This window comes from Corylus avellana, chromosome 7 (assembly GCF_965113065.1).
Source record: "Corylus avellana chromosome 7, dhCorAvel1.hap1.2, whole genome shotgun sequence".
Classification (NCBI taxonomy): domain Eukaryota; kingdom Viridiplantae; phylum Streptophyta; class Magnoliopsida; order Fagales; family Betulaceae; genus Corylus; species Corylus avellana.
This window is the reverse complement of record NC_142496.1, coordinates 1,038,107-1,110,195: the sequence shown is the minus strand read 5'-3', so window position 1 is coordinate 1,110,195 and position 72,089 is coordinate 1,038,107. Positions and strand designations below refer to the sequence as shown.

At 36.4% G+C, this 72,089-nt stretch overlaps 3 protein-coding genes, 1 long non-coding RNA gene and 1 pseudogene across 4 annotated transcripts; 4 read left to right on the top strand and 1 right to left on the bottom strand.

The window, feature by feature from the left end:
- Positions 1–20,189: 20,189 nt before the first annotated feature.
- On the top strand, positions 20,190–23,870 carry LOC132185694 (uncharacterized). Its single transcript, XM_059599469.2, has 2 exons — positions 20,190–20,332; positions 23,189–23,870. The coding sequence occupies exons 1-2, from the start codon at positions 20,311–20,313 to the stop codon at positions 23,581–23,583; spliced, it is 417 nt and encodes a 138-aa protein (XP_059455452.1). The 5' UTR covers positions 20,190–20,310; the 3' UTR covers positions 23,584–23,870.
- A 6,478-nt stretch (positions 23,871–30,348) lies between these two features.
- Positions 30,349–31,161, bottom strand: LOC132183585 (uncharacterized). The gene is made up of 2 exons (XM_059596916.2): positions 31,082–31,161; positions 30,349–30,769 (listed from the first exon to the last, which is right to left on the bottom strand). Exons 1-2 carry the CDS (start codon positions 31,101–31,103, stop codon positions 30,471–30,473), a joined length of 321 nt encoding a protein of 106 aa, XP_059452899.2. The 5' UTR covers positions 31,104–31,161; the 3' UTR covers positions 30,349–30,470.
- Positions 31,162–43,152: 11,991 nt separating this feature from the next.
- On the top strand, positions 43,153–45,214 carry LOC148584312 (uncharacterized). Its single transcript, XR_015912778.1, has 3 exons — positions 43,153–43,231; positions 43,700–43,972; positions 44,898–45,214. It is a non-coding gene; the product is annotated as an uncharacterized LOC148584312 (long non-coding RNA).
- A 1,897-nt stretch (positions 45,215–47,111) lies between these two features.
- LOC132183593 (uncharacterized) lies at positions 47,112–48,232 on the top strand. Its single transcript, XM_059596942.2, has 2 exons — positions 47,112–47,189; positions 47,634–48,232. Exons 1-2 carry the CDS (start codon positions 47,165–47,167, stop codon positions 47,957–47,959), a joined length of 351 nt encoding a protein of 116 aa, XP_059452925.2. The 5' UTR covers positions 47,112–47,164; the 3' UTR covers positions 47,960–48,232.
- A 17,771-nt stretch (positions 48,233–66,003) lies between these two features.
- On the top strand, positions 66,004–67,169 carry LOC148584311 (class V chitinase pseudogene; annotated as a pseudogene).
- The last annotated feature ends 4,920 nt before the right edge of the window (positions 67,170–72,089 follow it).

Genomic DNA, 72,089 nt, shown 5'->3' with positions numbered 1-72,089 from the left:
TATTGCTATAAAATAATGACAATTCAAGTGGTTCGTTTAGTGCATTATATTCGAACCAATATATTAATCTGAAATCTCTACTTCATAAGATTAAGATAAATCATCATAATAAATGTGTTATAGTATTATCAAATGGAATGCCTAATTCCATTGTCAATGACAAACAATTTTAGTGATGGAGATAAAGATTGAAAAAAATAATAATAATAATCATAATAATAATGCAAAAGTTAGCCGCACAGGCACCCCTCTATTATGTTAGAAGGGGGCTGTACGAACGCCCCTCTAAACAAATGTTGCTGACTGTGGTGTCACCCCCTGTTTTGTTAACAACAAACTATTTTAGTAATTTTTTGTTTGTTTTTATCACCATTACTAACGTACACGGTTTAATACATAAAAAATAGAGGCATGTTAGTCATGGAAAAATGACTCGATCGAGTGCTAGTTACGTGTAATCTTTTCCATCCAAATTTAACTTGGAATATTTTAATAGTCCGTAAGTCTGAGTTGTAATTTGGATGTTTAATTAAGCGCAATTGAAATGGCAGTTTAGAGAGGAAAAATGAATTTTATATTATATAGTACAATTGCAAAGTACGAATATCATCCATATATGGCAGCATAGTGGTTTTGCACTAGCAAACAACAATAGAATCATAACTCTTATCAAACTAAGATTTTATCAAGCTTTTTAACATGACCTATATTTGATTACAGGCCTTATTGTTGATAATGGAAGCTTAACCAATTATAGATGGTTCGCGTCGCTGTCGGTGACGTTGCCAACGGTGGCATTGTCGAAGCTCGAGTTGTTGTCAAATTTGGCCTTGCTGTAGTTCCCGCCGGTAGCGTTGCCACCAGTGATTTTTCTGGTTCCGGTGCTGGTACCGGAGCATTACGACGACATCCTTTAGAAACTACAATAACAATAAGAATTACAAGTTAGACTGATGAAGACTTACAAATTCAAATTGGAAGAGTCTAATTTCAATAAGAATGGGGTAAAACTCTTATTTTACAGCCTCCAATTACATGCCGATACATCAACATTTCAAAGATAGCAAAAAGACTCTGGCACACTCAATAATTACCTTAAAACATCAATAATCACCCCAAGCTAGTTATAAGATGCGACTGAACAACTATAAGGCCATGAGGCCTCATAATGAGATGGGGTTCAACCAATCTAGTGACCAAATATATATATATATAGTTTTCTTCTTCTTTTCCATTCATGCCTTACAAGTAAATTAGATTTAAACATAAATAACAAGTTAGAATGATCGAAAATGCATGCACTTACGAGATGCTTGAAGGGAAGCCATTGAAGGGGAAGGCGAGGTAGTAGGCTAGCTCTTGCTTGCGATAGGCTTATAGGCTTATAGCTATGAGAGGTATTGCTTGGAGGTTTGAGAGGAGAGTGCAAGCATATATATATAGGCTTTCCTTTTTACCCTACCCCCGCCCTCTTGGTTTTAACTTGCTTTTTACTTGCTACAAAAATTAGCTGATATGATTGATTAATAATAATTGTTGTTCCATTTATCGTGACCGCCATTGTAGCTAGGATCGTGACGAATCTGTGGCTGGCGTCAGGCTTCCATATGTGCATGAGACGAAATGATAGGGACTACCGTACGTGTGAACAATACAGCAAAATTATATATATATTCTCAATTCTAATCAAATAAGGAAAATGGTATAATAGGGGAGTCTTTTCCATTCACTTTAATTCAAAAGGAATAGAGAATTAATAGGAGACCAGTTAGAAATGTTTCCAAACACACAATTGGAAGTGGCTCATCTAATTAACCACATAATTAATGTGCACAATAAAATGTACTACAAATAAAGCAAATAACAAGGAAATCTGAACAAAAACAAAAAAACAAAAAAAGAAAACAACATTTCAATATTCAGAGCAAAATTCCATATCATATACAATGCTTCATTATTAAAGATGTTCAAACGCAAAATCAGGGCTAGAGAGGAAACCTAGAGAGAAAACCTTGACAGCTGCGGTGGGGAGGAGGTCATTTCCCCTCCCCCTTACTCCGCTTTCTTTTTTTTTTTTTTTTTTTCTCCCCATCCCCTTCTTATTTTTTCCTTTATCTTTTCAATTTTCTATTTAAATTTTTTTTTGGTTTTTTCAATCAGTCTAGTTGCTCCGGCTATCTCTTTGTTTATGCTGCACTGCCTTCGTCCACCTTCTACCGCGTTGCCCCTCTCTTCTCCTCCCTGGATTCGATTAGACTTTATATCAAGTTTTTCAAATCTAAATCTAGTTTCCTTAACTGGTTTCGCTCAACCATGCACCAGCCGACTGCGCTTATGAGTCCCTCAGGTGCCAATCTCGTCCATCTCGTCCACCACGTTCACCAAATATACATGATAAGAGGAGACGCATTGAGCACTCTGCTTGTAGCTCTTGGATGACGAGAAATCAAAGAAACGTTACTTTGCTCCCACATACTCAGAAGTCTCTACGCCCATGTATAACGGATTAACGGATTTGCATAGTGCGTTCAAAAGCAAACAAGGTGCAAGAAGCGGAAAGAGCACCGCTTGTCCAATGGAAAAGAAGCTCATCTTTCCTTATCATCTCATTAATTGAGAATGCACTTAGGCCAAGGAAAAAAGACGAGTGCTTTTACTTGCCTTATTAGAGATCAATATGCCCATGAGACACGACTCTCCGAGCTTGAATGCTACGAGAAAGGAAGCTCTGCAAACTTCTATTAGATATTTTTTTCTAAATATTTGATTGGCTATATTCGGTGACTAAAACGCTTATGTAATTTCCCCATGTATTTCTCAAGTTTTATAACTCAAGTCAGGCAAGGTTAGTACAGCCTGTTAGCCAGGGTGTTAGCAAGCCGTTTGATGAGTGCCAAATGTTGCATATTTGAGCCATTTAATTTGCATATGTTAATTCTTTAGCATTGTTATTTGTTTGATACTGTTTTATTTTTGTGTTTTTAAGTTCTAAAGGGAAAATGCAACTCATTCCATTAATTCTAGAGCTTAAGACACTTCGGGGAGCATTGGCAGCAAATTTGGATCTAGCAGTGATTCGCACCTGACGAGTCCTACTAAAAAGGACATATCTAGATTTGTAGAACTCAGATTGGAGCAAGCTTTGCAGCATTGGAAAGCTAAGTCAAAGATCTACAAAGTCATAGTTCACAAGAGTTTGCTAATTCCAACTTTTACAAGGTAAAAAGAGCCTCCATTCGCAGGCCGTTTGAAAGTTGTCCGAACAATGATTTCCCAGTCCGAACAGTAGGAAGACCCGTCCGGATGGCAGTGCGCTCGGGCGCACGTATTGTGCAATCGAGCACACTCGTGAGGGAGGTCTGGACGCGGAAAAAGTCCATTCGGATAGACCACTTATCAAACACTTAGGTTAAAGTCCCCAGAAAACTCTAGAAAAAGCCCTATAAATAGGAAAGACATCAGATAATAAGGAGGAGGCTATAGAGTATGAAATTTCAAAGTAGAGAGAAAAGAGTTTAGGGTCTTCCTAGCTTTTTGTGTTCTCAACTTTGGAGTTTTTAGTTTGTAAGCTTCTCAACTCTTCATGGATTCAATTAATCTTGTTTTGTCTTTCAATTCCATGAGAGGCTAAACCTCAACTAAGGTTGAGGATGAAGCCTCACTTATAATTAGCAACATTGTTCTCATGTGATGTAATATTTTCAAATTTAATGATTGATTTTCCAATTGTTTTACTTCAAATCAATTTTGTGGAATGATTCTTGGATATCTTTTATGATTCAAGAATGCATTTGATGATTTAAGATAATTTTATAAAATTGATTATGCCTGGTTTTCTTTGCTTAAAAATTGGATATTTCTTGTGATTTATTCTACGAATACAATTGATGTTTTAATTTAAATTGGATATCTTGTTGTGATTTATGGATACACTTGATGATTTGATTTAAATTGGATTCCTTTTGTGATTTGTGTAAAGAGTGGATACATTGGATGATTTTGATTAATTACTTGAAGCAAAAGTAAAACATACTTAAGATTTAATTGTGAGAACTTTGGAAAATATTATTGATCATGGGCATATGTTGCTATGAATTTGTGATTCTAAAACCTTAGTCTTTCTTTACTTGATTAATTTCACTTAATTCAGTTTATGCTTTTGATATTTCATTCACAACAATAATCTCTCAAGTTTGGAATTAGGTTAGGATTTGATTAATTTAGTCATAATTACATTTCAAAAACACAATTCCCTGTGGGATCGACCTTGCACTTGCAATCCAATAACTGCAAAGGATTCGTGCACTTGTGAGTAATTAAAATTTTCACAACACCGTTCGAACCCTGGAGGTCAGTGCTGCCCGTTAGCAAGCCGTTCAGACGGGAGCCTGAAGAAGATTTTCCAATGCTAATTCCAGGGAGCTCCGTTAGCAAGCCGTTCGCAGGCCGTCCGGATAGTGGTGGGTAAAGTTCATAAAATAATTTTTTAAATTATTAAAAGAGGTTCCTTAGGGTTTCACATGCCAGCTGGATTGCTTAACCTAGTTGCGTTTGTAGTACCATTTGGACGGTGGTCAGCAGACAAGTCAACCAAGAATCCTGAAATGGTCCACTGAAGCAAGAATTGAGGAAAGCATGTCTCCTTGTCTTTAGTATGAAAATCAGGCCATTGGAACAAGTCCTGCTATGCGGCTGCCAAGCATCAGACATATATTAAAAAAAATAATAAAAAAATTTTTGTTATTTTTTTTTTTTTTGTTAGTTAAATTTCTATGAGTTAGTATTTAATTTTTAATGCCTTAAAATTTGTTTTTGGATTCAAAACTAAAATCTAGGGGCGAAAGATTAACCCTTTAGGGATTGTATCATCCAAAAGGGATTAGATTATCCTAAATTTGGCGCTAATGCCTCAAATTTGGTGCTAATACCTCAAATTTAGTACTAATACCTCAAATTTAGATTTCTCTTTAGTATCTCTCTTCTTCAATTATTTTATTTTTTTTAAAAAAAATTCTTGGCTACGTCAGACTTTAGTAGACGTTAGGATGACCCCATGTTGCCAAAAATCTCTACTCCATTGGAACACTAAGGGAAGCCATCGGACGTTGGTGGAGAAGTGCTGCAGGAATCAGGGAACTTGCCTGCCAGTGGCATGCTGCCACGTGTCAAAGGATAGTATGGAGTTCCAGAAATGCACAAGCGTTCGGACGCCCCACCCACAATGTCAAGATGGTTAGCCTGTAGTGGTCAACAAAGAATCCACTTTGCAAAAAACATGGTATAAAGGATACAACATCTCGTCCACTTCCAGGACGTGGAAGTTAGCCATTCAGACACCCACCTCAGCCGTCTGAACGTGAGTCAGCAAAAGTCACCTAACTCTTGCTGACCAGCCTTGTTCCCATGCATCTATAAAAACTAAATAATAATCAAAAGCTATATTATAGAGGCTATAAGCACGTATTTATAGTCCCAAACTCCTAACCTAACTAGTAAAAAGTGATTAAGTCGGTTTCTAGCTACCTCTACGCTGGCCGTTCGGATGATCCCTAAATAACTAGAATTTAAGTGTGAAACTGAAACAATAACATAGGCGCTCAAATGGCCTTCGGATGGGGCTTCCGAACGGATGCCTCGGGAATCACTATGGGGAGTTTCCGCAAGTTGCAAGTCCGAACAGACTTCTGAACGGCAGTCCCTGCAACTGCTTCTTCTAGCTCTTCCGCACGCATTTATGCTCTTGTCTTGACCCCCTTTCATGGTCCTCCGATCTACATCATTTGTGCTATAACTACTAGCAACCATGAACATATATTGTAACTTGTTTATTATCTGTTGTTCAGATAAACTGTCAATATTCCATTGATAGAGTTTATCTGAAGACACAGAAAATTGACTTTGGAAATTTCTTTCTTCAAATTGCATATCCAGAGGTGTTGGCCTTGGGTACCACTTCTTCGTTAAACTAGTTGGGATTACTTTAGAATTTTTTATTCTTTTCAACTCAAGGTTTTGGAAGGCTTTTTCAATTTTATTTACTTCATCATCAGGACTAGATTCCATTGTGGTTTCTGAGTTTTCTGTATCCGAGTGTTGGGTGTTCATCATCTTTACTGTGTGAGAAGTACTTGCTTCTGGGATTCCGGTTTTAGTTAAATCAGTACATTTGCTCAATTTTTTCAATAGTTTTGGTTTGTTTTGTTTTGTTTTAAGAAAAATTTTACTAATATCTGTGAGTTTTATTAAAGGTTTATTTTTCTCTTGACTTTTGTTTTCCATTTTTTCTTGAATGTTATCTAATTGTTTACCTATGGTGTTTAAACATTGATTTGCATAATTGTTTTGTTCAATGATTTTTTAAAATTCTGTGGGCTTATTATCAGGTGCTTTGTCAGGTGATTTGAATGGTGAAGCAATTACCTTTTGACTCATGTAATAATTATTATAGTTTCTAGGGGACGATGACCAGAGGTTACAATAGTTTCATCATGTTTTTTTTAATGTGTTCATTGTTTTTAAATGCTTTACTTCTGGATAGTAATTTTCAATAAAATCAAAAAAGAATATTTCAGTTTTTAGTTCTTTCATGAAAGATTGCCATTTACTAAGTATATCTTTCTTTTGCTCTAAAGTATGACTTTCTCTGTACACTTTTCTTTTTGGAGAACATGCATTTTACCCCCCTGAAATTTTAGAAGTTTTTCAATTTGAACCCCAAAGTTTAAAAATTGGCAATGTACTCTCCTGAAGTTTCAAAAATTTTCAATTTAAGCCCTCCGTTAAATTTTTTCGTCTAAATTGATGGAACTTGTTCCATGTACTTCTCACGCGACATATTAACCAATTTTCTTTCAATTTTACCCTCAATTACAGACTCCAAAGCCCATTTTGCCCTTTTCTTCCTTTAAGCCCATTTTGCCCTTTTCTAATTAATGGTTTGTCTGCCATTTGCCAAATCGGACGAATCAAATTCTCTCTCTCTCTCAAAGCTCCCTTTCTCCCTCTCTAGTCTCTCCCTATGCGGCAAAACCCACATATCGTTTGCTGTCGTCAATTGATGGGAATTAATCAAAGAAATTACTTGAAATTAATTTCATAATGTTCTTATATATGCTGACTTTTTGTACATTTCTATTCTTTTTTCCTTTTTCTTTTTAGTTATATATATAACTTGATGAGGAGAGTGCAGAATTAATTAGATGGACTCAGATCCGGAAAGATCCTTAATATGTTTAGGTTTAAGTGTCTGTCTTATGCGAAGATATTTGTCAATTTTTTTAATTTATTTATTTATTTTATTTTTATTTTTATATATATATTATATTTTTGGTTCAAAAGCTCTATACTCGATCAGAGTATTTCTTTTTTAGTTTATATTTTACGTTATTTTTTGAAATTTAAAATCTTCCACTTTTCTAGCAAGTGAGGACCATCCTCATATAGATGGGTACTCACCTAAAAACAGGGTAGTTGATGTAGTGTGACTTAGTAGGCTGTAACGAAAAACAACAATAAAGCAGCGGATAACTAATTCTAGACCTAAATTCTATCAATGATCTAAGAATTCTTCTAAAAACAATAGATACTCTCTAAAGTTTAAAGGAAAAGAGGAATAAACTCAACTTTGAGTATTCTCATTAATCAAAATCAATAATAATCAACAACCGAATTGCTAAAGGCTATAAGCATATATTTATAGCCCAAGATTCCTAATTCTAAAATAACAATGAAATAAAGTTGGTTTAGAAGTCTATGAAAGAAGACTAAACCAAATAGAAGACTAATAAAGAACCTAATCTGATCTGATTAATTGAAAGATAAGATAAAATAACAACTAACAAAGAAACCTAGTTTAAAACAAAAGATTAAAACTAAGATAAGTGTCTCTGATGTCCCTTTTGCGGAACAGATATGCTTGAGTGCGCTCGATCGCAACTACAGGTGCGATCGATCTCACAACCAGGGGTCTTGTGCGCAAGTGTCTGGAAGTGCGTTCGATCGCAGGTACACGTGCGCTCAATCGCACTTCTAGGAGACCTGCGATCTGCATCAGTAGTTGAGAGAAAAATTCCACGAGTTTGTTTATCTTTTACTTGTTGGAATGGGTAGTTTCATATTAGAGTTTGTTTAGGTTTCCTTTGTTCAAATGGGTGATTGGGCAATCTAAACAGGTAGAGTAATGAGAGAGAGGGCTCAGCCATGAGAGAGAGACTCAGTGATGGAGAGACAGAGCCTTCTGAGAGGGAGAGACTAGAGAAGGAGAAAGGGAGCTTTGAGAGAGAGAGAGCTTTGCGAGAGAGAGAGAGAGAGAGAGATAACTTTCAAATTTTTTCTTTTTGAGAGAGAGAAAGCTTTGTTATGCCGACAGTGGAGAGAAGATAGGTTTTTTTAATAATAAAAGGGCAAAATGGGCTTAAAGGAAGAAAATGGCAAAATGGGTTTTGGAGTCCGTAATTGAGGGTAAAATTGGAAGAAAATAGGCTAATATGTCATGTGAGAAGCACGTGGGACGAGTTCCATCCATTTAGACAGAAAATATTAACGGAGGGTTTAAATTAAAAATTTTTGAAACTTCAGAGGGGTATATTGCCAATTTTTAAACTTTGGGGTTCAAATTGGAAAACTCTTGAAACTTCAGGGGAGTAAAATGTATTTTCTCCTTTCTTTTTTCACTATTTTCTTCTGACTGAAGATCTTCATGTAGTCGTTTGTAGTTTATTTTAATTTTTTTACTCATTGTTTGTAAGTGAAAGTTTACTAGAGGAGTTACTCCAAAATCAGTTTGGGTGGGAGAAGTTGGCTCATTTTCTTGAGTTTGCTCATTTTGTTTTCCAGTTTCAAAGAGGATGTCTCCAAAAGGTAAAACCTTGTTAATCCAAAGCAGTCATAATAATGCTAATATAAGAGTTCCTCAAACTATTAAATGGTCAGATATTAATTTACCAAAAGAATGGTATTTGATGAATGAGAGTCATCCAATAAATGTGCAAAACAACCTAATAAATCTTGATTATGCCCAACAATATTTAGATGGAACTGTTAAAATAGATTTTGAAGAGGCACTACCCAAATCTTTAAGAATTGAAGATATCATATAACCCAACCAATTGTGGGAGATTGTTGACAATTGTGGCTCACTTTTGATTAACTAGGTACAAGTCCTTGATCATGGCCTTCTCAAACTACCACTCAACCGACGATGTCCACTCAAACTACCAAATTTTTTTTTAATATCCTCCGAATGAAAAAAAAAATCCTAAAATAAAAAATTTAAAAAAATCTAAATATAATAATTAAAACAAAAGGAAAAAGTTAGAAATGTTATGACTAAGGAGACTGGGTTTTAAGTGTGATTGGTGTGACCCCTCCAGCCTTTCTTCGGAGCTTCCTTTGTTGTATCTTTGGGTCAATCATTTCCTTAAAAAAACCCAAAAGGAAGAGACCTCGTACCACTTTCTGGCTCTATGTGGTTGGAGTATAATTATCTTCAGTAACTTGACGAAATCAAAATAAGGTGTCAATCGTTTACTTGTGGGTAATGCGGTCTTCTCAAACAAATTTTCTAGATTATTTGTTGTTTTCTATTTTAAATTTCGAATTTTGTTCTGTTACTTCACTGGTAATGTGGGTTCAGGGATCGGATTCACAGAAAGAGACCCAATTGTTTTGACAAGGTGCCCTTTCTCTTCATTACCGTCCATTGCTTTTCCTGTGCGCCAAGAATAAATTCGTTTCTGGAAATAATGCAATTTCAGACAAACAAACAAACAAACCAAAACAGAGGATTTCATTTTCTTTTATGGAATCTTTGGGGCCAACCCTGCAAAAACATATACTAAAAGTTGGTTAATTTAGAAGATAGAAAGAATCCTCCTTTCTCCAAGCCTATCTATAAGAAGATAGAAGGATACCCTTGTTCGTATCTTTTGGCCAAGCATGCATATGAAAGAAAATATATCTTCAGTTTTTTTTGCTTTAGACTAAGATTTAATGAGGATAGGCGTGTAATTACTGCTTAATTAGGCCAAGATGCCCATATTCAGCATAAATTTATGTAAATTTATTTTATATTTTACATAAATTTCTACAGATTGCATAGTCAATATCCCCATCCCAACATGTTGGTGTGAAACCCAAAATTAGAGCATTCACTTCTCGCTCATAAATTTCAACAGATTGCATAGTCATATCGATCCCAACCCTCTTTGATATGATATGCCGGCAATAGTTCAGTACTAACAATTTGAAGTTAAAAACATTTAGATATATACAACAAAACAAAAAAATTGATCTTGAATTGGCATAGTTCATCTTCATTTTAAATGAAATGAATTTTGACATCTCTTTTCTAGATTTATTTGGGAAAACAGAGATGTTAAACACAATATTTTCAACCAAACATTTCATGTTTTGTTTTCTTGTCACTACTTGAATTGAAGAATTTATTTTGGAAAGCATCGAGGTTAGGAACAAAATATTTTCAACTAAATTTGCCCAACGCACGTATGGTGGAGCCCAACCAAATTCTGGCAAGTATTTTTATATCCTGGGATTATGCCTTAGCTGAAACCCCAATGTGAACTTTTATGGGTGATTAATATTGTTCTTATTCTTGATAGCACAATATTTACAAATTACAAATTGTACAAATCATCTGATTATTGGCTTTATAATTGCCAAAAGTTTCTATGTTACAAATAGCACAACTTATTGCCCTTAATTATTATCGGTAGTACAAGCTTCAATATATGTTCCAAATAATACAACACATTTGATTCTCGGCCTTACAACACACCATATTTGATAATGGGTCTTATTGTAGATAATACAAACTTCTTAACATGACCTATATCTGATTACAGGCCTTATTGTTGATAATGGACGCTTAACCAATTATGGGCGGTTCGCATCGCTGCCGGTGACGTTGCCGGCGGTGGCATTGCCAAAGCTCGCGTTGCTGTCGAATTTGGCATTGCCGAAGTTGGCACTACTGAAGTTGCCGGCGGTGGCATTGCCGCCAGTGACTGTTGTTTTGCCAGCGTTAGCCGGTGCCGGTGCAGGTGTAGGTGCCCTTGCATTACGACGAGATCCTATAGAAACTACAACAACAATAAGAATTACAAGTTAGAGTGATGAAGACTTACAAATTCAAATAGGAAGAGTCTTATTGAAATTACTCTTATTGTACACCATCCAATTACATGCCGACACATCAACATTTCAAACATAGCAAAAAGATTCTAGCACACCTAATAATTACCTTAAAACATCAACAATCACCTCAAGCTGGTTATAAGAGGCAGCTGAACCATCATAAGGCCATGAGGCATCATAATACATGGGCCAAAGACCTTTAGAGGTGGTTCAACCAATCAAGTGACCAAATATATATATATTGTTTTCTTCTTGTTTTCCATTCATGCGTGACAGACTCATGCCGTACAAGTGAATTAGATTTAAACATAAATAACAAGTTAGAATGATCGAAGATGCATGCACTTACAAGATGCTTGAAGGGAAGCCATTGAAGGGAAGGTGAGGTTGTAGGCTAGCTATTGCTTGCGATAGCTATGAGAGGTATTGCTTGGAGGTTTGAGAAGAGAGTGCAAGCGTATATATAGGCTTTCCTTTTTACCCTTCAATTCCCCCTCTTGGAGTAATTTACTTGCTTTTTACTTGCTACAAAAATTAGCTCATATGATTGATTAATATTAATTGTTGTTCAATTAATCATGACGAGACGAAATGACGGGGCCTACCGTACGTGCGATGCATTAATTGTTAAATGATATGGACTCCCCGTACGTGTGAACATTACAGCAAAATTCTATATCTTTGCCATTTATAAAAAGTGGCCAAGGCCTTTTAACAGTAAAAGTCTATATCTTTGCCTAAAGCTATGTAAAAAGTGGCCAAGCCTTTTTAACAGTAATTTTTATTGGACAGAATTTTTCTCCAAACTGGATTAGAAGAACTTCCTTCAATTCAGTCTATAAAAAGAACATGTGTCTCTTTTTTTTAATAACATGTGAGATGCACATAAATTTTTAATATTATTTATTCAAACTTTCTCCCTGCTATTAAAAAAATATGTGCATCTCACATGTTTAAATGACACATGTTATTTTTACAGACTGAGTTGGAAGAAGTTACTCCAACCCAGTTTGGAGGAAAACTTCGTCCATTTTTATTTGATAAGTGTTCAATTACAATTCTTCATTATTTAACGGATTCATTCAATTGGTGAGGATTAAATGATTTTATTTCTGTTTGTTTTTGTCTTTTCATCCAAAATCTGCACCAACTTCTTCACGCGTAGACCCATGCTAATCGTTATCCCCTTCGGCCTCCAAAGAAAAAAATTTCTCTCCCCAAAACCATTCACAGCTCTGCTCTCTCTCCCCCATCCCCACACCTTCTGATTTCGGCGACGCCACACTCACCCAGATTGGAGACGCCACCCTAGGACGACAACCAACAATGCCGCCGCCCACCATGCGGTGCTTCTCTCCTCAAACGCTCCTATCTCTCCTCCCTCTCTATTCCCCTTCGTCCTCTAGAACCACTACAAAAAATCAATTTTTTGTTGACACAAGTTTCCTGACGTGTTAGATGGTCTAACACATCAGAAAATCCTACTAAGGGGCATTTTTGACGTGCTTCATGCGTGAAAAATATGGGTGTCAGGAATTGAAAATTCCTGACGTGCCAATTTTAACACGTCAGAATTTTCTGACGTGTTAAAATTGGCACGTCAGAAATTTTCTTGACGTGTCACTTTCTGACACGTCAATAATTACTGACGTATCAAAATTTGACATATCAGTAATTATTTTTAATTCTGGAACAGTACGTCTTCTCCCCCAACTCTCTCCCTGATCTCTTCCTTCCTCCATTTTCACTCTCTCTCTCTCTCTTCTTTCCTCCATTTTCACTCTCTTTTCTCTCTTCTTTCCTTCATTTTCAAAAACCCAAACCCAAAAAATCAATAAAAAATCAAAAATCCAAATCAAAAAATAAACCTTATCCTTCTTTGATCTTCTTCTCTTCAAATCAAAAATCAAAAATCTCTCAAATCAAATCAAAATAAACCAAATCAGAGCTTCTTCAAATCAAAAATCTCTCTTCTTCGATCCTCTTCTCTTCTCCATTTTTTTTTTTTTTCTGCTGCTTCGATATCTTCTCCTTTTTTTTTTTTTAATCTTTTTTTTTTTCTGCTGCTTCTCTGGATCTTCTGATCTTCTCCCATTTTTTTCTTTTTCTTCTTCTTCCTCGATCTTCTTTTTCTCCTTTTCTTCTTCCCTCTAGAGGAGCTGGTGGCCGGCTAGATGTGCAGAGAGAAGAGGCTAGGGAGATTGAGAGAGGAGAGAGGGAGAGAGAGCTGAGTTTGGAAATAAAAGAAAAGGGATTAAAGAAGATGAATATATAATAGAATTATAAAGGGAAAAGAAGAGGGAAAGAAGATAGGGAAAAAGAGGGAAAAAGTTGAAAATCCCGCATGTTTTTTGATATCAGGTTTCTGACGTGCTAAAATTAGCACGTCAGAAATTTCTAACATGCTAGAATTAGCATGTCAGAAACCTGATAGAAAAAAAAAATACATGAAATATATATAATATATATAAACCTGATATATATATATATATATATATTTCTGACGTGTTAAAAATAGCACGTCAGAAATTTCTAACGTGCTATTTTTAGCATGTCAGGAATCTGACATAAAAAAAAAAAAAAAATGGTGAATATATATAATATAAATAAACCTAATATAAAAAAAATATATATATTTATTTATTTCTGAAACATATAATATATATATATATATTTAAAAGAAATCCTGACGTGCCAAATATGGCACGTCAGGATTTCTTTTATTTTATTTTTTTATTTTTGTCCTCATTATTCTTCTTCTCTCCCTTTCTTAATTAATTCAATCTTCTTCCCTCCCCTTTTTTTTCTCTCTCTGCACGTACGCTTTTATTCTTCTAATTTTTTTTTTTCCTTTTCTTTTTCCTCCCCTAAGTTCCAACACACTGTAGTGTGCACGTACAGTACTTGGCCTGCAATTTTTTTTTTCCTTCTCTCTCTGCACGCTAGCTTCTAGCTATCTTCTTCATTTTAATTTTTTTTTTTTTAATTCCTGACGTGCTGAAACTAGCACGTCAAATATTTCTGACGTGCTAATTTCAGTACGTCAGGAAGCTGTAAAAAAAAAAATTGAAATATATATAATATAAACATATTTTTTATAGATTGCTGACGTGCTAAAAATGGCACGTCAGAAATTTCTGACGTGCCATTTTTAGCACGTCAGAAACCTGATACATTAAAAAAAAATTAAATTGAATTTAAATTTCTTGACGTGCCAAATTTTGACACGTCAGGAAATACTAATGTGTTGAATGTAACACGTCAATAAATATTGACGTGTCGAATTCAACACGTCAAAAAAAAATTTGTTGACGTGCCAGTTTTGGCACGTCAACATTTACTGACGTGGCAAAAAAATGGTACTGTTTGCTACGTCAAAAAATGGCGTTTTTTTTGTAGAGAACCCACACCTTCCGCCTCCACCACCTCCGGAACTAAAATCACCGGCTATGCCCACCAACCACAACACTAGCTCGGACAGCCACTGGCGACGTCCATGGGTAAAAAATTTAGGGCTTTGAAGTTACAAGTTTAAAACGGAATTTCTGAGTATGTGATAGATTACAGATTGTGGGCAACTGGACATGCAATTTTTGGGTGTCTTTTTATCAATTTGCGTTGGTTGAGTTTTTGTAGATTTTAGACATTCGGTTGATACCCAATTTTATGAAGGTTTTGGGAATTTGGGGCATTTGGAATTTTGGGCATTTCGTTTCTTGAACGTTATAGACCTTTCCTCTCCTTTTTTTTTTTTCTTCTTATTTTTCTCTATTTTTCTTCTGATGCTCTGACAGCTCTGTATGGCAAAAAAAAAAAAAAAGAAGAGACTACTTTACATCTTATTTTGCTTTTAACATAAAGTGGTGTGTCTATGTTACAATGTTTGTAATTTGTGTATTTTTAGTTGGTCAAAGACTCAAAATAGTGAGATAGTTGGGTTTGTCGCTTGCTGCAATTCACCAAATGAATTAGGGCTCGTATTGTTATGTTAAAAGCTGAGATTGCTCATGGCAATAAAAATCGTCAACAACTTTTGGATCGTCTTTGAATTATTGGATTGCATATAGTTTTCAATGTTTTATTATCATGGAATATGTTCAACAAAAATTAATAGAACATAGCGATCAATTTACCTTTTCAAAGAGATGCCAAGAGAATATTTGTATGCAAATTGTCATCACACAAGTCCATCTTCCTCTATATTAAAAAACAAATTCAGTGCATTACAGTATAAACAATGGGGACAAGCAGTCTGAAAGCGGAAAGCAATCCATTAACAAATTGGCAAACCAATAAAAGCTCTGCATTTATCAATTTGCAGAAAGAAAAATAAGATATGACCACAATTTTTTATTTACGGTAATGCAGCTAGGTGGCTGAAAAAAAAAAAAAAAAAAAAAAAAAAAAAGAACATCCAAACCATAGTTTAGATTCCACATAACTGTTGCAAATACACTTGGTATTTTTCATATTGAAAAATTAACCCACTCTTATAAGACCTAAAAATCAAACAAAACAACTGAGAAAATTGTAAAAAAACAGATTATCTCAAGAAATATATTATTTCTTTCTATACAAACAAATTAAAAAGCACTCAAGAATCGGAAGAGAGGGAAAATGCGAACCATGTAGCGGGTGAGAGGAAAACCAGTATGGAGAAAGAAAGCTCGAGACAAGGTGAGGATTTTTCCCTTTAATTGTTATGATTTGAGAAGTAAATTTAGGGTTTATATGAGGATTTACACTGTAGTTTAAATTGAGTTGAGTTATATAAGTTTGAAGGTTATGCTTGCTGTTGGACGATTATTATTGGTATCGACTGGGTGTTTAAAAAAAGATTACATTTTTTATCCGTAGTTCACGTTTTTTCTTGCTTAATATTTTAATTTTTTGCCTTTGTTTACAAGTAATTTATTATCTTGTTGATTTTGGTCTTTGGGTTTTTAATTTCCTTGATTAGTTTTTTAGAGTTTATGGTGGAATTTTTTGCAATTCCATACTTTGTGGAGTTGTTAATGGACATATTGCATTGCAGGTTTAAAATGAGACTCTCTCTCACCAAGGACTTTCTCTATGCTCGACCAACTTGTTCGTTCGACAGGAGAGCCTTTCTACCACCAAGGACTTTCTCAATGCTCGTCATTCTTTTTATGCTTATTTATACTGATAGTTGAGACTTTCTCTCACCAGGGACTTTCTCCCACATCATTTGTTCACTCCCATGAAGAAATTGCAATAAAATGAGCCTCAGGGAGTTGAGTGATAGTGCTCCCATTCCTTATCACCATCTTCTCCTTATTGCTACCTTACCTTTTCCCTTCCGCTACACTACACTCTAACCTAATTCCCTCTTTCAAAAGGCTCGCCGACTTCTACTTTGTTGCATTGGTTTGAGATATTGTATTCCAATCTAAAATTTAGTAGTGGTAGCTTGAAAGGAATACACAAAATTTCCCAATTAACTATTTTAGATAACAACATAAAAAATTTATTGTGAATGCTCCTATGGCACTAGCATCAACTTTCTTTAGATTTTTCCTACATGTCAAAAATTAAACTACTTTTTGCTTCCTTATCCAAATAAACTCTACAATAACTTTCTTATTCTTTCCCTACATTAATTAAATATTTTTTAAATTAAATTTTATGGGAAATAGAGAAGAAAAAAAAATCATTTAAATATCGTTTCAAATACATACTAGATGGAAGAGAGAGGAAAGATAAATAATTTTTATATTAAAATAATATTAAGGGAACCAAAAGTGCAAGGTAGCAATTTTGCTTCTCTTAGTGTTCCCTTGGTTTTTGCAACACCAAGAGAGTTTGTTTCAAATAATTTTTTAAGAGTTTTTCCTACACTTAAAAAAAAAAAAAAAAAATAGGGAATAGGGAGCTAAAAAGACTGCAGAGTAGAACCCAAAAGAAGAAAAACACAGAGTTCTTCTCTCCTCCCCCTTTGACTCTCTCTTCCCCCTTCCTTCCCCTAGTAACAATGCTTAGTGTCTTCTCCATAGTCTCTTCTGATTTTCCTTTCTTTTTTTTTTTTGTGGTTTTGTTTTGGATCTAGATCTAGATCTAGTTCTAGTTCTTCATATTCAGACCTACTCGTCTCGGCCAGCTTCTCCGCTTTCCACCGCACTGCGCCGATCAACCAACGAAGTCTTGCATGCCGGAGTATGGTTTTCACGTGCCTAGGCATGTCTTCCTGTGGATGTTTACTATGTTGTGCTCCTCTGTTGCTGCTTATGGTGGGGCTTTTGTTGTTTTTAATTTATAGTTTTTTTTTTTTTTTGCTTTGCTTTTCTTTGATTTTTATTTTTGTTTTTGTTGTCCTGCCCTTTAGGTCGAGCACATGTGTTTTCTCTTGACTTTTGAGCCGAGGAAGAGTAGATTGGTGTGAGGAATTATCTCTCACGTCCGGACAATAAGATTTGGAAAAATTGCTGCCTATGTCTTAGATCTAGTCTGCCTAGAGTAGATTTATTTTTTAACTGAAGTGGTACATGGGTTAGCGGAAGCTGATGTCATAGATAACATTTTTTTTGAAAGAAATACATTTCAATTTCATTGATAATAATCACGAGCATAAAGCTCTTACATCGCAGGAGCACAAAGCCCTGAAAATGCAAATTATAGCCAAAGCTATAAGGATACAACATTACATAAAACCTCCGCAAACCTATGATTAGTTTTCAATTGAAATAACAGATCTGCATAAGACAGACGTAATCCAATGCATAGGTAGCGCAAATTCCTCCTCAACCCAAAAGCCAGGATGAAGTTCACGTCCACAACTCGAAGGTTTGGACTAAAATTCATGTCCGCGACCTAAAAGATCTAGACCAAAGTTCAGTTCACATCTAAGCAGGCAGATTGAGTGGTCAAGCCTTATTACAAAACAAAAGCAAGAAAACCGAAATAAAACGTGGGCGAATCAAAGAGGTAAAGCCTTATTACAAGGAAATAACATGAACGAAAAGCATACAGGGAAAAAACATGAACAAAGACAATACAAGAAAAATAAAACAAACGGGAACAGACACACGCGACATGGATGCCGATTGTGCACTCGCCGGAAACAGACACCGGAAGGGAACGATGAAAGCTCGACGTGGAAAAAGCCTAAAACAGTGGACGGAGGGTGGTTAAACCAATCACTAGCTGGCCGAAAAACCATCGCATCAGAGGACGTTGAAGCTCATCGCTGGAGGGGCACGAGGAAAGACCTAGCATTGGACGGTGGGTGGCAGAGCGGGCGGAGGAGATCGGCGGCGAACACAAAACAAAACAGAGAACCCAGCCAAGGACAAAAGCGGAACAAAGAGGAAAGGGCGGAAGAGAAAGGGTAAGGAGGAGGCAACCTGGGCCAGGGACATCAAGTAAACTACTGGCACCCGGTGTAAGGGCAGGCGAGGGGGAGGAGGGAGGCAACAAACGGCCCTCCCTCGTCCCCTCACCATGGGGGAGGGAGCTTACCTGAGGCTGCGGCGCTAGAGAGAAAGTGAGAAAACCCTAAGGCTAGATAATATTTGATTGTAAGAATTTTCTAATTGTATTTATAACTTTGTAATTTCATAACTTTTGGCTATGTTATATCAGAGCTATATGCTATGTAATGTTAGAGCTGTGATGCTCTTGATCATTTCTCAACGAAATCTAAAAGATTTCCATTAAAAAAGAAAGAAAAAAAGAAATGAGATTTAAGAGAAGATAATATTAGTATTCGTACATAATTAATTCTACATATGGGTCCTAAGTCCTGCCGTCTGTATTGGCCTAAGCGCATACGCTACTTTCATTCATGTACTCACCCAACAAATAATTATGTTTTGCTCTTAATTCTTGCTTGGCCAGTCGATCTAATTTACTCATTCAATTGGGTCGAATTCACAGAGAGAGAGCCAATTGTTTTGACAAGGTGCCCATTCTCTTCATTTCCGTCCATTGCTTTTTTAGTGCACCAAGAACAAATTCGTTTCCGGAAATAATGCAATTTCAGATTCAAAAAAAAAAAAAAAAAAAAAAAACCGAAAACTTCACTTATATACCCTCTTACAAACTTTCGTGCTTTTTGGAAACACTCCTATATTGTTCAAAATCTCTTACTTTTGTATATCCAATTTTTATTTTCTTTCACTTTCTCCATTTTGTGGGATGTAAAATTTCTAAAATACCCTCAATTTTTATTAAATAATAATTTATTATTAAAAAAAAAAAAAACCCCATCGTTTGTGACCCGAGGTGGGTCTTTGTGACCCAACGGAGGGTCTGTGACCCACGATGGGTCACAAGTGACCCTCCAGATCAGGGTTGCCTTGTGACCCAAAGTGGGTCACAAGGTTACCCTCGAAGTGGATCACAAAGTGACCCACTTTGGAACACAAGGTGACCCTCCGGAGGGTCACTTGTGACCCAAGGCGGCACAGATCCTCCGTTGGGTCGTGACCTGCCGAGGTCACTTCTTTTTTTTTTTAATAATAATTTTTTATTTATAATTAAATAAGGGTAATTTAAAATTTTTAAAAATTGTAGGGGTATAAAGGTATTTTAATCATTTTATTGTTTGATTTAACTATAATATCTAACGGTATGGGGCATTTGGAACGAAATGAAAGTTAGATACACTACAGTGAGAAATTTTGAACAGTAGATGAGTATCTCCAAAAGCCGCATAAGTTTGTGAGAGATAAGTGGAGTTTTTTTTTTTAAAAAAAAGAGGATTTTATTTTCTTTTATGGAATCGTTGGGGCCAACTCTGCAAAAGCAGATACTAAAAGTTTGTTAATTTAGAAGATAGAAGGAATCTTGCTTTCTCAAAGCCTATCTATAAGAAGATAGAAGGATAGTCTTGTTCTTATCTTGTGGCCACGCCTATCATGTCGTACGTCATGCACACATGGAAGCCTGACGCAGCCACAGATTCGTCACGATCTTAGCTACAATGGCGGTCATGATTAATGGAACAACAATTATTATTAAGCAATCATATCAGGTAATTTTAGTAGCAAGTAAATTACTACAACAGGGCTGGCGAAGGGTAAAAAGGAAATCCTATATATACGCTTGCACTCTCTTCTCGAACCTCCAGTCTAGCAATACCTCTCATAGCCTATAAGGCTATCGCAAGCAAGAGCCTACTGCCTCGCCTTCCCTTCAATGGCTTTATTTAATCAATTTCGTAAGTGCATGCATCTTCGATCATTCTAACTTATTATTTATGTTTAAATCTAATTTGCTTGTAAGGCATGAGCCTGTACGTCATGCATGAATGGAAACGAAGAAAGAAGAAAGAAGAAAATATATATATCACTACAAAAAAATAGGTATTTTTTGACGTGGCAAACAGTGCATATTTTTTGCCACGTCAGCATTTTCTGACGTGGCAAAAAATGCCACGTCAGAAAATATTTTCTGACGCGCTAAAAAATAGCACGTCAGAAAATTCTGACGCGCCAATTTGGCGCGTCAGAATTTTCTGACGCGCCTAACTCACGCGTCAGAATTTTCTGACGCGCCAGTTTGACGCGTCAGAAATTTCTGACGCGCCAAAACTGGCGCGTCGGCGCGTCAGAAATTTTCTGACGTGCTAAATACTTGCACATCAGAAAAAAAAAAAAAAAAAAAGACCGAAATTTTGAAATTTTTTCCTCTTCTTATTTTCCCTCCGCTTTTTTCATCTTTTTATTCTTCCCCCTCATTTATTTTTCCAACACTGTCTCTCTCCTATCCCTTCGCTTAGTATAGAAATTAAAATCTAATTATCTCTATGTCTTTTTTTTTTTCACTGAAAAACACTATTTAATTGGAGATAAAACAAACAAACATGAAATGAACTTGCCGTTGCATCCAAATAGCTAGGTTTTCTTCTTAATTATATTCATGAATTCTTTCATCTTTTTATTCTTCTCCTTCATACAGAGAGAGAAGGAAAAAAAAATTGCAGGGTACTGTACTTGCACTCTACGGTGTGTTGGAACTTGGGGGAGGAAAAAGAAAAGGAAAAAAAAAAAATTAGAAGAATTGAAGCCTACGTGCAGAGAGAGAGAGAAAAAAAAAAAATGAGGGAGTGAAGAAGAATGAATTAATTAAGAAAGGGAGAGAAGAAAAATAATGAAGACAAAAAAAAAAAAAAAAAAATTTCTGACGCACCATATTTGGCACGTCAGAAATTCCTGACGTGCCAAATATAGCACGTCAGGAATTACTGACGTGCCATATATGGCACGTCAGGAATTATTTTATATATATATATATATATATATATATATATTATATGTTTCAGAAATAAATAAATAAATAAATAATTTTTATATTATGTTTATTTATATTATATATTCACCTTTTCTGACGTGCTAGAATTAACACGTCAGAAATTTCTGACGTGTTAATTTTAGCACGTCAGAAACCTGATATCAAAAAACAAGCGGGATTTTCAACTTTTTCCCTATCTTCTTTCCCTCTTCTTTTTCCTTTATAATTCTATTATATATTCATATTCTTTAATCCTTTTTTCTTTTATTTCCAAACACAGTTCTCTCTCTCCTCTCTCAATCTCCCTAGCCTCTTCTCTCTGTACATCCGGCCACCAGCTTCTAAAGGGAAGAAGAAAAGGAGAAAAATAAGATTGAGGAAGAAGAAGAAAAAGAAAAAAATGGGAGAAGATCAGAAGATCCAGTGAAGCAGCAGAAAAGAAAAGAAAAGAAAAAAAAAAAAAAAAAAAGAAGGAGAAGAGATCGAACCTGCAGCAGAAAAGAAAAGAAAAAAAAAAAAAAAAAAGAAGGAGAAGAGATCGAACGAAGCAGCAGAAAAGAAAAGAAAAAAAGAAAAAAAAGATGGAGAAGATCAGAAGATCCAGAGAAGCAGCAGAAAAGAAAAGAAAAAAAAAAAAAAAAGATGGAGAAGAGATCGAAGCAGCAGAAGAAAGAAAAAAAAAAAAAAAAAGGAGAAGAGAGATTTTATGGTTTGGGTTTTTGATTTTATGGTTTGGGTTTTTGAAAATGAAGGAAAGAAGAGAGAAAAGAGAGTGAAAATGGAGGAAAGAAGAGAGAGAGAGAGAGAGTGAAAATGGAAGAAAGAAGAGAGAGAGAGAGAGAGTGAAAATGGAGGAATCAGGGAGAACTGAGACCGGAGAAGACTACTGTTCCACAAATAAAAAAAATATTTTTAATTAAAAAAAATTCAGAAAAAATTAAAAAAAGAAAAATTAATTTTTTTAATAATTTTAAATTTCCTGACGTGTCACTATTTGACACGTCAGGAAATTTAAAATTATTAAAAAAAAAAAATTTCTTTTTTTTTTTTAATTTTTTTCTGGATTTTTTTATTAAAATTATTTACTGACGTGTCAAAATTTGACACGTCAGAAATTTTCTGACGGGTTAAATTTCAACACGTCAGTAAAATTTCTGACGTGTCACAAGTTAACACGTCAGAAATTTTTCTGACGTGTCACTCTTTAACACGTCAGAAATTTTCCATTTCTGACACCTATAATCTTCACGCGGGAAACACGTCAGGAAGGCCCCGTCAGGAACGTTTTCTGACGTGTCAGACTACCTGACACGTCAGAAAACGTCCGTCAGAAAAAATTTAATTTTTTGTAGTGTATAGTCACTTTCGTTGAACCATCTCTAAAGGTCTTCAAACCATTATGAGTTTTCACGGCCTTAATGGTGGCTTAGCTGCCTCTTATAGCCGCTTGAGGTATATATATATATATATATATATATATATATAGTCACTTTCGTTGAACCATCTCTAAAGGTCTTCAAACCATTATGAGGTTTCACGGCCTTAATGGTGGCTCAGCTGCCTTTTATAGCCAGCTTGAGGTGATTGTTAATGTTTTAAGATAATTATTGGGTGCGCTAGATTCTTTTTGCTATTTATGAAATGTTGATGTGTTGGCATGTAATTGGAATGTGTAAAATAAGAGTTTTACCACATTCTAATTGAAATTAGACTCTTCCGATTTGAATTTGTAAGTCTTCATCATTCTAACTTGTAATTCTTATTGTTGTCGCACTTTCTCTAGGATGTTTGCCACCAGCACTGGCACCAACACCAGCACCAGCACCGGCTTGGACTGACACCAGAAACATCACCGGCGGCAACACCCAAAGCGGCAATGCCACCGGTGGCAATGCCACCAACACCAACTTTACTGCCGTCGACTTCTCCAAAACCAACTTAACCGGCGCCAACACCCAAGGCAGCAACGTTGGCATCGGCAAGTTCACCAGCGGCAAGTTCACTAGCTGCAACTTCACCAACGGCAACACCACCACCCGCTACACTACTGCCGGCAACGCCACCACCGGCGACACCATCGGTGCCACCTTCACCAACGGCAACTTTGCCGGTGCCAGCTTAAACGGCGCCAACACCCAAGGCGGCAACTCCACTGCTGGCAACGTGTTCCATTCATAGTTGGTTAAGCTTCTATTATCAACAAAAAAATCAAATAAGAGATATGTTGCATTTAGAAGTTTGTGCTGTCCACAATAAGGCCAATTATCATATGCATTATAAGGCCAATAATCAGATGCGCGTCTATTTGTAACATAGAAGTTTGTTTTATGAACAATAGGCCTCTAATCAAATATAGGTCATGTTTAGAAGCTTGTATTATCTACAATATGGCCAATTATCAAATATGGTGTGTTGTAAGGCCAATAATCTGATAAGTTGTGCTATTTGTAACACTGAAACTTGTATTGAAACTTGTATTGGAAACGATAAAGCCAATATATATATATATATATAAAAGATCATAGTAGCAATCAAGATCATCGTACTATCCAATAAGAGATTGACACCTCAACTTAGAAAAAAAGTTAAATAAAAAGAAAACCAACAAAAAAACCAAATAAAAGCAAAACACAGATCATACCAATTTACACCTTAAAAAAAAAAAAGCTCTTCATGTATCTTTTACGTTAACCACCCATCATGCCGGCCTCCCCCGCCCAGTCAGTCGACGCTGTTGCCACGCCAGTAAGTTGATTTCTATTTGTCTCTCTTTCCGGTATCATCCGTCAGGTTCATCCGCTCCAGGCCACTCTCTTCATTCTATCAATTAAGCAGTACCCTATGGCCGTTTTGGTTTAAGTTCGTTGCGGTGGGCATGGGTATCACAAAATTGAGGAGATCCCATAGTTGGGCATTAATGCATTGGTGGTTGGGTTGATCGAAAAACATGAATTTTTTTCCTTTTGGCCTTGTAGTGAAACTGGAAAGCTTAGATGAAGGAAACAAATTGAGCTTTTGACAAGGGTGGGTTCGTGCAATTTGGGTTTGGCTGGTTTGGGTCGATGTTTTCTTTTGTTCTCAAGCACAAATCTTAGCAAATTCAGCCTGGGCAGTAGATGATATAAAAAGGACAGCCTATTTGCTTTGCTTCCGGAGAGAGAGAGATGGAGATCAGGATTCGGGGAGAACCGACCTGGAGTCTGCTTCCGGCTGGGTGGTGGCGTGATGGGTGGTTAACGTAAAACGTATATGAAGAGGTTTTTTTTTTTTTTTTTTGTTAATGTGTAAATTGGTATGATCATGTTTTGTTCTTATTTGTTTTTTTTTTTTTTTATAAGTTCAAGTCAGTCTTTTATTGGTGGGCACAAAGGCTTTGGTGTGCCAAGACCTAATATAAGTTATTCTCCTTTAATTATGCCATGACTGATATTGGATTAAAGGATAGGTACCGATAACATCATGGTTGTTGTTGGTGTCGTTAATTTTTTAAGTAAAATTTTTTTTCTTATTTTGACCTTTAGAATTTTTTATATGCAGTCTGTCTCCCTTGAAATTGAACTTCTAATTCTTTCCCTAATTATTCATATCACAAAGAACCTTAATAATATATATATATATATATATATATATATATATATATGAAAAAACGATATTGTAACTCCCCACCTTTTACAAAAAGGCACAAGTTGTGATATTTCATCAACCACGTGACATTACTAGCTATATTAAAGACAATAAAATCTCGTAGCGGAATATATATATATTTTTCCTTTTAAACCATAGGTAACCCTCACCTAACACTTCAGAGCTGCTGTATAAACCAGGAAGCACACAAAAGACATGAAGCATGGGGTTAGTCAGGCACCTCGCTACTTTGACCCCAGTTCCGTGGGTATGTGTTTGCGATTTTAATGAGATCGTGGATATGACGGAAAAAAGAGGTGGGAGTGTACGGGGCAATAGTCAGATGGAACTTTTTAGAAATACTTTGACAGGTTGTGAATTAGATGATATGGGTTTCCGAGGACAAAATTTTGCTTGGCACAATGGGAAAGAAGGAATGAATTTTATTCAAGAGCGGCTAGATCGGGTGATGGCTAATAAGGACTGGTGTGCGCTTTATCCAACAGCAGGTATAACAACGGGAATTACCCTAAATTCTGACCATGTTACGGTTTTGTTAGCAATGCAGGGTCGTGATCGTGGGAGGAATTATTGGAGAGTGTTTAAATACGAAGCTCAATTGGGGAAGGAGAAAGGCTGTCGAGATGTTGTTAAAAAAATCTGGAGGAAGAAATTCCACCATGAAGATAAATGGCAGAATTTTAAGGGAAAAATGGAAAGTTGCTCGACGGGGCTTATGAGGTGGAAGAAGACAGATTTCGGGGTACCTGAGAGAGTATTAAGAGAAAAAACAAGGGCTTTGGAAAACTTGCAGGAAGTGGGTGAAAGTTCAAATATGCCGCAGATGAGTAATCTTCATAAGGAAATTCATTCCCTTCTTGAAAAAGAGGAGGTGAAATGGAGACAAAGATCGAAGGAAACATGGCTTAAAGAGGGATAAAAATACCAAATTTTATCACGCTTGTGCGAATCAAAGAAGAAGGTATAACCATATTGACAGTATAAAAGATGAACAAGGGTATTTGTGGGAGACATAAGAGGTGATTGGTGATGTGTGCCAAATATTGCATATTTAGACCTCTTAATTTACATTTATTAATCATTTAACTGTGTTATATATAATCTGATGTTCTGGGTTAGTTTTGTGTTTTTAGTGTTTTGTAGGTTGTTAGGGGAAAACTATGGGTTTTATGTGGAAGTTGCATTCGAACTTTGAGAAATATTATTGATCATGGAAATATGTTGCTATGAATTTGTGAGTACAGATTTTAAAACCCTAGTGTTTCGTTAATCAATTGGGTTGGCTTTTCTTCAATATTACAACATTCTCTTCACTTCAGAAGAACCTGTGGATGTGGAAAAATGTCTGCGTGGTATAGAATGTGGAGTGACATCTAAAATGAATGACAAGTTGTTGAAGGAGTTTAGTCGGGAAGAAGTCTCAATTGCTATTAATCAAATGGCCCCTATGGCGGGATTTTTCCATGAGCACTGGGAACCCATAGGAGATGAGGTATGTCAAACTGTTTTATCAATTCTGTCTTCTGGAGTTGTAGATTTTGATCTCAATTTTACGTATATTGCTCTTATTCCAAAGGAAAATGTCCCATTGAAAGTGTCTGAGTTTAGACCTATCAGTTTATGCAATGTAATTTACAAAATTGTTGCAAAGGTCCTAGCTAATAGGCTAAAGGTGGTCTTACCTCAGTTGATTTCCCCTTATCAAAGTGTCTTTATTCCGGGGCAGCTAATCACGGATAATATTCTAGCAACCTATGAGACTCTCCATACGATGCATACACGTATGTTGGGGTAAGGAGGGATATATGGCTATTAAATTGGATACTAGTATGGCATATGAAAAGGTGGAATAGAGTTTTTTGAAGGTAAAAATGCGGAGGTTGGGATTTACAAAGAAGTCGATTAATCTATGATGGCTGTGTGAACAGCAAATTATTCAATTTTGATTAATGGCTGTCCAATGAGTAGGATTTTTCCTTTGAGTGGTATATGACAGGGAGATCCCATATCACCCTATCTATTCATGTTGTGTGCAGAAGCTCTCAGCTTCATATTAACTCAGGTGGGCAAAAAGGGATATTTTTTGGGGGTGCCTACATCAAAGAAAGGACCCCGGATTAACCATCTCTTTTTTGCGGATGACATTGTTTTGTAGGGCCGACATGAGACACTGGAATAGAATGACGAAGCTATTGAAAACATATGAAGTAGCGTCGGGGCAAAGATTGAATAAGGAAAAGGCTTTGGTATTTTTTATCTGAAATACTCCTTTGGTGACCAAGCAAAAATTTCTTAAGATTACAGGTATCCCATCTTCACAAAGGTTTGATACTTATCTGGGTTTGCCAACTCTAGTAGGAAAATCAAGAACTGTTGTGTTTCAAAGTATTAAGGACCGGGTGTGGAAGAGGTTGCACGACTGGAAGGTAAAATTATTATCACAGGCAGGGAAGGAGATTTTACTCAAGGTGGTGATACAAGCTATTCCCACATATTGCATGAGTGTCTTCCTTCTTCCCAAATCCCAATGTTCAGAGATCAATTCTATGCTACAGAAGTTTTGGTGGGGCCAAAAAGCAACGGAAAAACGTATTCATTAGATGAGTTGGGGGACATTGGGAGTTGAAAAATCAAGAGGAGAAATGGGTTTTTGGGATCTGACACTTTTTAACCGGGCCCTTCTTGCGAATCAACGTTGGAGGCTTTGGCATACGTAGAATAGTTTGACCGCAAAGATCATGAAGGCCAAATATTATGTTCATAGTTCTATCTTAGAGACAAAGTTGGGGTCTAAACCTTCTTTTGCTTGGAAGAGCATTCAGGGAACTTATGACATACTTAAGGAGGGTCTGATGTGGAGGGTTGGAGATGGGTCAAAAGTCAGAATATGGGGGGGTAAATGGATTCCGTCTCCAAACACTTACATGATCCAATCCCCCCCAAATTTTCTTTGTAATGCTGCACTTGTCAAGGAGTTGATTGACCAAAATACACATAGCTGGAATTTATTTTTGCTTGGCAATATTTTTAGTCCAGATGAAGTCCATTTGGTTAAAAAAATTCCCATTAGCATGACAAACCGGCCAGATGTGCAAATCTGGAGAGGAACCTGAAATGGTGTCTTTTCGGTAAGAAGTGCTTATTATGTGGCCCAAGAAAGGGAGGCCCGCAATCTGCCGGAGTGCTCTTCTAGGAGTAGTGAAAGTGTTATTTGACGAGGTATATGGCAGATGAAAAGTCCAAATAGTGGGAAAAATTTTATGTGGTGAGCCTGTAATAATTTATTACCTACAAGGGACAATCTTGTACGGAGAAAGGTTATCGATGACCCGTTGTGTCCCATTTGTGGGTTAGAACCGGAAACTACTCATCATGTTATTTGGGATTGTGTAGCAGCAAGGGATGTATGGGGAGCTAGTAGAAGGATTTTTCAGAAGAGTATATTCATGGGGAACGATTTCCTTCAAGTGGCAGAGGGTTTGTATTCAAAAGGGACACAGGAGGACTTTGAGGTATTCGTGGAGACAGCAAGGAAAATATGGCAGAGGAGAAATGCATGGATATATGAGGGTATATTCACTCACCCTAATATTATCGTAAAAGAGGCTGGAAGTGCTGTAGATTTTTTTCATGAAGCCACGAAGACGTGTGTCGGGGATTCTATTCCTCGGATTGAAGACAGAAATGTGAAATGGATCAAACCTCCTCTAGGTTCGTACAAATTGAACTGTGATGCAGCTTTGGATCTGATGAAAAGCAGGATGGGATTGGGGGCCATTATACGTGATTCAGGAGTGTGATGAGATGGGGTGAATTAGAACCAACTGCAGCAGAAGCTTTGGCGGCTATTTATGGAATTAGACTATGGAACAAGGTCTTGATAATATTCTTAATGAGAGTGATGCCAAGAAAATCACAGACGCAATTCAGACACGAACAAGGAATGAGAATAGTTTTGGCCAACTAGTGGAAGATATTTTCCTTATGGTTGAGTTGATTCCCAATTGGCAGATTTCCCATGTAAGTAGGGAAGCGAATAAGGCAGCCCATAGTTTAGCTAGGGTGGCAATTAGACAGGTCTTTGATACTACTTGGTGAGAAGATTATCCATCATCAGTGACATTGTTTTGGCAAAGAAATTTGTCTTGTTGATCGTTTGATTAATGAAAGTTCTCGAATTATTTTTAAAATAAAATAAACCTCAATTTAAATAAATATTGACAACTTGTTTTTAAACTTTAAATACACACAAAAGCAGTACTAATTAAACTTATATGTGCCACAAGCATCACTTTTGCAAATATATATATATAGCGACTGGAATTTTATGCACAAAAGAAATTAAAAACAACACAAAAACAACAATAACTTGCATCAAACACATACCATCAACATGTTTCAGATTTCTTCATTTTTTTCATCTAGAACATGCTTCCAAGTAGGTGTACCTATGCCCACAATCAGGGGCGAACCCACGTTATAGAGTGGGGGGTCCCTGGAAAAACAACAAAAAATTTTTTCCCCTAAAGCCCTTTGAAAAAAAAAAATACATGTAATGACCCTTCCAAAATTACCGTTCAAACCCCCAAAAAAATTTCCCCCCTTAAAATGTTTCCCCTTAAAAAAACCCCACTTTGGCCACTTGCCTACTTTAATAATAATAAAAAATATAAGCTTTTATCAACTAAACACATTCCTAGCTAGAAGAGTACGAATGCCAAGGAAATATTACAAAAAAAAAAAAAACTATTATGGGTCCCTAACCTCATGCATGCAGCAGTCTAAAAGAGCCAATTTGCCTATTTCTAAGGGCCAGTTTCCCTAGCAGGTCAGAATAATCCTCAGAGCTTGAAGCAAAATGAAAAATCATAACATTTTGTCGGCAATGAGAGGAGAGAGAGGACAAAATAAAAAGTAAAAAATAAAAAATAAATAAAAGATGGGAGACAATTGTGTGGTGGTGGGAGAGTAGAGGAATAAATAATGAGGGAGGGAGGCGTCCTAGAGGCAAAATAGTAATTTAATATATATATATATATATATATATATATATAATTTGGGAACATGCACCCCCAGGAAAAAATTCCTGTGTCTGTCCCTGCCCACAATATCTCCGGTGTGGACATAGTGTCTAGCGCACCTACTTTATTTCTGACCGCTTAGACTTACGAGCTGACTTGCACTATTGAACAATCCTCTCCCCCTTTAGAATACCCCACATATTAAGCGGACTACTTACGGTCAATACAAGTGTCAATGTCACAAATAGCACAACTTATATGATTATTTCCCTTATTATCGATAATACAACCTTCAATATATATATATATGTTCCAAATAATACAACATATCTGATTATTGGCCTTACAAGACACCATGCATATTTGATAATTGGCCTTGTTGTAGATAATACCAGCTTCTTAAGACAAATGGATCGCGTTGCCGCCGGTGGTGTTGGCACCGTTTAATTTGGCGCCGGCGAAGTTAGCGCCAGTGAAGTTGCTGCCAGTGGCATTGCCGCCGGTGAAGTTGCTGCAAGGGACGTCGCCGCCAGTGGCGTTGCCGCCTTGGGTGTTGGCGCCGTTTAAGTCGGCGTTGGAGAAGTTGCTGTTGGTGAAGGTGGCGCCGATGGCGTTGCCGCCGATGACTTTTCTGGTGTCTGTGCAAGCCGGTGCTGGTGCTAGTGCCGGTGCCCGTGCCCATGCCGGTGGCACACATCCTAGAGAAAGTGCAACACCAATAAGAATTACAAGTTAAAATGATGAAGACTTATAAATTCAAATTGGAAGAGTCTAATTTCAATTAGAATGTGGTAGAACTCTTATTTTACACATTCCAATTACATGCCGACACATCAACATTTCATATATATATATATATATATATATATATATATATATATATATATATAACTCTTTCTTTCTTTTTTCTTCTTCTCCATTCATGCATGACGTACAGACTCATGCCTTACAAGTAAATTAGATTTAAACACAAATAATAAGTTAGAATGATCGAAGATGCATGCACTTACGAAATTGATTAAATAAAGCCATTGAAGGGAAGGCGAGGCAGTAGGCTCTTGCTTGCGATAGGCTTATAGGCTATGAGAGGTATTGCTAGCTTGGAGGCTTGAGAAGAGAGTGCAAGCGTATATATAGGATTTCCTTTTTACCCTTCGCCAGCCCTCTTGTAGTAATTTACTTGCTACTAAAATTATCTGATATGATTGATTAATAATAATTGTTGTTCCATTAATCATGACCGCCATTGTTGCTAGGATGGTGACGAATCTGTGGCTGCGTCAGACTTCCATGTGTGCATGGCGTACGAAATGATAGGCCTGGCCACAAGATACGAACAAGACTTTGAGAAAGCAGGATTCCTTCTATCTTCTAAATTAGCAAACTTTTAGTATCAGCTTTTGCAGAGTTGGCCCCAAAGATTCCATAAAAGACAATGAAATCCTCTGTTTTTGTTTGTCTGAAATTGCATTATTTCCAGAAACGAATTTGTTCTTGGCGGACTGAAAAAGCAATGGACGGTAATGAAGAGAATGGGCACCTTGTCAAAACATGCAATTGGCTCTCTTTCTGTGAATCCGACCCAATTGAATGAGTAAATTAGATCGACCAGCCAAGCAGGAATTAAGAGCAAAACATAATTATTTGTTGAGTGATTAAGGTAATAAAAGTCATTCAGTACATGAATGAAAGTAGGGTATGCGCTTTGGCCAATACGGACGGCAGGACTTGGGACCCATATTTGGAATTAATTATGTATGAATACTAATACTATCTTCTCTTAAATCTCTTTCTCTTTTTTCTTTTTTTAACGGGAATCTTTCAAATTTTATTAATAAAATATCAAGAGTATAACAGCTCTAACATGGATAGCATATAGCTCTAATATAAAATAGCCAAAAGTTATGAAATTACAAAGTCATAAATATCTATGACATCAACTTTTGCTAACTCATGTACCACTTTAGTTATGGAATAAATCTATTTTAGGTAGACTAGATCTAAGACATAGGTAGTCATTTTTTCAACTCTTATTGTCCGGACGTGAGAGATAATCCCCCACACCGATTTACTCATCCTCGGCTCAAAAGTTAAGAGAAAACACATGTCCTTGACCTAAAGGGCAGGACAACAAGAACAAAAATAAAAATAAAAATCAAAGCCAAAAAAAAAAAAAAAAAAAAAAACCCAAAAGACTAAAATTCTAAAAACAACAAAAGCCCCGCTATAAGCTAGTCAGGGAATTCAAGTATAACAATCGAAACCCCAAAATTTGGTTACATTTTGAGGATTTGACTACTATTAACTCCTAAATAAAAAATATTATGATATCAATCAAATAAAGGAAAAATATATTTTCCATATATTCTAAGATTCATTAATAAATCATCCATGTATTTATCAATCCAAACCAGTAACAAAACTCACTTGTGCATAGTGATGAAAACGCATGCGGTTATTAACCGTCTGCTAACCGCTAACCGCCTTAAAAATGGTTAGTAAAAAAAATTTTTAAAATTGCTAACCGCCTTTATTATATAAATTTAGTTTTATGAGGCTAGAAATAAATATCACCAAGACCTCTCTGTATGGCTTGTTGGGATCTGTTTTTTATGAGATGATAATATAAAAATGATAGATATGTAGGAGTCATTTGCTGGCTGGATGTTCCAGCAATGCACTTCTCAATGGGCAGTAGATTAGACAAAGAAAACACAAGTAAATAAGAGTGAAATTAGCTGCAGAAATTCTGCAGAAACTGTGCACAAACCAGGGGAAAAAGAGAGGGACAAAACAGGGGAGAGGAGGATTGTCTTTTTAGCTGTTACTGCGAGTGTGTAATTCAAGCTTAGTGTGTGATATCCTCTAGCATATTTATGTAAATTTACTATATATATATATATATATATATATAATTTTTTAATTATCTTAGACCATTAGCAGCGACTTCATATGTCGCCGCTATTGGTTACCAATAGCGGCGATATGTAGGGTTGCCCCTAATAGTGGCCAATAGCGGTGACATTAGGTCTAATTTAATCCTTTTGCGTCGACAAAATATATCATTAGCGGCAACATTTGTCACCGCTATTGAGTAATCCTTAGCGGCGAGGCAACAAAATTGTCGCCGCTATTGATCATTAGCATCGACCACATTAGCGGCGACATGTCGATGCTATTCATAAATAGCGGCGATAAAGTACTCATTAGCGGGGACAAAAGGTCGTCGCTAATGAGCAAAGTTCATGTAGTACAACACATGGAATATTTAATTTAAATGAGGTGAATTGACGGAATCAATGTTCAATCCTAGAACCTTTGACTTTAATACTATGTTAAATTATCATTTGTCCCAAAAGTTTAAATGGATAAGAAGAAGTAAATTTAATCAAATAGGTCTTTGGCACTCAAATAGTGGGACCCAAATTTGTCATCACGCAAAGAACTACAAAAGATTCACAATGGATTAATTAAGTTTTATGGGGTTCCCAGGGAGTATTGGGCACTTGCACGACTCTTTCACATTGACATATATAGCCATATCTGTGGATTTAAAACCATTTCTTCTCATGCCAACACTCTAAGAATTTTGTGTGAAAATAAGTGGAAAATGAAAAATGAGTCGTAAAAGGCTTAACAATCTGTTCGTGCATCAATTTGTTGTAATTTTTTTTTTTACCGTATCTAAGTCAAATCCTAAAAAAGAAAGTATGCTAGTATAGATTTTCTAAAGTACTACTTGTGGATGTTTTCCAAAATATACTTGCAAAATAATAATAATATTAACTGTAAATAACAAAAGCCCAAAAAATTGTTACGCTCTCCATATATATTGATCGAAGTCATGAACCACAGACCTCTTTTACCTTTCTTAAATTTTCCCTATTATAATCTTATTCTTTCTTGTCATTTTAATTTGTATTGGGCGAGGGTTACATGCGGTACTTCCTTTGGATGGAAGGCTGAGATCTTTCAATGGATTAAAATATTAATTTTTTAAAGAAATAATATAAAATTTAATATTTAAATTAAAAAATTAAAAAAATTAAAACTAATAAAAAATAATAAAAATGAAAATAAAAAACGAAACCCCTTGGTCTCACTATATCTATCTCTCTTTTCCCTGAAATTCTTTCCCTCTCGTCAAATCTCCCTCTCTCTTTGTTTTTGAAATCTGTTAAATTAAGGAGAGGGTAGTGATTAAATAAAGAACAGAGAAAGAGAAGAAAGGAGGTGTAGCTAAAGCGTGAAAACAGAGAAAAAGAAAGAAGAAAACGAAGAAAGAGGAAAGAGTTAGGAAGGCGGTAGATTGGGAGCAGGTGGCGTCGGCGTGAGGAATAGAGGTGAAGGGAGAAAAAGAAGAAAAGAAAACAAAGGAGTGGCCGAAGACAACCCCAGGCCCTTGGGGGTGGTCCAGCCACCCCCAAAACCCAAACTTTTTTAAGTTTTCTTTCTTCTTTGGGCCTTTTGGTGGTGGCCGAACCACCTCCTTAGCCATGGGGGTGGTTCGTCCACCCCAGACTGGAGCCACCCCTTGGCCAAAATTGTGCACCGAAAAAACACAAACAATCAGAGCAGAATTTTACCAACCAAACATACCAAACACTCTCGGAAATCATATACCCAGAAAAAAAAAAAAATTTCAATCTTTGCCTAAATTTTCTGCAATTATAGGCCAATAATATGGTACCCACAATCAAACATCACAAACTTCAAGTCTGAATTTGTGAGAGAGAGAGAGAAGAGTCACCAAGCATTACGACGGGGTGAGAAAGAGAAACTGCAGAGGAGTATTGATTTTTCCTTTTTCTTTTTCTTTTTTTAATAGTTTTAATTTTTAACATTTTAATTTTTTAATTATTGAATATTTTAATATTTAACAAATTATGTATTATTAATTTGAAAAAAATAATTTTCTAATACCCCTCAATAGATCTCAGCGACCGGGCGGTAGTTTAGTTGGACCGTACCTAAGCCTCTCCCATTTGTATCATCGTACTAGCTCCTCATTAATGGTTATATATATAGAGAGAGAGAGAGAGAGAGAGAGAATTTTGCTGTATTGTTCACACGTACGGGAAGTCCATATTATTTAACAATTAATGCATCACACGTCATGTAACCCCTTTTCCCTTGCTTGATTAGAGAAAAATAAATAAATAAAAAATAAGCATCACACGCCATGCACATATGGAAGCCTGACGCTAGCCACAGATTCGTCACAAACGTAGCTAAAATGGCGGTCATGATTAAGAGTCTTGCTATCAGGCTGCCAAGAGTCAGACAAGTGTCTGCCAAAGTCTGATGTGACTTTATTAAAAAAAAAAAAAAAAATTGGAGAAAAATCTCTCTCTTCCTAGTCTTGCTAGATTTTGTTTTTTTTTTGTTTTTTGTTAAATTTTTATGAGTTAATATTTAGTTTCTAATGCCTCAAAATTTATTTTTGAATTTAAAACTAAAACCTAGGGGTGGAAGGTTAACCCTTTAAGGATGGTATCACTTAAAATGGATTTTATCGTCCTAAATTTAGTACTAATACCTCAAATTTGAATTTATCTTTAATATCTCTCTTCTTCAATTTAAAAAACAAATTTCAAAAAAAAAAAAAAAAAAGAAGGAAAAAAAAAATAAAGAGGTGTCTGGCGCTTAGCTGCCTCATGGCAGCCGGAAATCTCAATTCCATGATTAATGGAACAACAATTAATATTATTCAATCATATCAGCTAATTTTTGTAGCAAGTAAATTACCCCAAGAGGGAGGGGGAAGGGTAGAAAGGAAAGCCTATATATATATACACGCTTCCACTCTCTTCTCAAACCTCCAAGTAATACCTCTCATAGCTATCGCAAGCAAGACCTAGCCTACCACCTCGCCTTCTCTTCAATGGCTTCCTTTCAAGCATCTCGTAAGTGCATGCATCTTCGATCATTCTAATTAACTTGTTATTTATGTTTAAATCTAATTCGCTTGTAAGGCATGAGTCTGTCGTGCATGAATAGAAAACAAGAAGAAAACAATATATATATATATATATGATGCCTCATGGCCTTATGGTGGTTCAGCCGCCACTTAAAACCAGCTTTGGGTGATGGTTGATGTTTTAAGGTAATTATTGGGTGTATTAGAGTCCTTTTGCTATCTTTGAAATGTTGATGTGTAGGCATGTAATTGGATGGTGTAAAATTAGAGTTTTACCCCATTCTTATTGAAATTAGACTCTTCCAATTTGAATTTGTAAGTCTTCATCATTCTAACTTGTAAATTTTATTGTTGTCGCAGTTTCTATAGGATGTCGTCGTAATGCACCGGCACCGGCCTCGGCACCAGCACCGACTTTCACTGGCACCACAGAAATCACTGGCGGCAATGCCACTGCCGGCAACTTCAGCAACGCCAACTTCGGCGACGCCAAATTCGGCAGTGACGTGAAGTTCGGCAGCGCCACCGGCGGCAACGTCACCTACCGCAACGCGAACCGTCCATAGTTGGTTAAGCTTCCATTATCAACAGTAAGGCCTGCAATTAGATATAGGTCATGTTAAGAAGCTTGTATTATCTACAATAAGGCCAATTATCAAATATGGTGTGTTGTAAGACCAAGATTCAGATATGTTGTATTATTTGGAACATATAATGAAGCTTGTATGACCAATAATAATTAAGGGCAATAAGTTGTGCTATTTGTAACATAGAAACTTATATTGGCAACAATAAAGCCAATAATCAGATAATTTGTATAATTTGTAAGTACTGTGCTATCAAGAATAAGAACAATATTAATCACCCATAAAAGTTCATAGTGGGGTTTCAGCTAAGGCACAATCCCGGGCTATAAAAATACTTTTCAGAATTTGGTTGGGCTCCACTCTATGTATGTTGGGCAAATTTAGTTGAAAATATTGTGTTTAACATCGCTGTTTTCCTAAATAAATGTAGAAAAGAGATGTCAAAATCCTTTTCATTTGAAATGAAGATGAACTATGCGAATTCAAGATCAATATTTTGTTTCGTTGTATATATCTAAATGTTTTTAACTTCAAATTGTTAGTACTGAACTCTTGTCGGCATATCATATCAAAGAGGGTTGGGATCGACATGACTATGCAATCTGCAAAAATTTATGAGTGGGATGTGAACGCTCTAATTTTGGGTTTCACACCAACATGTTGGGATGGGGATAATGACTATGTAATCCGTAGAAATTTATGTAAAATATAAAATAAATTTCTACTTAAGCTGGAATATGGGCTTCTTGGCCTAATTAAGCACTAATTACACGCCTATCCTCATTAAGCAAAAAAATTTAAGACAAAAACAAATGATGTTTTCTTTCATATGCTTTGCCAAAAGATACGAGCAAGGGTATCCTTCTATCTTCTTATAGATAGGCTTGGAGAAAGCAGGATTCCATCTATCTTCTAAATTAACCAACTTTTAGTATCTGCTTTAATTTTGCAGAGTTGGCCCCAAAGATTCCATAAAAGAAAATGAAATCCTCTGTTTTTGTTTGTTTGTCTGAAATTGCATTATTTCCAGAAACGAATTTGTTCTTGGCGCACTAAAAAAGCAATGGACGGTAATGGAGAGATCTACTAAAAGGTCTTTTCTTTAATATAATTATGTAAACAAACTACAGAGCAATTGGTCATTGAGCTTGCATTTTCAGACAATTTTTCCTATATATAAGCTGACTAAAAAGCTGATAAACAAACTGATAAACGAAACAATATCTCGACTGCTTTGAATGAATTAAACAATATCATGCTCATCATGAATCTAAAACAGCTATGACTTATGAGCAAAATTGAGCCTACTTTACTCCTTCGGAAGCCTATAATACCCCTATTCTTTTAACAAATAAAATAATAAAATAATTGTAAAAAAAAAAACCAAACAATTATTTTTTAAATACAAAAAAAAAAAAAAATTAATAGAATTTGACTTCAGGGATTAAATTGTTTTTTTTTTTTTTTTTTTGGAATATCTCGAGAAGATTTGATTTTACTTTCATACGATATGAAGCAATTTGTAATTTAGGCCAACTACATTGACTAATAATTTATTTATTCCAAAAAACCTTTTTTTTTTTTTTGTATTTATTTGCCCATTTTTTTATAAAAAAAAAAAAAAAAAAAAAAATTGTTTGGTTTTTTTTTCTTACAATTATTTTATTATTTTATTTGTTAAAAGAATAGGGGTAAAATAGGAATATAAAAAATTAAGTGGCCTTTTTGATACATTTTGATTGTTTAATGAGTTACTTTAGTATCTTTTAAACATTGTGGGGCTCTAGCTGTTAGTTTGATCAACTTTTTTATATTTTTTCCTTTATATATTTATATGGTAGCCCTAAAGATCTCTCTCTCTCTCTCTCTCTCTCTCTCTATATATATATATATATATATATATATATATATAATTGTTAAATCCGTTGCAAATGGTAATAGCCCATGCTTAAAAGGCCTTTCTACAATTCAGAGTACTTCCCTAATGCTTCTTCCTGGAGATCCGAATTCAATTCCACAACTGCGCGCTAAAGCCAGCAACGCTATTCTACAATTCGAGTATAACCTTTCTTAGCGAGTATAACCTGATACCAAAGAGAGAGAAATCTTTCTGGAAGAAGAGAGATGGAACAAGAGCACAACAAAAAAAGGAAAATGGAACAAGAGAGAGAAATTACCTAAAATCCTCTTGGATAAAGGGGATGTTGCTCAAGAGAAAAGGACTCTCACTCTGCTTCCATCCGAGAACCTTCTCTCCTCAATTAATCTTTGGCCCTTTGATTATGGTTCGAGATCATGATCAGAGCTAAAGCAGATCGTGAGAGCTAGCAGAGCACCCTAAAATTTAGGGTTGAAGGAAAAAAAAATTCTCACGCAATTTAGGCTAATTTTGGATTTTTTTTCATAAATTTTAGTGCACTCCAATCTCCCACGCCTTCAGCCCAATTTCATTAAACATGAGTAGCGACGATGGGCCACGGCCGTCGCTAATAAGCCCTAATAATTTTTCCTTTAATTAATTAGCGACAACATTATTGTCACTAATATAGAGTTTTAATTAGTGACGACCATATTGTCGCTAATAAACTAGATCCTATCACTTTTTTTTTTGCACAACTTTTCGCGCGTGGGACAAAAATTTATTCTGGTGTTAGCGACTAAATATTAGCGAAGAAATATTGTCGTCGCTGTTATATATATATATATATATATATATATATATATATATATATATATATAATGAAATTAGCAACGACAAGAAATTGTCGTCACTGATAACTTAATAGAATTGTTAGGTTTATAGCCTTGTGCTCCTTGAATCATATTAGATAAATTGTCAAGTACAGTTCATGTAATCCACTTTTCTTGCAACTCATTCATTCATAATCAGAAGCTCTTTTGTAGTTCGATACATTGTAACACAGTCTAAGTGCCTCACCACACAGAAAAATGAGAGAGATTAATGAGTCGGGTCGAGCTTATATGAGCTATATTCAAGAGCGTAAGTCGAACCAAACTAAGTAGTTTAGTGTTCAAATTTGAAGAATTTGTTAAACAAATTGAATCCAAGTCAAACTTTATATGAGCTCAACTCATTAGCCTCATTATATTCCACCTGAAAGGTCTTCATCAATGTCATTATAATCTGCGATGCCATCCGTGGGTCCTTCCTCTTCGGCGGGGTCATCTTCCTCAGGGTAGAGGCTTCCAAACATACTAGTAAACCAATCTGCAGCGTACTCGATCTCCCTCTTGGTCGAATGTCAAGGGTCTTCCCTTAGAATCTTCATCCTCGTCATCGGGATTACATGTTAGTGGAGGATCCCAATCCGTGAACCCTCGTGAAGGCTCCTCAACATCTTCTTGCTGCTTGAACTCTTCATCAATGAATCCATCTTCTTGGAATTCCTTGTCAACCCATTCATCTTCCTCCTTCACATAATATGGATTTGGTAAGTGAGGTTGGGGGTTAAGGTGTCGTGCCGCGGACCCTGATCGTCTAGTCGGACCTCCTCCCATTGAGACATCACCACACCATAGGAAACCATGTCATCCTCACCCACTTATAGTACTACCCTCTTGATGCCCGATTCTGTGTCAGTCAGCTTTGGCCTTGCTACTAGTGGTTGACCATCCCCTTGTGAAGGTTTTGGCCCCGCATCTTGGTTAGGTAGCAACATCAACTTGACCTTGTCAATCATGAAGTTGTACTTGTTCTTTGTTTCATCATGAATAGCAACCTTCACATGTTGCCACAACTTTCCTAACAATAGGTGACAAGTATCCATGGCGACCATGTCACACCACACATCATTCAGATCTTTATCTCCAATGGAAAAGGACACGAGACAATGTTTAGAAATATTTACCTCGTTTCCTCTTGTGAGCCATTCTACCTAGTAGGGAGTAGGATGTCTTTTGGTTTGAAGCCCCAATGTTCGAATCGCTTTCTTAGAGACTACATTCTCACGATTCTTTGGATCGGTGACAAATTTGGCCACCTTGCCTCCGATGGTGCATGTAGTCTGAAATTGTTGGCACGTACCTCCAAGGTATCGAGACATCGATTGATACTTAACCTCCACCGCTTCCCTAGACACTTTCTTTTTGTAGGACTTTTCTATTTTCTTTGTCACAACTATAGACCCTTGTTTCTAATTTTGTGATTTTAGGCCAATGGTATAACTATGGGGCAAGAAAGCGACTCACATGTGTTTTAATAGTTTTTCCAAATTATTGATCTTTAATTTGCCTTGTCGTATCCTAGTTTGCTTCAATTGTTGCCACCATACAACAACTCTTCTCCAAAATGTGTTTACCACCATAGAGACTCGTCGTTCATTGGGCACCCCCTTGAAGTCTAGAACCTCTTCAATAGTAACCACCCAATCAAGGAACTCTTCGGGTTGCAAGCAACCTTGGAATTCCAGGATGTCGAGCTTGACATCTGCTTCCCATGGAATAGCATGAGCTTTTGTAGTAGGAAGTTTCCTCTTCGCTCCGCACCCTACAAAAGGATTGACATGTTCACTCTCAACGATAAATTTTTCTTCCGCTCCGTGTACCGCAATCTCGGTTAACGATGACGAACATTCAGACCACCCATGTTGGCCAAGTGATCAGTAGGGACTCCGTGTTGGGTGCACACCCACTCTCTCTTCTGCACGGCTATACCACTAAACCTCTCCTCCATGTGCCGCAAACGAATCGATGGTTGCTCCTTATATGTTGCTTCCGTGTGCACGTACACTTCGTTCATATTTGCACAACAATTACCCCTCCCCATTCATGGAAAGTAACTTTGGCTCTGATGCCAACTGATGCAGCGTGACTTAGAAGGCTGCAGCGAAGAACAACAATAAAGAACGGATATGTATTTCCAGATCTTGATTATATCAAAGCATTTAAAAAATCTTCTCTATAACGCTAGATACTCTCTAGGTTTTGAAGGGAAAATAGAAGAACGCTCAACTATGAGACTTCTTATTAAACAAAACTCAATCATAAACAACAATTGCGTTCTATGGTCTATAAAATATGTATTTATAGGCCCCCAAACCCTAAACCTAATAAAAGTACGAAACTAAATCGAATTGAAACTCTATAGTACCCATCCGGTTGGAACTTAAGCCCGTCCGAATGGCCATGGATATAAAACATAAAAAACATGAAAATAACATAAGCGTTCGGATGGTCTCCGAACGAGGACTTCAGACGAGGCTCTCGGGTTTAGGCCCGACCGGACAGGCTGCAGACAAGCTTGCAAACGAGGCTTGCCAATCTACATCATATGTGCTCCTCCGTTGCTGCTTATGGTGGGGCGGCTTTTGTTGTCTTTAGTTTTTAGTGTTTTTTTTTTTTTTTTTTTACTTTTGCTTTGATTTTTATTTTTGTTCTTGTTGTCATGTTCTTTAGGTCAAGGACATGTGTTTTCTCTTCAGCTTTGGGCTGAGGAGGAGTATATCAGCATGGGGGATTATCTCTCACGTCCGAACAATAAGATTTGAAAAAATGGCTACCTATGTCTTAAATCTAGTCTACTTAAAACAGATCTATTTCTTAATTGAAGTGATACATGAGTTAGTGGAAGCTGATATAGATAATATTTGATTGTAAGAATTTTCTAATTGTATATATGACTTTGTAATTTCATAACTTTTGGCTATGTTATATCAAAGTTATATGCTATGTGATGTTAGAGTTGTTATGCTTTTGATTTTTTATCAATAAAATCATAAAGATTTCCGTTAGAAAAGAAGGACAAAAAAAAAAAAGGGAAGAGATTTAAGAGAAGATGATACTATTATTCATACATAATTAAAAAAGAAAGAAAAAAGAAATGAGATTTAAGAGAAGATAATACTAGTATTCATACATAATTAAGAGAAGAGCTGTTATGTCCTAATTCCTGCCGTCTGTGTTGGCCTAAGCGCATATATACGCTACTTTCATTCATGTACTGACTGACTTTTATTACCTTAATCACCCAACAAATAATTATGTTTTGCTCTTAATTCCTGCTTGGCCGGTCGATCTTTACTCAGTCAATTGGGTCGGATTCACAGAAAGAGAGCCAATTGTTTTGACAAGGTGCTCATTCTCTTCATTACCGTCCATTGCTTTTTCAGTCCGCCAAGAACAAATTCGTTTCTGGAAATAATGCAATTTCAGACAAACAGAAACAGAGGATTTCATTTTCTTTTATGGAATCTTTGGGACCAACTCTGCAAAAGCTGATACTAAAAGTTTGTTAATTTAGAAGATGGAAGGAATCTTGCTTTCTCCAAGCCTATCTATAAGAAGATAGAAGGATAGTCTTGTTCGTATCTTGTGGCCAAGCCTATCATTTCGTACGTCATGCACACAAGGAAGCCTGACTCAGCCACAGATTCGTCACGATCCTAGCTAGCTACAATGGCGGTCATGATTAATGGAACAAGAATTATTATTAATCAATCATATCAGATAATTTTAGTAGCGAGTAAATTAGTACAAGAGGGCTGGCGAAGGGTAAAAAGGAAATCGTATATATATACGCTTGCAGTCTCTTCTCAAACCTCCAAGCTAGCAATACCTCTCATACCCTATAAGCCTATCGCAAGCAAGAGCCTACTGCCTCGCCTTCCCTTCAATGGCTTTATTTAATCAATTTCGTAAGTGCATGCATCTTCGATTATTCTAACTTATTATTTATGTTTAAGTCTAATTTACTTGTAAGACATGGGTCTGTCATGCATGAATGGAAAATAAGAAAGAAGAAAGAAAGAAAGAAAAAAAAAATATATATATATATATATATATATATATATATATATATATATTGGTTACTTTGTTGAACCACCTCTAAAAGTCTTTGAACCATTACGAGGCTTCACGGCCTTAATGGTGGTTCAGCCGCGTCTTATAGCCAGCTTGGAGTGATTGTTGATGTTTTAAGGTAATTATTAGGTGTTTTAGAGTCTTTTCGCTATCTATGAAATATTGATGTGTCGGGCATGTAATTGGAATGTGTAAAATAAGAGTTTTACCCCATTCTAATTGAAATTAGACTCTTTTAATTTGAATTTGTAAGTCTTCATCATTGTAACTTGTAATTCTTATTGTTGTTGCACTTTCTCTAGGATGTGTGCCACCGGCACCGACACCAACACCAGATTTCACCGGCACCATAAACATCACTAGCAACAACACCCAAAGCGGCAACGCCGCCTCCGGCAATGCCACCAGGACCAACTTCACTGCCGTCGACTTGTCTGGCAGCAACTTAACCGGGGCTAACACCGAAGGCCGCAGCGTTGGCGTCAGCTACGTCACCAGTAGCAACACCACCGGCGTCAACATGTTCCGTTACTAGTTGGTTAAGCTTCCATTATCAACAAAAAGGAAAATAATACGTATGTTGCATTTTTAAGCTTGTACTATCCATGATAAGGTCAATTATCAAATGTGTTATAAGGCCAATAATTAGGTGCGCATGTATTTGTAACATAGAAGTTTGTTTTATGAACAGTAATGCCTATAATCAGATATAAGTCATGTTAAGAAGCTTGTACTATCTACATATAACTAGCTCATAACCCACGCTATGCGCGAGATTCTTTATTATAATTTAATTTCAAGATTTAAAAACATTTTAATTTACTTTTGTTTATAGGTTAAAAAATAACGGCTTTTAAGAAATCTATTACACATTTTTCAATAAAAAGACTTATTAAAGGTTCTACGCCAATACATTACTGCACATAATGACACAAAACAAATATATAAATCAACCAAAAAAAAAATGACTATCATAAAATCCAATTTTAGTTTAATCCATATAAATTAAAACATGTTAAAATCTTTGTTCTCATAGCTGTAATTTAAAATGAAAAGAAGTATAAAGAAAAAAAAATAGCAAGTAGAAAACTTAGATTTTGATTATCAAAGCATAAAAAAATAGAACCACAAAAAATAAAGACAAATAAACAGAAAACAAAAAATACAAATTCTATTTTTATGTATGAAAATGCTTAGAAAATGACACCTATTGAAAATGTTGCATGCTACTTATATGTTCCATGCGTCAAGAAACTGATGAAGGCGGAAGAGTACATAAGTGCATGCATATGCGCATCGTTGTCTGAATTTTTGTCGTCCGCATACATTATAATGTGCCCTTTTATTCGGTGAGTGAAATCTTAATTAATTTGATTAATTATTACTATTTCACTTATTCAGCAACAAAGGTTTTGACCCATCATTATTGAAGAATAACTCTTCCAATCTAAATTTGTTAATCTTCATCATTATAACTTGAAATTCTTATTGCTTTGGCAGCTTGGCCGGTCCATGGGATAATGCATGATGATCAGTAGAAGCTTGCATGGGATAACGACATTAAGACCAGCCGTAATCAAATATGTTGTACGTATTTAGAAGCTTGTATTATCCACAATAAGGCCGATTATCAGATGTATTATAAGGCTAATAATCAGACCCAGCGTGTGTTTGTAACATACAAGCTTGTATTATATATCAACAATAAGGCCTGTAATAAGTTACGTTGTCTTAAGTATTATCTACGTGCAATAAGGCCAATTATGAAATATGGTGTGTTGTAAGGCCAATAATAAGATGTGTTGTATTTTCTTGTATCATGTTTCAGACGACATGCGTTACAGCTTATGTTTATAGTTTTTGCTTAATTTTGTGACTAGGATTGGGTTAGTCTGTGGATTGTGTCAGCTTGCAGACAATGGCTCTCTTTATATTCATTAAAAAGGCTAGCTTTCCTTATAAAAGACAAACAAAAAAAAAATCAAATTCAAACAATTTGAACTTTAAAAAAAAAATGAAAACAGTTATATATATATATATATATATATATATATATATATATATATATATATATATATTCTAAATTTGAAAACTTAAATAGATGTTTTCATGTCTTTTTGGTCCAAAGCAACATAGATGTGAAATACATATGAAAGCAAACAAAAATCATGTTGAAAGTTTAACCTATGAGAATAACTTCTATAAGTACATTGCATAAACCAGCAGGTTTTTTGTGGCCTCCAATAATAATAAGCCATATCATCTTTCTTTTTTTTGATGAATAAGCACCTTCACTAAGAGCAAAACAAACCAAATACAAAGTATCACCATATACAAGCCCTACAAAAGGCCAAAACCAAAACCTCACAGAGGCTGAACACCAACAAAACACATTACAATGCTGTAAAACATACTAACCGCAGACCAAAATAACCAATATTAACAAAGCAAGTCTGCTGGTATGTTCCATAAAGAACAAAGCATAAGGTTGTCACCAGTTTTAGAAAACTTCCCTTTCCCAATTACTCTAGTTCTGACTTCCCACAGAATTTTCTTCGACAATTGCTCCTCTGTTTTGGGATGTCCTGCATGCCTGACTTCATTTCTATTGCACCAGATGTTGTAAACAGCAGACCCCAAAGCCAAACGACAAAGCACAGCTTTAAAGGTCTTATTACCCCATTCACTGCATCCCATTTGCAAAACCTCCTCCCATATTATAGGAGAATTTGCTATTCTGCACCTAGACAAGCAGAACCTCCATATTCTATAGCTGAATCAACACCAGTAGAAGCAGCCATGAGCCTAGAAAATACTTCCATAGCTAAGCCACATCAGCTTTGAACACCAAAGCGAGCAATTTAAATGAAAAACACTGGATCACAACCAAAATAAAAGAGATCTGAAGCCCATCACCCTCTAGGCCTTCTACAACGAAAACTTACTAGCAGTTGTGATACAGAAGGAGTAACTTCTGAATCTCAGAGCAAAAAAATAAAATAAAAAATAAAAAAAGCAAGAGACCAATGTTTTCAGAGCACAACAATTTCACATTGCTGTGATGGTGGAAGCAGAGGAACGGAGGCAGTGGGGTGGTGTTCTTGAGAGGGCAATGAGTTTTAGATCTCTTGTTCTTTAGGTTGATGGTATGTGTGATCTGGTGTGGCCGATCGATCTTTACTCATTCAATGGGTCGGATTTACAGAAAGAGAGCCAATCGTTTTGACAAGGTGCCCATTCTCTTCATTACTGTCCATTGCTTTTTCAGTGCGCCAAGAACAAATTCGTTTCTGGAAATAATGCAATTCCATACAAACAAAAAAACGAGGATTGCATTTCTTTTATGGAATCTTTGGGGCCAACTCTGCAAAAGCTGATACTAAAGTCTGTTAATTTAGAAGATGGAAGGAATCTTGCTTTCTCCAAGCCTATCTATAAGAAGATAGAAGGATAGTCTTGTTCGTATCTTGTGGCCAAGCCTATCATTTCGTACGTCATGCACACATTATGGAAGCCTGACGCAGCCACAGATTCGTCATGATCCTAGCTACAATGGCGGTCATGATTAATGGGGCAACTATTATCATTAATCAATCATACCAGATAATTTTAGTAGCAAGTAAATTACTACAAGAGAGCTGGCGAAGGGTAAAAAGGAAAGCCTATATATACACGCTTGCACTCTTTTCTCAAACCTCCAAACTAGCAATACCTCTCATAGTCTATAAGCCTATCGCAAGGTCTTCTACTGCGTCGCCTTCCCTTCAATGGCTTTAATATTTAATCAACTTCGTAAGTGCATGCATCTTCGATCATTCTAACTTATTATTTATGTTTAAATCTAATTTACTTGTAAGGCATGAGTCTATCATGCATGAATGAAAAAGAATAAAGAAGACATTATATATATATATATATATATATATATATATATATTTGGTCATTTAGTTGAACCACTTCTTAAGGCCTTCGAACCATTATGAGGCTTCAAAGCCTTAATGGTGGTTCGCCGCCTCTTATAGCCAGCTTGGGGTTATTGTTGATGTTTTAAGGTAATTATTAGGTGTGCTCGTCTTTTTGCTATCTATGAAATGTTGATGTGTCGGCATGTAATTGGAATGTTTAAAATAAGAGTTTTACCCCATCCTAATAGAAATTAGAGTACTCTTCCAATTTGAATTTGTAAGTCGTCATCATTCTAACTTGTAATTCTTATTGTTGTCGCACTTTCTCTAGGATGTTTGCCACAAGCACCCGCACCGGCACCAGCACTGGCACCAGCACCGGCTTCGACCGACACTAGAAACATCACCAGCGGCAACACCCAAAGCGGCAACGCCACCGCCGGCAATGCCACTAACACCAACTTCACTGCCGTCGACTTCTCCAAAACCAACTTAACCGGCGTCAACACCCAAGGCAGCAACGTTGGCATTGGCAAGTTCACCAGTGGCGACTTCTCTGGCTGCAACTTCATCAACGGCAACACCACCAACAGCTACACTACCGCCGGCAACGCCACCACCGGCAACACCACCGGTGCCAACATGTTCCGTTACTAGTTGGTCAAGCTTCCATTATAAACAAAAAGGAAAATAATTCCTATGTTGCATTTAGAAGCTTGTACTATCCACGATAAGGCCAGGCCAATTATCATATGTCTTAGATGCGTGTGTACTTCTAATATAGAAGTTTGTTTTATGAACAATAAGGCTTGTAATCAGATATAGGTCATGTTAAGAAGCATGTATTATCTACGATAAGGCCAATTATCAAATATGGTGTGTTGTAAGGCCAAAAATCAGATATGTTGTATTATTTGGAACATATATTGGAGCTTGTATTACGGATAATAAGGGTAATAATCAGATAAGTTGTGCTATTTGTAACATAGAAACTTGTATTGGAAACGATAAAGCCAATAATCAAATAACTTGTACGATTTGTAAATATTGTGCTATCAAGAATAAGAACAATATTATTCACCCATAAAAGTTCACACTGGGGTTTCAGCTAAGGCACAATCCTAGGCTATAAAAGTACTTGCCGGAATTTGGTTGGGCTCCATTGAACGTACGTTGAGCAAACTCGTGCAAATTTAGTTGAAAATATTTTGTTCCTAATGTCGATGCTTTCCTAAATAAATTCTTTGTTTCAAGTAGTGACGAGAAAACAAAACATAAAATGTTTTTTTGAAAATTTTGTCTTTTAATATCTTGGGTAGACCATATATGATAATTATGATCTATTTAAGTATTAGATTTTTACATTAAAATTTATAGGCGATTGTCGTTGGGATTATACCAAACATTCTCACAAACCAAAATTATATTTTTTATGGTGTAATAACATAGGCAACCCCTCATTTGCTTACAACAAATACATGTTTATTTATGCATATGAATAATAGCTCATTTCGTACTCGATTGTGAAGTTTACTTACTAAGTCTTAGACTTACGCATCATTTACGACTTGTCAAATTGTTTATTTTAGGAAGACCCATTTTTAAAGGATGAATGTTAGGAGTCTAGTTTGCAGTTCTAGGTTTGATTAAAGTAACTATATTTAAATTAGTCGCACCAAGCCTATCCATTGAAATTAGTAACTATATTTTCTACTCAGTTCCCATGCGCCGGATACCACTTTCAGCGCGCCCACACCCCTCCTCGAAGCGCTTCTCATCTCAGAAATAGTGCCAATATATAGATCATGGACCGATGAGTCCAGATCCGCCAAGATCCGGCTTATCAGACATACTACTCACCGCCACGTGCCATCCGGAATTAAAAATAAATAAATAAATAAGGATCCAACCTTTTTAACCCGGTCTATCCGGGTCAGTTTTCTTTTCTTTTTTTTTTTTTTTTTGGGGGTCTATGGCCCTTGTATCGAGCCCACTTTCAAGGTCCGATACACTTTAGTGATTCTCCAGCCAAATGCTTGGCCCAGTCCACTATCCTAGCCTTCTGCCACTAGCAATTGCCGCTAGCAGCTGCTGTCACCTGATGTCGCCGTACTGTCCGGCCGCCCATCTTCAGCCACATTTTCTGGCCAAAAAAAAAAAAGAAGATGAAGAAGAAGAAGAAAGAAAGAAAGAAAGAAAGAAAACAAAGAAGAAAGAAAGAATCGGTTAAGAAAATAAAATAAAATAAAATAGCCCAAAGAGGCATGTTGGCCCAAGTGGCAAAAAAAAAAAAAAAATTCAAAAGAAGTCATAGTTGCCCGTATCTTTCGGCTCTTAATTTGTTGGCCCCATTCATTTGGTCTTTTATTGGTCCTTTGTTGACCTATACCTATTTTTGGCCCATTGTTGGCCCATTATTTGGTGGTCTATTGTTATATTTAACACAGACCCATATTTTGGCTTTTGTGCTATTGTTTAAAATCCTGGCCCGGCCTTTGTGGTATTGTTTAAAACCCAAGCCCTTTTTAGCCCATAGTTGGCTTCCTTTTAAGGCTCATGTTTTGGCCCATTCTGGCCAAAAGTTGCCGATGTTGAAATCTCGACCAAAATAGCCGAAGTTCACAACTGTCGATGTTTCCAATTTCGGCACCATCAACTCCAGCCACCTCCCTCAGCCGCCATTGCCTCCAACGAGTTTCTGGCCACCATCTCGGTTTCCGTCACTAATCAAGAAATAAACTCAAGATTTTACAAGTCTGTACCTTGAGTTAGAGAGGAATGTTAGAGAATATTTGGGCTTGTCCCATATTGCAAATGTATGAGAATCTCTCTCTCTTTAGCTTCTATGTATTGAGGCCTCCTATGTACTATCATGGGAGTAATTATACGAGGATGGAGTAATTATATTATAATGAAAAGCATCTTGATCAGCAAAACATAATGGAACCCAAAATAATAATAATGACTTAAAATATGGCTGTATGCCTGTATGTATGTGGTTGGAGTATTATATTTATATATATAGTTAATTAGTCAGCTTGATATCAGCAAAACTTGATCGATGGAATTCAAAATGAAAAACGCGCGTGTCATAATTCATTAATTACTTAAAACTAAGATGGTGTTGGTACCAGAACTATTAATTTTTATAGTCAACCCGAATTAATTAATAAAGTATATACGTGTCAAAATTGATTAATTGCAGTTAGTTAAAAATACCCAACATGCATCGATCATCGTACTACTTTGTGGCTATATGTGCATGTGGTTGGATATATGGATGGAGTATTTTTTATTTACAATTAATTGATCAATCATCTAGATCACCCAGCCCAAATAAGTTGATGTTATCCAAAATAATCAAGAACGTGTCAATATTCAATATATGTATTATATATATTTGGCTGTGTGTACATATGTCATCAGTGCATGTGGTTGGATGGAGATTTCAAAAAATTAATTTCACTTCAAATCGATCAATATGGATCATATTATCATCAATATTTCGTTTTTCTTCATTTAACGGTTTTGATGGTGGTACGTCACTTAAAATTTAAATAATATTTTAACATTTTCCTTTAATAAATAAGGTTCAACACATGAATGAAATATTTAATTGAAAAAAGAGAGGTAAATGATAGCTGTTACTGTATGCATTAGGGAACCAAAGTTATACCAGAGGTCGTTAAGGATGCACAAACCCTATCAAGAGGGAGTTAATTAAGGGCTCGAACCAAACATACATAGGATGATCGATGAGTTCTTTTCCAGATTGTGGTATTTTTATGGTTTTTATTTTTGTTATAACTATTTTCAGAGTTGTATTGAGGTTTAAATTGTGGCTCGATCATATAATTGTATTAGTTCTGCATTATGCTATTTCTTGTACTTTGGTAGGTACGTATTTAGGTAAGTCTTTCCCACTTAACTACTAGTTTGAAATTCAGCTTGAAACTCTCCAAGGTGATTATTTTTGTTTAATTAATTATGGTGCATGTGCTGCAAATTGATGATTTTTTTTTTTAAAAATAAAAAAATTAATTTTTTATTTTTTTAGAGTATAATCTAATGTGGTTGAATTTTTATTTGAAGTATAAGTCTAACGAAATTAGCTGATGTGTCAGCTCCTTATTGGTGACACAAAATGTGACTTTTGTACAACCTCCTTATGTAAGTTATTCTCATAGTTAATTAGTCAGCTTGATATCAGCAAAACTTGATGGAATTCAAAATGAAAAACGCGCGTGTCAAAATTCATTAATTACTTAAAACTAAGATGGTGTTGGTACCAGAACTATTAATTTTTATAGTCAACCCAAATTAATTAATAAAGTATATACGTGTCAAAATTGATTAATTGCAGTTAGTTAAAAATACCCAACATGCATCGATCGTCGTACTACTTTGTGGCTATATGTGCATGTGGTTGGATATATGGATGGAGTATTTTTTATTTACAATTAATTGATCAATCATCTAGATCACCCGGCCCAAATAAGTTGATGTTATCCAAAATAATCAAGAACGTGTCAATATTCAATATATGTATTATATATATTTGGCTGTGTGTACATATGTCATCAGTGCATGTTGTTGGATGGAGATTTCAAAAAATTCATTTCACTTCAAATCAATATGGATCATATTATCATCAATATTTCCTTTTTCTTCATTTAATGGTTTTGATGGTGGTACGTCACTTAAAATTTAAATAATATTTTAACATTTTCCCTTAATAAATAAAGTTGAAGACATGAATGAAATATTTAATTGAAAAGAGAGAGGTAAATGATAGCCGTTATTGTATGCATTAGGGAACCAAAGTTATACTAGAGGTCGTTAAGGACGCACAAACCCTATCGAGAGGGAGTTAATTAAGGGCTCGAACCAAACATACATAGGATGATCGATGAGTTCTTTTCCAGATTGTGGTATTTTTATGTTTTTTATTTTTGTTATAACTATTTTCAGAGTTGTATTGAGGTTTAAATTGTGGCTCGATCATATAATTGTATTAGTTCTGCATTATGCTATTTCTTGTACTTTGGTAGGTACGTATTTAGGTAAGTCTTTCCCACTTAACTACTAGTTTGAAATTCAGCTTGAAACTGTCCAAGGTGATTATTTTTGTTTAATTAATTATGGTGCATGTGCTGCAAATTGATGATTTTTTTTTTTTCTTGACATATCCGCACAAGAGGGAGAGGGTGATTCGAACTAGTAACCTTCGATTCATTAGGCGTGGTCCTAGCTGATTGAGCTACCTCTTAGGACAAATCGATGATCCCTTTAAATTTATTTATATATGTAAATACGTCTTTGGAAGTGTGTCTATTTTAATGATTAGTTTAATTAAATTTCGATGGCTTTACATGCCTAGCTCCCAGTGGAGCCTTCATGTATTGAATCCCTATAACTAATTGGAGTCTTCATGTATTGGATTGCTGTTAATGGAAGCGTCAGTGGGCTAGCTAGCTGACTTATACAATGAGCCAAATTAATTTGAATCCGTATAAACTTATTGGAATCAATATAGAGATAGACTTATTTATGTTTGATTGCCATGTTGCATATAGAGATGGACTTAATTATTGGAATATAGTTTTTTTTTTTTTGGCTGTATGTATGTCATATGGTTGGAGTATTATAATTATAATGAAAGTCAGCCGAATTAAGTTAATGGAATCTCCAAATGAATTAATAAAACGTGTCAATATTCATGAATTGCTAATTAAAAATACCCTAACGTGTAACTGCATGTTAACAATATGCAATCCACAGCCGACGACTTTCTCGTCATAATCTCGTTGATGCATATCTTGTTAGACGATTTCTTTTAAAAGTTAATAATAATATTCTCAAATTTAAGGGTGATTTTGAAAGCTACATTATAGCTGGAAGGACAATAAGAGAATATTAGAAAAGCACCTAGCATTTCCCTTTTTTTTTTAAAGGCTAAACTGGTTTTTCAAGACATAATTTTAAACACTAAACCCATCAATTCTAAAGACTAAACCAATTTTTTAAGTAAAAACTAAGCATTAAATTAGCTTAATTAAGGGCATTTAATTATATTTCACTAATTTTCCTTATATGTGGTTAAGTTCAAAAATTTAATGTACAATATTATTTTATGAATTTACAACTCTCCAAAACTATAGAAAGACAACATCTAAAAATTAAAAAACATAATACATTAACTACTCTTTTTTTTAGTTGAATCTTTCATATTCATTTATTAAAAAAGGATCAAGAGCATAAGCTCTTAAATCAAAGAGAATAAAGCTCTGATAAATCATAGCCAAAACTATGAGGTTATAACGCCACAAAGACAAACATAAAAATCATACAATCAAGTCATATCTATGACTTCAATATCCACTAACCTATGTCCAAGCTTCAGTTACGGAACAAATTTGCTCCAAAAAGACTCAATCTAATACATAGGTAGCTCATATTCTCAACTTTTATTTCTCTGGCCATGGGAGCAAAACCCTCGCACCAAACATGTGAGATATTTAAGTTATATAAGCCAACATTAAAGGATAAAAGATAAAGGAAGAACAACATAAAATTTGAAATTCTAATTAGGGACACTGAGAATTCAAGTATTGCTTTAATGCTTTGAGCATTGTTTGTGAAGTTCATTAATTTTTGGTTCGCATCATTTTGATATAACATTCCACTACATATAACAAAAAACGAATTTTATACAAAAAAACAGGAAGAAAAGGAACAAATACTAACAAAGATCATAATTTTGAAATGATTTGAAAATTATCGCACAATCCTGCAGGATTTTATAATAAACATCGGTGCCGTAGAAGTGATCGATCCCTCCTATGTCACACACTATTGCTATGTCGAGAAGGATTGGATTGGCTTGGTAAGAATAGCATCTTTGATAACTCTAGATATGACATGGAAAATGGATTGCTTGGTTTCTTCGCATGGCATGTGACCAACGACGACAATAATGCCTGGACTCTTTCAAACCAAGGTAATTTATTAATTACCTACTTTATAATTTTTTCAATATGCATATTTCTTACTTTATAATTTTTCAATATGCATATTTCTCTTTCGATTTCTACTCTTCAATCTATCATTAATTAACCATCCTATAAACCTAACTTTTTGTAATCTAGCTATATATATATATGTACGTACGTGTATTAATTCATTTTTACTCTTAATATATTCTCGTAGCTTCCCTTGCATGGAACGATGAAGATGTCGCACGTGTTTAATTAGAAGTTAGCTTCTATATATTATCCAGATAAAATAAGGGCCAGTCATCGGTACTTGTGTACGCATTGCAAGGCCAATTTATTATCAGTTGTGTTGTTTTGTTTCCTTGATACTGTCTACCAGTATCCTTGCTAGCTTGTTGTTTTTGTAATTTTATGTTAATTGGAATAAAAAGTCATTAATAACATTGTTTTTTTTCAATTTAGAAGAAAACTCTGTCATTTCTCATATGGCATTCATGCATTACAACTTATGTTATATATAGTGGTACGTCACTTAAAATTTAAATTATGTGACAACATATGTGCTAATTCATCACGTATTATTTAATTAATATTTTAACATTTCCTTTTAATTAATAAGTAAAGCTCAAGACATGAATGAAATATTTAATTAAAAAGAAAGATAAACGATTGCTACTATTATACGCATTAGGTAATCTGGGCTGTTAAAAAATTTTAGAGCATATGAGCCATTAAATATTTTAACAGCATGTGCATGTGCTCACAATACAAAATTCTGTAATAGCATATTTTTTTTTTTTTTTTTGAAATTCTAATCTCATTGATTCATATCAAAACGGTGAAGCAAATTGCTCCCTCGTTATTACATCAGAAATACATTCCGGTGATTCATTAAACCAACATTTATCCATATCACTTTTGATGGCTAATCGAGATAAAATGTGTGCTGCACTATTACCCTCCCGTCTAATAAAAGACAGCTGCCAGTGCTGGAACGCCTTCAGCTCATGCTGAATATCAGCACTAATTACACCCAAACAGCTCCAATTTTGCTCCTGTGACTGAACGGCTTTAACCACTTCGTGTGCATCCCCCTCGAAGTGAACCTTCTCCACTCCCAAGCCCTTACATAATTGGACTGCTAGCAGTGCTGCCCTCGCTTCTACCAGTGTTGATTCAAGATGTCCCACCATGGTTTTACTCCATGCAGCAACAACCTTTCCCATCTCATCTCGCACCAGTACCCCTAATCCCATCCAGCCTTTCTCCTTCGCAAGGGATGCATCCCAATTTGCTTTGACCCACCCCGTGGGTGGCAATCTCCATTTTGCTTCCGGCGCCACATCATTGAGTCGAAAATGTGAAGAGTCTTCTACCTCAACAGCTCGTGCAAATTCCTCTGCAGCAGCTATTGTCCGATTGACTAACAGATTGGGATGGGTCAGGCTACCTCCATGTACCACCTCATTTCGACGCAACCACAATCTCCTTGCAATCCCTACAAAAATCTTGATTTCCTCTTGGTCGCAAAGCTCAAAAACTGCAGTCACAATCTGGAAAAAAGTGTCACCTGAGGTAGTGCTCCTCTTCTGTAACTTTTTGCATCCCACACTCCAAGCATCCATAGCAGATGGACATTGCCAAAGAACATGTAACACCGTTTCGGGGTCTCGTGCGCATAAGGGGCACAGTGGGTCAGCTATAATTTTCCGTTTAAACAGATTGCTCCTGGTAGGTAAAATCTCATGACACGCTCTCCACAGGAAATTTTTTTCGGCACTAGGAATTTTCAAACCCCACAACCTATGCCACACCACAGATGTACCCACTGGATTTGAGCTTGCAGCAGCCTCCTGTGCTTCGAGTTCCTTCTGGATGTAGTAGGCACTTCGAACCGAAAACATACCAGTTTTTGTTCCTCGCCAGACCCGAATATCTTCACTGTTTATAGAACTAATAGGCAGAGATAGAATCAATTGTGCTTCCTCGCTTGTAAAAATTCTATTCACCAGTGTAGTGTCCCACCACTTCGTATCCTCATGTATTAGATCACTAACCTTGGCATGAGAGTCCAGCACAACTGGTGGAGATTGCACCATGTATGTTGATGCTTTTGGAATCCATTTCTCTTTCCAAATGTGAATCTATTTACCATTTCCCACCCTCCAAATCATCCCTTCTTTCAGCAGCCCACATGAACCATATATACTCCTCCATGCAAAAGACGGTCGTGTGCCAAGAGAAGCATCCAAAATTGATTTCCCCGCATAATATTTGCCTTCCATAATCTTAGCTATAAGACTATTAGGTGTCTTCCACAACCTCCAGCTTTGCTTCGCCAATAATGCTTTGTTAAAACATCGAAGATCTCTGAATCCCATTCCTCCCATCTTCTTAGCGATGCCCATGCGACTCCAACTCATCCAATGTAATTTGGAATCCTTGTTGAAATGGCTCCACCAGAAATTTTGCATAAGTTTATTAATTTCCAAACATAAAGCTCTCGGAAGGAGAAATACACTCATGCAATAAGTAGGAATTGCTTGAATTACTGCCTTGATAAGAATTTCCTTCCCAGCTTGAGAAAGAAACTTTAACTTCCAATCCTGTAATCTCTTCCAGATGCGGTCCACAATACTCCTAAAAGCCGCAATGCGTGATTTACCCACTAGAGCAGGCAAACCCAAATACGTATCATAGCATTGCGTGGTAGGGATCCCCGCCGCCTCACTTATTCGTTCTTTGTCTGCCACAGAGGTATTTTTGCTAAAGAAAATAGCTGTCTTATTGCAATTCAGCCGTTGCCCAGACGCTTCTTCATAAGTCCCTAGAATGCGGGTTAATTGAGTCCATTGCTGAATATTAGCCCTGCAAAATAGAAGACTGTCATCTGCAAAAAACAAATGGCTTATTCGGGGTCCCTGTTTTGAGGTAGGGACACCCGTTAATGCTCCATCCTGATTGGCCCTTGTCAACATCGAGCTCAGTGCTTCTGCACACATGAGGAAAAGGTATGGAGAGATAGGATCCCCCTGCCGTATTCCCCTCGTCGGCTGAATATGTCCACATGGAACCCCATTCACCACTACAGCATAGTGAACCGTTTTGATACACATCATAATTAACTGTATCCATCGTGGAGCAAAATCCATCTGCTTCATTACACCCTCCAAGAACCTCCACTCTACCCGGTCATAAGCCTTACTCATATCCAATTTGACCGCCATAAAACTCTTTTTTCCCCCCATTCTAGTGTGCATGGTATGAAGAGTTTCATAGGCGGCCAAAATATTGTCAGTAATAAGCCTTCCTGGGATAAAAGCACTTTGTGTGGGTGAAATGATCAGAGGCAATATTTTTTTCAATCTATTTGCTAAGACCTTCGAGATTAATTTGTATAGCACATTACACAAACTAATAGGTCGAAATTCAGTGACACATGTCGGATTCTTCACTTTAGGGATTAAGGTAATATGTGTCATATTTAAATGAGGAGGCATAACTCCACTATTAAGTGTATCAACAACAACTTGACATACCTCATTACCCATAGTTTCCCAATGGTTTTGGAAAAAACCAGCCGGAAAACCATCCGGGCCCGGTGCTTTAAGTGGTGCCATTTGGTGAAGAGCATAGCCCACTTCTTCCCTGGTAAAAGGTTGCAGCAACTCATCATTCATATGACTTGACACCCTTTCCTCAAGGTGCGCTAAGCACGGTTCCATGTTCCCTGCAGGACTAGCAGTGAATAAATCTGAAAAATAATTCACAAAAGCCCTCCCCACATCATCAAAAGAATTCCATAATACTCCCTGCTCATCTTTAATCGTAGAAATTTGATTTAATTTCCTCCGATAATTAGCACAAGCATGGTAGTATTTAGTATTCCTATCTCCATTTTTCAACCATTCGGCCTTCGCTCGCTGCTTCCACTTTAAGTCTTCTTGGTCAAGCAAAAGTTGTAAATTCTGCTTAACCAATTTAATATCATTCACTGCCACCTCATCTTCCCTTCCTTGCAGTAAATTCAGTTTGTCCCGTAAGTGGCCTATAGTGTCTTGTGTAGAACCCCGAATCTTTTGCTGCCATTGTAAAGATTCTTTTTTGCATCTTGATAGTTTAAGATTAATGGCATCCCAACTACCCCCTAATGACGTAGAAGCCGACCAGACCTGGTTGATTTTCGTTTTATACCTCCTATCAAGGGCCCACGATGCTTCATATCTGAATCGGCGATATTTATAATTCCCACGCTGCTGCCGTATTAGGGAAAAAATTAACACTGCATGATCCGAATTTGTTGACACCTCCACCCTTACCTCCACATCAGGGAACAACTCTCTCCATGCCACATTAGCCACTCCTCTATCAAGACGCTCTTTAACCAATTCAGACCCATCTCTACAATTACTCCACGTATATTTGGGACCGCGGAAGCCCAAATCTGAGAGTTCACAATCTTCCAATGCCACTTGAAAAAGCCTCATTTGGTTCGATGAACGACTACTTCCACCCCACTTCTCTGCATTGGAAATAACCTCATTGAAGTCACCTATGCAAATCCATGGTGTAGGAGGAAGCCGACTCAATACTTTTAAGAGTTCCCATGCCTCATGACGTTTGGTAACTTCCGGGTGTCCGTAAAACCCCGTCAATTTCCATTGAACGTCTGAATTCGGAGATTGGATAATACCATTAATATGCCTTTGACTATAATTTTGTATATCCACAACAACGTCATCTCCCCATAAAAGGGCCAATCCCCCACTTTTTCCGACACAGTCCACCACAAATAAATTAGAAAATCCTAATTTATATCTGATCACCTCCATTTTGACTTTCCGTAGTTTGGTTTCCATAAGGAAAACCATACTTGGGCGCTTTTCCTTCACCATCCGGCAAAGGTCGTGAACTGTTCGAAGGTTCCCAAGCCCTCGATAGTTCCAGCTTATGATATTCATTGCGGTCGGCGGGGCTGTTCCACAGCCTCCGCCATCCCCGAACCATTTTGAAATTCTGTCGGTGTACCCATGGTCTTACTTTCCATCTCCAAAGCTATGTTTTTCACCACACCACTAAATTCCCTTTTTTTGTTTTGCCCAGACTTATAAGAAGACAAAGTCCTCTCAGCAGAACCCTTTTCAGCACTTGATTGACGTGTGAAAATCCCCCCATGCCGCCCATACAAACCTTCTTCAGTGCTTATTTTTTCGGACGAGCTCCCACTGGTTGCTTGCATTGTCTTTGCCACGTCAGAGAGATTTGGGCCCATATACTTTGGAGACAAATTGGAATGGACTATTGGGCTTATATTGGAGCAGTCCGATCCATCACTAGCTGGCCTCCTTCCTGCCACCTCATTCCTCTGGTGATGCATGACAGCTTTCCTTTTATGAGTATAATTTGTCATAACTGCCCCATCTCCCCCTTGGTTCATTCTTTCCTTCTCCAGGAACCGCATATCCCTCCTTTGATAATGATCCTCTCGACCGTTTTCATTCCCCCTCCGAGAATCCTCCCTTTCCATAGATATCCCTAGTTGACTTCCGCAATTCATGCCAGAAAGATTGTTTCTTTCCTTCTGCACTTTTGGACGTTTAGGGTTTGGTGGCACCTCAGCCAATCCACCATAGGACATCTCAGCCGCGCCGCCTCCCTCTCCCTTGCCCAGCCCGTCTCCGCCATGGGTATTATGCCAGAACGTTTCCTTGGCCTGCTGCTCATGCATGGTTGGCCCAGTCCGTGCTGATTGTCTTCCACCTCCCCTATCCTGCCTGCGTGTTGGCGATGACGCCCTCATCCATGGGCCGTACTCCGTTGGAGTCTCCTGATGACGCAGATTGCTTTTGAATGGACAACCAGTTTTTTCATGATTGATAATCCCGCAATGGAAACAAAGCTTTGGGAGGCGTTCATATTGGAATGCAATCCATTTCGACTTGCCCTTCACCTTTAGCATTCTACCTCGTGCCAAGGGCTTTGCCAAATCAACCACAATTTTAACCCGAAGGAATTCACCCCAGCCGATACCATCCGCTTCCGTATCAACCATCTCTACTTCACCCACAGTAGAGCCTATCCTTCTTCCAGTCGTCTGATTCATACATGCCAATGGAAGATTCACCATTCTCACCCAAAATGCTGCTTTCTCAAAAGTATATTCCAATGGCGAACTCAGACCGTCAAAATCCTCAATGAGAAAGAGGCTCCCTTCGAAAACCCATGGTCTTCCATCCAAAATCCTCTTCTTGTCCCCTGCATTTGTAAATTCCACCAGGAACAGATTTTCTCCCAACACTTGGAATGAAAATGAACCCAATGTTTTCCACCACCGCATCAATGTTTTTCTGATCGTCTCCTTGCTCACCATATGATTCGTGACCAGTTTTCCAAGCACACAAAACTGTCCCCGCTCTACTCCTTCTTGTATTTCTTCATCCGGCGTATCCAAATCAATGCTTTCTTCCTCCGTCAAAGACAGATTCATCCACATCTTGGCCAAGTCCTCCATCGTCGTATTGATAATCCAATCGGTTACTTCCACTGTCTCAAAGAGGCATGGAATACTTTTCCTTCTCTCCTAGAGTTTCTAGAGAGAAAACTTCTCACAACACACGGATGTTGGTGTTGTTTGTTAATAGTGTAATAGCATATTCAGTATATGGTAATATATACTATTAAAACTTTTTAAAAAAATATATACAAAATTATAAAATAAAAAAATAAAAATATATATATATATAAAAAAAAAAAAAAAAAAAAAAAAAAAGACCTATCTCATATATGATGATTCTATTATTTTCCCAGTATAGCATGTAGCAGGATACTTATGACATGTTTCTATCTCATATATGATGATTTTAGGTTCAGTTCAAGGGGCGGATAATAGGATAGTTGTAATTAACGGGAATCAGAACGACAATCAACAAAAAAATTAAAAATTGGAGATTGATAATGATCGTTTTGGTTATAATTAAGTACTGCTGCAGTTTTTCTTCTCCTTGTGTCGGTTATTTAAGGAAGAGAAAGCTAAAATCAAAAGGTAATTTCTTTTTTGTGCTCGTTATAATTAAGTAGAATTTGTTATTATTTACTGCTTATTTTACAAAGAAAAAAAAAAAAAAAAAAAAAACCTTTTCTGTCTTTTCTTTCTCCCTTGGTCTTCACATGGATGGCGGAGGCAGATCAAGAAGCAGATGGCAAAGTCAACAACAAAGCAGCTACACGAAACTTCAATAGCAATATTGTACCTGATCTTCAAGCCTTTAGTTATGCTGATAAGATTGATGATGGTGAAGAAATTCATAATGAAATAATAAATTGCGAAATAATAAAATAAGGCACAAGATTTTTACGTGGTTCGATTTATGACTTACACCCACAGATAAAGCTCTAAGGGTTACATTATGCTTTTCTTCAATGAATAATTCTACAATACAAATGGTCCCTATTTATAGGGACGGGAGATAATATAAAATGGTATGATTGATAAAATCAAATCAGGCATATTTAATTATGATTTGATTTTATCAATTAAATACAATCAATGCTAATATATTCCTGTAATATCACAACATATTCTAACATTTCCCTCAAACTCAAGGTGGAAGGTTCTAGAACCTTGAGTTTGATTTGATTTGATTTTTTTGTTATTGCAGATAGCAGCACTTGATGGTGGTGAGTAGAGGTGGTCGGCGACGATGATCTGAGATGATCTTCAATAACAATTGGCCAACTATAGGTTGAAATTGGCCTGAATTTTAAACAATTCCCGGCAGATAGTTTCATTGTAACACACAGGTAGAGATCCATAGTTTCATTGACAACAAAATGAAACCACTCAACAATTAGAGGATCCAACCTGCAGAGGTTTTAACTCCCACTAAAAGGATTCTCCCGTCAAGCTTAATTATTGGGTGCTGTATCTAATTTTGTGATCATTAATTAATTAAATTGAACTGATCCAAACCGGGACTTTGTATTTGTATGATAGATATAATTTGAATGTAACAACGGAAACAATATACGTATATACACCACTTAATTAATTTGTGGCAGTATGCATATGTGCATGTGGTTGGATTAGTATTATATTTAGTTAATTAGTCATATGATATTGGCAAAATTAAACTTGATGGAATCCAAAATGAAAAACGTGCGTATCAAAATTCATTAATTACTTAAAACTAAGATGGTGTTGGTACCAGAACTATTAACTTTTATAGTCAATTCAAATTAATTAATAAAGTATATACGTGTCAAAATTGATTAAGTAGTTAATTAAAAATACCCAACATGCATCGATCGTCGTACTACTTTGTGGCTATATGTGCATGTGGTTGGATATATGGATGGAGTATTGTTTATTTACAATTAATTAATCATGTTGATCACCCAGCCCAAATAAGTTGATGTTACCCAAAATAATCAAGAACGTGTCAATATTCAATATATGTATTATATATATTTGGCTGTGTGTATATATGTCATCAGTGCATGTGGTTGGATGGAGTATTATTTACAATATATATATATCTTTTAAAAAATTTTAAATAATCTAGTTAGCTGGATTCCTAAATAAATGTAGACAGAAAAAAGATTTCAAAAAATTCATTTCACTTCCAATAATGGATCATATTATCATCAATATTTCGTTTTTCTTCATTTAATGGTTTTGATAGTACTGGTACGTCACTTAAAATTTAAATAATATTTAAACATTTTCCCTTAATAAAGATGGTTCAAGACATGAATGAAATATTTAATTAAAAAGAAAGAGGTGAATGATAGTCGCTATTGTATGCATTAGGGCACTGAAGTTATACCAGAGGTCATTAGGGACGCACAAATCCTATCAAGAGGGAGTTAAGGACTCGAACCAAACATACATAGGATGATCGGTGAGTTCTTTTCCAGATTGCGGTATTTTTATGGTTTTTATTTTTGTTATAACTATTTTCAGAGTTGTATTGAGGTTTAAATTGTGGCTCATATATCATTGTATTACTTCCACATTCTGCTGTTTCTTGTACTTAATTTGGTAGGTATTTAATAAGTCTTTCCCACTTAACTACTAGTTTGAAATTCAGCTTGAAACTCTCCAAGGTGATTTTTTTTTTTTTTTTTTTTAAATTAATTATGGTACATGCATGTGCTGCAAATTGATGATCCCTTTTTTTTTTTTTTTTGACATGTCCACACAAGAGGGGGAGGGGGATTTGAACTAGTGACCCCCGATTCATTAAGCGTGGTCCCAACTGATTGAGCTACCTCTTGGGACAAATCGATGATTCCTTTAAGTTTATTTATATATGTAAATACGTCTTTGGAGGCGCGTCTATTTTAATGATTAGTTTAATTAAATTTCGATGGCTTTACATGCCTCCTAGTGGAGCCTTCATGTATTGAATCCCTATAACTAATTGGAGTCTTCATGTATTGGATCGCTGGTAATGGAAGCGTTAATGAGCCAAATTAATTTGAATCCGTGTAAACTTATTGGAATCAATATATATAGAGATATATTTATTTATCTTTGATTGGCATGTTGCATACAGAGATGGACTTAATTATTGGAATATTGTTTTTCTTTTTTGTGTGTGTGTGTGTGTGTGTGTGTGAGAGGTCGAAATTCACAACGTCCGGGACCACGTTTTGGCTGTATATGCACGTGGTTGGAGTATTACAATTAACCATCTTGATCAGCAAAACTTGAAGGAATCCAAATTAAGGGTTAAATACTCCATATCCTCCTAGGGTTTCCCAACTTTATTTTTTTCTCCCTGTGGTTTCATTTTTATCACAGGATATCCATGTGGTTTTGATAAGTGACCAAATTAGTCCATCCGTTAGGACTGACATGTGGACCAATCAGACGTCGACACGTGACACATATTTAATTTTTTTTTTAAATTAAAAAAAAAAAAAAAAAAAAACAGAAAAAAATTGGGGGTGGCTCTTGGCCATTTGGGGGTTGGGGGTGGCTGAAACCATCCCCAATGGTGATTGGGGGTGATTTCGGCCACCCCCTTGGAGCCCAAGGGGGTGGCCGAGCCACCCCCATCCGGCCATGGGGGTGGCTCGGCCATCCCCAATTTTTTTCCGTTTCTTTTTTTTTTTTTTTAAAAAAAAAAAAATACATTTTTTTTTTCTAAATTTAAAAAAAATATATACATTTTTTTAATTTAAACAAAAATTAAATATGTGCCACGTGTCGACGTCTGATTGGTCCACGTGTCAGTCTTAACGGTCAACTAACGGATAGATTAACTTGGTCACTTATCAAAACCACAGGGACCTCCTGTGATAAAAATGAAACCACAGGAGAAAAAAAATAAAGTTGGGAAACCCTAGGGGATATGGAGTATTTAACCCCCAAATTAATAATAACATCGTGACAATATCCATTAATAATTACTTAATAATTACAGAGAGAAAATTGCAGAGTCTACTTGCCTCGTGCAGCTCGAGATATCTAGCCCACATGTTTGGGACAAATGGAATTTGCAATTCCTTTTGTGTAGGACTAATCCTGTATACAACGGGTAAAAGTTTTTTTTTTTTGTTAGACAAGTGAGACCGAGACCCGTAACTCTTTTTCTGTAAACCTATTCGAATTGCATACAATTTAGAACTGTAAAAGAATCATAATGTCGTATATGATGGGAAAAAAGCTTCCTTGTTTTTCTTCGTTTGTATGCAAGTTTATACAAACGAAGAAAAACCACTCAATTGAAGGATCCAAGCTGTAGAGGTCTGAACCCCCACTAAAACGATTCTCTGTGCTGCTTAATTATTGGGCGGTGGATCTAATTCCTGAGCATTAATTAATAAATTGAACTTATATAATAATAATAATAATAATATTCAACTGATCCAAACCGGGACTTTGTATGATAGATATAATTTGGATATAACACTTAATTAATTTGTGGCAGTATGTAATCAAATGTGCATGTGGTTGGAGCTGAGTATTATATATAATCAAATAATTAGTCATCTTGATATATATCAGCAAAAGTACTTGATGGAATCCAAATGATCAAAATTCTTTAATATTACTTAAAACTTGAATATGTAGGTAATTAAATTAATAAATTACGGTCGTCCATATATGAGATAATGATATGGATGGGGAGTTAAAAGAGGATGAGATTAGAATATGTGTCAAAGTAGAATTGTATTTAATAGCAAGAGTACAGCTGTGAATTAGGAGGATTAAGTTTAGATGTTTTAAAATTAATTACGTTGGCCATTAGGTGGGTATTTACTTTCTCCCTGCAGGCCTGCAGCTTAAGTAGTAGTGCCCCGCCGGTCGATCTCATCTCATTCAATTGAAAACAGTTAATATATATTATAAGTAGTTAATTTTCTAGGTGTATGCATATGTGTGCACGTGGTTGGAGTAAAATTATAATTAGTTAATGATGTTGATGAGAAAATTAATTAAATAAACTAATATTCAGTAATCATCTTGATGGATGAGCCGAATAATAAATAAATCCAAATTAAGTTTATGGAATCAAAATTAATAAATAATTAAGAAACGTGGGAATCATGCATGGATTTCTTCTATAAAGAAAAGCCTTTTTGCATAAAAATATTAGTATAAATAGCATGAAGGTGCAATGGACAAAAATCACTGGAGCGAGCCAATTTCTTCTTCTCTCTCAAATACCTACTTACCCATCATTCATCAAGATCAAGATGACCAGCAGCACTGCTGTGAATGCCGGATATTGGTACTGCAAGGGTGACTTGCAGCCGGAGAACATAGATTCCAGCCTTTTCACCCATCTTTTTGCTGCCTTTGCCGATGTCGACCCTGGCACCTACAACCTCAGGTTTCCTACCGGGTATGAGACTCGGTTTCAATCCTTCGCAAAAACCGTGAAGAGCATCAACTCTGATGTTAAAGCCATTTTATCCATCGGTGGAGACACTGATCCTTCCATTTTTGCCACAATCGCTAGCGATTCTAATTACCGTAAAACATTCATAGATTCCTCCATTGATGTAGCCAGGGATTTCAACTACGATGGCCTTAGCCTCAACTGGCAGTATCCCGATCAAACGACCAACCTTGCCACACTCCTCACAGAGTGGCGAGCTGCCGTGGACAATGAGCCTGAGCTCCCTGGCAAGGCCAAGCTGCTTCTAACCGCAGCCGTCTCTGACTGCCCACAATATTATCCCATTGACGCTATCAAAAATTCCTTGGACTGGATCAACGTAATGGCCTATGACTTGAAGACCCCTCTCCCTGATTCCTCACCCAATTCCACTATACCGCCTGCTCCATTGCACAATCCAACTCTCTCTTCTCAAATTATTAGCGTGGACTCCGTCCTCGATGCTTGGATCGATGCAAAAGGCTTGCCGGCCAACAAATTAGTCCTCGGTCTTCCATTTCATGGCCGCAGTTGGCTTCTGGAAAATGCTGATAACCATGAAATATTATCATCGGCTAATGGAGCTGCGACTGAAGTAAGTGACCCCATACCTTATCGACAAATCCAGGTTTTTATTAAAGACAAACGTGGGGCAGAAGTGATCGATCACTCCTATGTCGCGCAGTATTGCTATGTTGGGACGACGTGGATTGGTTATGATGGTAAGGATATCATCTTTGATAAGGTTATACATGCCAAGCAAAAGGAATTGCTTGGTTACTTTGCATGGCATTTGGACGGCGACGACTACGACTACTGGACTCTTTCAACACTTGGTAATTATTTTATTACTATAATCATATTTCTCTTTGGATTTCTAGTCTTCCATATATAAATATATATCCATCAAATTAATTAAGAAAGCTAATTTTTACTCTTATTATATATATTGTCGCAGCTTCCCTAGCATGGAACAAATGAGGCCAATCTTCAGATATGTATGTTGTCCACAAATTAATAAGGTCAATCATCAGTTAGTACTTGTGTACGCGCATTGTAAGACCAATTATCAGTTGGGTTGTTTTGTTTCTTGGCCTCCATGAATACTGTTTGGCATTGGCGGTATCCTTAAATGAATTTGTAATGTTTCTTTCTGTTATCTCATCGGATGTACGATTCATCAGTTTTTTTTTTTTTTTTTAATAATAATAATAAAAAGCCATTGTTCGATCACATTTGTTGTTTTTTCTTAATTAAAATCCATTTCAGTGCTTGAAACTTGAAACCGTCAATAAATTGATATGAACCATTTTTAATACATGCTCTTAATAATATTACGCTTAAGAAACAGAAAGAAAGAAAAAAAAAAATTGAAAGTGATGGATTATCCAAATTAATGGTTTTTAATTTGTAACTAACAATTCTAATGGCAGTAGCTATAAACCTGGAGCCAATAAACATAAAATATATGGAGGAGGACAAATTTAAGGAGATATAATCCTCCCATTGTCAATTAATGTTGTGCATATATGGACAGTTCAATGGTGCCACATCCTTGAAAGCAATTGACGCAGATCGACGAGCCTCGTCTGCAGCTGTTTAGATGAAGCCCAACTCGAGAGTCCTCGTCTACTGCTAGTCTGGATGCTTATGTTATTTCCAGCTTTTTAGAGTTTTTTGTCTGTGGCCGTCGGGACGGCAATAAGCCCCATTAGAACGGGCACCGTAGCATTTCATAGCTGCGTTTCTGGAGGCTATAACATGTATTTATAGGCCCCCAAACCCTAAATCTAATAAAAGTACGTATTAAAGTCGGAAATTGTAATTCTATGAGGCCTGTTGGGACGGGAAATACCCCCGTTCAGACGGGCACTAAATAAAAAGTGCATAAATTAAACATAGTGCCGTCCAGCTTTCCAATCTTCTCTTTATTGCCCGTTTTGACCTAGTAAACTTCAGAATTTGCCAAAACTCCTAAAATATGGATTTGTAGATTTTTGAGTTAGCTTTCCAACGCCACCAAGGTCGCTCCAATAAGAGGTCTAAAACTTTAGATATGCCATTTTTAGTAAAAGTTTTCAGACGAAGATAACATTGCCGTCCGGACGAGCTTGCAGACAAGACTCTCAGGTTGAGGCTTGTCCAGATAGGCTGCAGACAAGGCTCGTCGATTTGCATCATTCTCCTCAATTTGGAGAGAATTTGCCCTCGAATTCGGCCGGTTCTTCCCACGATCCTCTAAATGTCCAGTCAACTCATTTCATTCTCCTATTCTCAAAATCATAACAAGGCTACACCCCATAATAAACGTGATGCCTTTAATCATCTTAAGATTGAGGTGAATATCCTAAAAATTTTGCTTGTTATCTGGAGATTGATCAAACTTCGCATGTTTTGCCTTATTTGCCTCTCACACCATGAAGATATCCAAAGAAAGATCAATGGTCCCTTCCTGTTGTGGCATAAAATCCTCATCTACCAAATAAAACTTTTCGCAAGTATTGTTAGAAGAGTTTCATAAAATAGTAACTACCCTAAGGAAATCAACATAATCAAGTTTCCCAACATTAAAATCAACGAATTCAACTTCTGGGCTCTCATCAAGCATATGGTGTGTGGAACTGTCATTAAACACTGTCAAACTATCCGAAAGATTTACCTCTTCCCACGATTCCTCTTCTTCATGAAAAATTGCAACATTCTCTGAAAGGTTTACCTCTTACACTTGTCCCCCCAATTCTTCATCCTCTTTAGGACTCTTGATGTGGAGTGGGTAATTTGGAAGTTTAGACCCCAGCACCAACTCAAGTTGGAGTTGAATATCTCGCAATGGTGGCACCTCTTTCGGTAATTCTGCTCGAAACACATCGACAAATCCCTCCAGCAGCTTCTTTATCGGCCTTGGTACCACTCCCTTGATGCCGTTCTCCTTGTCTGTCAACTCCTGCTTTGCTACGAAGGATTGACCATCCCCTTTTAAAAGTTTTGGTCCTGTCTCTTGGCTAGGTAGCAATGTGAACTTGACTTTATCAACCATGAAGTTGTACGTGTTATTTTCTTCATCATGGGTAGTAGCTTTTATCATATTTCCATGGCTTTTCCAACAATATGTGACATGTCTCCATGTCGACTACATCGCAAGCCATTCCAACAGATAGGAAGTAGGATGCCTCTTGGTTTGAAGCCCCAACTTTCGAACCACTTCCTCTGAGACTACATTCTCACAACTCCTCGGATCAATGACAAGCTTGGCCACCTTGCCTCCCACGGTGCATGTAGTTTGAAATTGTCGGCATGTTTGTTTAATGTATCGGGACACCGAATGACACTTGATCTCTACCTCCTCTTTGGGAACCATCTCTGCCATCTTCCTAGATGCTTCTTTTTATGAAAATTTTCTATTTTTTAATTTCACAAGGAACTCTTCAGGTTGCAAGCAACGTTGAAATTCCGGTATATTGAATTAGAACTCGTTTACCCACCGATTGGCATGAGTTTGCGCATGGTGCTGACGTTCGTGTGTTTGGCGCTCTGCAAAAGGGTTTCTAGATCCACTCCCATTGTGACCACCCATGTTGGATAATCGGGTAGTGAGCGCTTTAATTTGATTCCTCATAGCCTCGAATTGATCCTCCATGTGTTGCCAACGTTCAGCGATAAATTTGCCTTCCACCTCTGCGTACCATGGTCTTGGTTGGCGATGACAACCGTTCGGTCCACCACCCATCTGCCACAAACGAATCGCCGGTTGCTCCTTACGTGCTGCCTCCATGCGCATGTGCACCTCAATCATGTCAGCTAGAAGGTCGCCCATCCCCATTCATAGAAAGTAACTTGGGCTTTGATACCAGCTGATGTAGCCTGACTTAGTGGACTGCAGCGCTTGACAACAACAAAGAACGGGATAAATAATTCTAGACCTTGAGTCTATTAAATATCTGAGAATTCTTCTCAAAACACTAGAGTCTATCTAGGGATTAAGTAAAAAACACAAAGAAACTCAACTCTGAGTATTCTCGGTGTACGTTGAGAGAAAATGAATATTAATAGGACGGTATGAAGAATCTATATATCAATTATATTAAAAATAACATGTGCCTCTCTCATTTTAAAAGGGAATATGTTAGTTTGTTTCAATTTATCAATAATTCCCAATTGAGCCCAAGTGATAACTTCTAAAATTTATTCCAATGTGCCACACCCACATGTAAATTATTATGATTGAATTCAATACCATCACAGTTGTCGTTAACCATTTAATTTAAGGGTTAGCTTTGTTCAAAGTAATTAAGCTCCATTCCATTCACCACTAGTGGCGGTGGTTCTGTGGTCTCAATTTAGAAATATTCATGAGGTTCATACACGTACTAGCTAGCATGGGTTCGAATCTTCGCAACAGGGAATTACTCATACACAAGCCTGATTAGTATTAGCTTCATTGGAAATCTACTGATGTCTTGGTAAGGTTGAGTCAGAATATAGCTCAATTGTTTTTAAATGAGCGCATGCGGTTCCAGCCCTCTAGGCCCCTCCTAAGTAACTCCCAGCAGATAGTTTCATTGTAACACACAGGTAGAGATCCACTGCTGATCGCCCCCTCCTGCCCTTTTAATTAAGGGAAAAAAAAAAAAAGCTCACTAATTCTATTCAATATGCGAAATTTGACCTGATCCCTTTGCTCAGTTCTCGACTTTCTCACACAAAGTCACATTTAGTAAAATTGTGATAGTTAACGTAACTTTGATAAATATATTTTACTAGAATTATTCCGGGTTATAACCAATCGCGAAGGTTACTTTCTTGACCTATTAGTTTTGTTTCTTCACAAGCTTGTAGACATATATGGATAGGCTCGCCTTGTGTGCGTGCATATTGCTAAATTTGTCGACTCAAAATCATTGATTATTATTAATTTGTGTACCAATTTGACATACATGATTGATTTTAAATTTTAAATTTATAAAATAAAATCTTGACAACAAAATAGATCATTTCCATTTCATTCAAACATGGTGCCACTTAATTTAAAATTTTAAATGACGTGAGACACCATGTACGTACACCATTAGATGCAACAAAATAAATTACGATCTATAAAATAACTGATAACTGCCTAGGTGGTTGCGGTTGCAATTATTAAAAACCAATAACTGCCCAAGTCGATTGCAGTTACTGGTTATAGCCAATAACCGACAGTTATAACCTTTTGAATACCCCTACTTATATGTTTATCTTAAGAAAGCCAAAAGAAAAAAAAAAATCAAAAAGCCTAATTTTAAAAAAACGGTTATCGCGGGTGGTTACATGTTTTACTAACCGCTTACTGGCAGTTAGTAGCTAACTGCTAGGCCGTTAAGGTTGCGGTTAGTAAAATTTATTTACCGCTAAGGTGGATACGGTTAGCCCTTTTTGCCAATAACCACTAACTGTAACCGCATTGACACCCCTACTTAATTGTGAGGTGTATCTTTCCTCTCATTAATTAAATTGAACTGATCTAAACCGGGAGTTTGAATATATAATTTTGATCTAACAAAGGGAAGAGACTACGTACACCACTTAATTTCTGGCAATATGCATGTGCATGTGCGTGTGGTAGGAGTATTATAGTTAGTTAATTAATTAGTTAGTCATCCTGATCAGCAAAACCTGATGGAATCCAAACGAATTACGCGCGTGTCAAAATTCATTAATTACTTTTTTTTTTTTTTGGGTGTATGTGCATATATGCATGTGGGTGGATGGAGCATTATTTATAGTCAACCATCTTCAGCCAAATTAATAATTACTTGGTATATGGAATCCTAATCCAAATTAATTGATAAAGTACTTGTCAAAATTGATTAAGTAGTTAATTAAAAATACCCAGCATGCATTGCATCGATCATTGTACTGCGTACT

What these genes read in the sequence shown, in the direction of transcription:
- LOC132183585 (XM_059596916.2), bottom strand. Translation starts at nt 31,103, where the DNA reads ATGGCTTTATTTAATCAATTTC. An exon ending in GGCTTTATTTAATCAATTTC is followed by an intron (nt 30,770 to 31,081) that starts GTAAGTGCATGC and finishes CACTTTCTCTAG; the next exon opens with GATGTGTGCCACCGGCATGG.
- LOC132183593 (XM_059596942.2), top strand. Translation starts at nt 47,165, where the DNA reads ATGGCTTTAATATTTAATCAACTTC. An exon ending in TTTAATATTTAATCAACTTC is followed by an intron (nt 47,190 to 47,633) that starts GTAAGTGCATGC and finishes CACTTTCTCTAG; the next exon opens with GATGTTTGCCACAAGCACCC.
- LOC132185694 (XM_059599469.2), top strand. Translation starts at nt 20,311, where the DNA reads ATGGCTTTATTTAATCAATTTC. An exon ending in GGCTTTATTTAATCAATTTC is followed by an intron (nt 20,333 to 23,188) that starts GTAAGTGCATGC and finishes CACTTTCTCTAG; the next exon opens with GATGTTTGCCACCAGCACTG.